The 72,089-nt window shown below is 38.2% G+C and overlaps 4 protein-coding genes, 1 long non-coding RNA gene and 4 pseudogenes across 5 annotated transcripts; 6 read left to right on the top strand and 3 right to left on the bottom strand.

Moving 5' to 3' along the window:
- Positions 1-1,713: 1,713 nt before the first annotated feature.
- On the top strand, positions 1,714-14,083 carry LOC145501152 (uncharacterized). The gene is made up of 4 exons (XR_014051194.1): positions 1,714-2,056; positions 2,956-3,026; positions 3,253-3,381; positions 9,778-14,083. It is a non-coding gene; the product is annotated as an uncharacterized LOC145501152 (long non-coding RNA).
- Positions 14,084-20,283: 6,200 nt separating this feature from the next.
- Positions 20,284-24,582, top strand: LOC145501010 (uncharacterized). Its single transcript, XM_081480578.1, has 2 exons — positions 20,284-21,025; positions 23,210-24,582. The coding sequence occupies exons 1-2, from the start codon at positions 20,677-20,679 to the stop codon at positions 24,208-24,210; spliced, it is 1,350 nt and encodes a 449-aa protein (XP_081336704.1). The 5' UTR covers positions 20,284-20,676; the 3' UTR covers positions 24,211-24,582.
- A 3,972-nt stretch (positions 24,583-28,554) lies between these two features.
- Positions 28,555-29,535, bottom strand: LOC145499487 (uncharacterized; annotated as a pseudogene).
- A 9,777-nt stretch (positions 29,536-39,312) lies between these two features.
- On the top strand, positions 39,313-44,701 carry LOC145499488 (uncharacterized). The gene is made up of 5 exons (XM_081479003.1): positions 39,313-39,402; positions 39,651-39,686; positions 40,034-40,087; positions 41,640-41,707; positions 43,148-44,701. The coding sequence occupies exons 1-5, from the start codon at positions 39,321-39,323 to the stop codon at positions 43,265-43,267; spliced, it is 360 nt and encodes a 119-aa protein (XP_081335129.1). The 5' UTR covers positions 39,313-39,320; the 3' UTR covers positions 43,268-44,701.
- LOC145501395 (uncharacterized) lies at positions 44,142-46,002 on the top strand (annotated as a pseudogene).
- Positions 46,003-46,629: 627 nt separating this feature from the next.
- LOC145501394 (uncharacterized) lies at positions 46,630-47,787 on the top strand. The gene has a single exon (XM_081480881.1). The coding sequence runs from the start codon at positions 46,630-46,632 to the stop codon at positions 47,785-47,787; it is 1,158 nt and encodes a 385-aa protein (XP_081337007.1).
- Positions 47,788-58,401: 10,614 nt separating this feature from the next.
- Positions 58,402-59,029, top strand: LOC145501393 (uncharacterized; the record flags this gene model as incomplete). Its single annotated transcript, XM_081480880.1, has 1 exon — positions 58,402-59,029. A coding segment is annotated over one exon (594 nt), but the record flags the coding sequence as incomplete, so codon positions are not given.
- A 3-nt stretch (positions 59,030-59,032) lies between these two features.
- LOC145499515 (uncharacterized) lies at positions 59,033-61,383 on the bottom strand (annotated as a pseudogene).
- Positions 61,384-65,155: 3,772 nt separating this feature from the next.
- LOC145501392 (uncharacterized) lies at positions 65,156-66,189 on the bottom strand (annotated as a pseudogene).
- Positions 66,190-72,089: the final 5,900 nt, after the last annotated feature.

Below are 72,089 nucleotides of genomic sequence, written 5' to 3'. Positions count from 1 at the left end.
CTTCGCGTGTTCAAACTTTAAAACATGAAATTGAATGCATTAAATACATTCTGTTTCTCATCAAGGTAAAAATCAACTTCCTGATGGTCGTGCATACACATGAGGACATCAACCAACTCCTTAGCCGAATTGCATGAAACATCAGAAAGAACAACATCAGAATCTTACTAGGTAACTAAAATTGATTTACCCTGGATCATTCTCACTTAAAATTTGTAACTCATTAAACCTGTTACTTTGTAGAGCTGAGGTTTGTGGAGTTTGTCGACGTGATTTACGATGTTCGCATGTGGCTAGCTTCAGCTTCAGCTGAACTGCATAACATTACCAACCCCCACTGTTTCGTTATAAAAGAAGCCAAAAATGGTGATGTTGTTTTAAAGTACAAAAACTGGTCAAGGGATAAGACATGGAAGCCAAGTAATGTGACGAATGAAGGCATTGTCATCGAACTGCATAAAAGTTTTATTGTATAGGAGTCATTAATAAGCGGAAAAATAAAAACAAAAATCATAATAGTAATTGGGCATATTACTTTCCACATGCCTGTCAGATGAGTTTAACCTCTATATAGTTGTGATTTGTTGTTAAGCTAAGGAAATTAAAGACATGCAAGTTGCAAGCACATTTTTCAACAGAAATATAACCTTTACATTCATATTTGTAAAATTAATGGACTTGTAATGTTCAAAACTATGACATTCATTTGTTGCTTTGTTGTAGAGTGACAAACTACCTTCTGGGATACCTGCTTGTGTGCCATCATCCAACGAAAAAATTGATCTTAAAAGGCTGAAAGGTGACATCCCAAAGTTTTACAACTCAAGGTGCTTTGAAGACAAACACGTTAAGTGGTGGACCGAATTTTAAGTGACAAGGACGGTATCTTTAAGATTCCAGAAAAAGCAGCAACATGGCCTTTGGATGATATCCTCTTGACAAAACAGAGGCAAGGTGACCAAGCTCCTGCTGAAGACCAACATGAAACAGCAAGTGTCCTTGCGATTCCAAGCCTGGGGAACGCTCCCCCTGAAATTGAGAAGCTTGTTGTAGATCAAGTCGAGGAGATACCCGAGGTAACTAAAACGGAAATTGCAAGTGCACCCATAAAGTTAATTTTCGAGCAAATTAAAAAAAAATAGAACCCACTTGCGCTTGATCTGGTAGAGAAACCTGGAAGCTCTCTTCCTAGTGACTTTTGAGGTCACTGAGAGGAAGGTTTCAGATTGAAAACAGACTATTTTTCACTAGAAGACTTTTTACTAGAAGGGAAACAAAATAATGATGCGTATTTTGGTGTCAAAAAGTAGTTGCATAGCTAGATACATAAAATGAATGAGTTAAGTGCCATACATGCAAGCAAGACTAATATCAACTAAAAAGAAGCCTTACAATGCAGTTTACATTACAATACCAGGCATTATGTAATATTTTGTATGTATACAGTGTAACATTTCAGTCATTTGAGTCACTCTGACTCATGCAACTTGCTATTTCCTTTCAGGTATATTCTGGTCGATACAAGAATCAGCAAACTTTAGCTGCTCTAGTCAACAGGGTGCAAAACCACCTGGAAGTGTTGCATGAGAATGTACTGGTAGCTGTTCACATTCAAGGCTACAAGAAACCTCCTGTGATAGGAAAAGTGATCTCAGTAAAAGACGGCTCTACATTTGATATCGAATATTTGAAGGGGAGTTAAAGAAAGGACTGGAAGCCGTGGAAACTACCAAATGGAGAAAATTGGACTGATAACTTACCAACTGGGTGTATACTGCTTGTCAATTTCCAACTGGACGAGGAAAATAAATTCACAAACGAAACTTACAAATACCTCAGAAAGACATATCAGGATCTGGAACGAAATCAGCTAGGCAAATGAAATCTGAATCTTTCTCTTTTCCTATATAAGCAAGCGTTAGATTTGGATAGTACTTGCTTTTTGTTCACCAAATTGTTGTATTAATTTGCCACTTTTTTAAATCAAAATGTACAACTTGAATGGAAAGGAATTTCCAACACATGGGAAGATACTCAATATTGAAAAATTCACAAGGTATGCCCCTGTCCCAGCGAGCAACTTATGCTTTTTGTTTTCGTGTGGACAGAAAACAATTTGAAAACGGAGCTCATTGAAAACGATGACCTTATGATAATCAATCAATCATTTACCTATTTTAGCATGTTTCATCAAGGAGCTAGGAACTCGTTCAAAATACGAATGTGTATAAATGAGAACTAAGTAATTACAGAGTCTTTGTTAAATTTAAGAGTAAAATTAAGTAATTCCACACCTTTTTAAATATAGGCATACACCATATAGGCTAAGAAGAGAGGGCTTGACTTTGGAATTGCTTAATTTTACCATCATCCGCCGGACATCAAATAGCTAATGACTGAGCTATGATTTCAAATCAGTAAGTCGTGATTTGAAATCAGGATTTACTATATCAAATCATAAACTCATGATTTGAAATAGAATTTAATAAATCAAATCATAACTGCATGATTTGAAATCAGAATTTATTATATCAAATCATAAATGTATGATTTGAAATAATAATTTATTATATCAAATCATAAGCGCATGATTTGAAATTAGGATTTATTATATCAAATCATTAATGTATGATATCATATCACAAAACTTTATTTAGTGAAAAACAAAAAAAATGACAAAATTAAGCTAAAACATCTTTTTACAAATGGCACTCCATAATGTAGACCTGTTTTAGTAAGGTCACAAGTTGGAGTTCAGTATTAACATTTAGTATCTGAAACAACCCTTCCATAACCTGGTTTTGTTTACCTTGTCTAGATCAATGTTGTCATATGTGTCTCTAAAGGTTCGGATTTCTATCTTCCTAAACAGTTACTTCTACAATGTAGTTCCAATATCTAGTGACTCGCTGATTCTACTTTAATGAGGAAACCTTTTCTCTTGTTTTGTTGAAGTATGACTGAAGGGATTGAGCAGTCCTGTACACCATCATTGACAGTGTCAACAGAAGTCAACAGTGACCAAGGTATGACATGTGATTCTTGATCTTTCCAAAACAGTTTACATAGTCCTCACAGAATAACATGCACAATCACTCTGGGGGTTTGGTATTTTACTAGACAGATAGTATTAGAATTTTATGAAAAATTGTGTACAGGAACTTACAGAACCTAACTTTATTTAAACAAAGCTAGAAGTCAAAACAAATCCATGTTTCCAGTTAAAGCTGTGCCTTACTTTCAATTTCTCAGAAGATCCTTTAGATTACCTGAAGCAGTTGTTTCCACATACTGCTACAAAAGACCTTGAACAGGCTTTGGAGTCCTGTGGAGGAGACACCAATCAGGCAGCAGAACTTCTATTCCAAGGAAAAGAAAGAGGTCACTTTCCCCTTTAACTATATTTAAGAACAAAATTCTCCTTTTCAATTGCAATGCATATCACCTCTTTGTTTGCCCCCCGTCTACCACAAAACAGCATAGCTTGCTGAACTGTATGTTCATGTTTTGGTTTAAAGTGTGAGCCTAAATGCATGTTGTCAAAGTGAGCAATTCATTTTCAAATCACCTCTTGGTCAGATGTCTACATTAGTTCGAAGATAACCGCCACTCAAGTTTACCAAGGCTCAACTGAAAGGAAATTATGGCCACGAATTTGAGTGAAGAAAAAACCATGCGCGAACAAGACAGGCGACTTACATGCAACATGACCTGAGACAAGGTAGGAACTTGACACGAAAAGTCCCTTGAACTTTGCACAGTGAAGTCAACCATTACCAAGTAGATCAAAGAAGTTATGGAATACATTTCTTTTTCTCAAAAAATATTCTGAGATACATTTGCATGACTGTTATGTCATGTTTTGACATTAAAAAAACAAACAAAAGAACAAGCTTAAATTTTGGTCTGTAAGCAATTTTAAAGGTCCCATTCGATTTTCGTTCATGAAAATCTTCTTGCTCGCCCCAAAGAAAATTCGCTTTGGTTTGCAAAATTTCAAAATCATTCACATTCATGTAAAATAAATAAACTGTTATTGACTAGGCTGATTAACTAGCTGAACATTGTCTCTAGGTGTTTGTTTACAGACCAACATTTTCTAGTTAAATGTGACTTCTGTTTCCATTCATTTAACCCGCTAACCAGGCGATTCAAATTCCAAAACCGTGCAACTTTCAGATTGTCTCTTTTCTCCTTCTCTCCCCGATGAGAGTTAATAGTTAACAATGTTACTCGAAACTTGAGAAGTAATCAGAGCATCATAATTACAAAGCAGCAGACGAGATAATATTTGGAAATGAAAACCGCCTTCACTTCATTCAAATCCCTTCTAAATGACTCAAAAAGACACAGGAACACAGGTAAATAACAGTACAGTTGAACCTCAATTATCTGGAGTCGTCCGGACCTCGGTAAATAGTCTGGATAATCAAGGCTCCGGATAATTGAAAACATGTTTATTAATGAGATAGAAATGCAAACAAAAGGTATACAGCAAAGAAAACATCATTTTAATTGTGAGATCTACACAGCCTGTATGTATTTACAAATAAAAACTTTCAGTTCAGGTATTTACAAAGGTCTAAAATGTCCAAGCATGTTTGTTTGCTTCAAAGACTTGTAGCTTGATCAGAGACTTTCGTTTTAATCCTTCACTTGTCTCGATGCTGTCAGTAAATTTTAGGATCTTGTCTTTGTTCTTCCATATGTCGGAGATCTGCTGCTTGCTGATGTCAAATTCTTGAGCTAAATTTGTTCCTTTCTCTCCTTTATCCAAATGTGAAATAATTATCTGCTTATTTTTCATCGATAGAACGGCTCACTTTTGCTTCGTAGACATGTTTTTTATTTGAGTTTACGATCGATCGCTCGTGTTTACATAACCCACGCAGAAGGAACTAATCAAGCATAAAATTCCCTTGGTAACAAAACAATTGAGCCAATCAGATATCAGATGAACATGTCAGAATATTTCTTTGTCTCGTCACACTTGCGAATTTTGGAAAGCGCACAGGATGATATGCTGTTTCAACAGTCTTTTGAAAGGATTATCGGGCTTTTTGCGACTTTGAGTTTTCAAGATCACCACTAATCAATATTCATGAAAATTGAGACCAGAGAAAAAAGTCCGGATAATCAAGGTTTGACTGTACATTCATTTCCATTGGTGATAAAGTGTTCAGGTCCCCTGTGTTCAGACTTTTTAGAAATACATTCAAATATATTGTCCAGGTGGCTGGTCTGGATTTGGCTTACTTTTTTGCCATGAAAACAAACGTCGAAAACTTGACCAAATGAGATTGATGCAATCTGGACACCATGAGGTGCGAGATACCAAGTGATTGCAAGTGGCCTTGATATATCTGTCATCTCAACCTTATTACCGACCTAAGCCAGACAAACCATGGCTGATCACAGAGTAAATCAAACTTTTACCTTGCTTGCCATAGTGTAAAACAAGGATGGGACCCTGGACTCTAGATTAAATTAAAAAAAAGGAAAAACGAAAAAAAACTAAAATAAAATAAAAATGAAAAAAATAAAATAAAATAGACAGGATAAATATACATAGTAATATTTGCCAGACTAAAGAGGAAAGAGATTGGAACTGAGCTTGTTGCTATCACAACATCAAAATTTGGTATATTTCTTGAGGTGTACCATGCTTCCTAGGATTCAATTCATATTGAGTTGAGCATTTTTTATACTCCCTGGTTATACTCTAGTTCCGTTAAACTGAAAGAACTTTGAAGTAGGATCTCATACAGTTCTAATTTTCTTTAATTATAAGACAGTTATGTTAAATAACATCTCTCTAAATGACCTTCTATGGTAGGCGATTGATAAGTCTGTCACATGAACCTCTATAGCTTCTCGAGGGGCAAACAGCTCACCTGTTTGCTCCTAAAATCCAACTATGTCCAAGATATTGTGTTTGAAAAGGATGTTTCTATATCCTGCACTGAAAATGAGAATCTTGTCCATGTCTTTAGAGGGGTTGTTGATTCGCACGAAAAACAGAAATGATGCAAATTCGGTTGAGAGAGTGGGCACCGAGCAAGTGGATCTTTTTGCCTTTTCCTAGCCGTTTCGTGGAGTTTATCAGTGGACAGCAATAAAGCGTTGCTGCTACCTAAATGTGATTAAATTATGCATGTCTCTCTTTGTTTTCCCTGTAATACCAGAACGCGCATAAAGTGAGGTGTGTTCTCGGCTTCAGAAGTGTCACTGGGTTAACTGCCATGATTAAGCCTCACGATTAACCATTAATGGTAAAACATTTTGGTTTCAAACTGCTTTGAGTCATTTGAATTATAACTTTTTCCGCTTTGTAGGAATTACTAAAAACTATTTAACATTGTTTGTTCAAGAACTAGCAAAACAGAGCTTTGCAAGAAGGTTTATATGGTTAACCATTCAATTAAAACAGAAAGGGTAGTTACGTAGCTTACTTATTGTCTCCGGCAAACAATTAACCTTATTTCACGTGTCAAACTCTACTATTTTGCCACCAAATTTCTCCCATCCTGCATTTCGAATGATGTGAAGTGAGAAATTTTTGTACCTTCTTCCATTTGGAAAGAACAGCAAAGGTTACTTATTGTCTCCGGCAAACGATTAACCTTATTTCACATGTCAAACTCTACTATTTTGCCACCAAATTTCTTCCATCCTGCAATTTGAATGATATGAAGTGGGAAATTTTTGTACCTTCTTCCATTTGGGAAGAACAGCGAAGGTTAGGGTGCAAAACACTGACTTTCAAATGGTTAACCATTGTTGGTTATTTGTGCACATTGATGAAATACTTGGGACCTGGAAGTTGTGTCACCTGTAATCGTGATATATGTGACTATTGCACAAGGATAAGTTTCAATCAATTTATTTAATACTATTCTGTGAAACAACACAAAGATCTGCTACTTTGCAAATTTATAATCCTGGAAAATGTCTTAAATAGAAGACAACAGCTCCATTAAACGCCATTTTGCTTGAAGCAGATCACGAGTTTTGTTTTATTACAGGATGTTACAAGTTATATTCAGTGAATATCTGCACCGAGCCTTAATCTAGATTAAGGTAGGAAAGTTCTGTCTAATTCACAGAAACAAAAGTGTACGTCATTGAGCCAAAATCAAATTCTAAAATATCGTGATGACATGACAATTGTTTGCGCTAACCTTCGCTAGAAAATTCCTAGCATATCTCTTTCAGACAGTCCCAAACAAAAGTGGTTGGGACAGTTGAGCTGGATCACGTATTCAACTGTCACAACTTCTTTGTCTGGGATTGTCGGAAAGAAGAATAACCCATGTTTTAAACCTTTTATTCATGTGAAAAGTCAATTTTGAGAAAATCTGGTACTCGCCATTGAGAAATTTTGGCTCTTGAACTACTCAGGAAAGCGAGAATGTTATGACACCTTAACAAGTATGTAACACGGCATATTTTGAACCAATTGTTCATCATCAGAGAGGTAAACTCTGATATGCATATCTATATTAAACAGAACAAATGCTGGAAAAATCAAATGCTCCAAGTGGGATTCGAAACTTAGACACCCCGATCTCATGGAAGGTGCTCTAACCACTGAGCTACCGAGGCAACCCCAATGGAGTGAGTTGAATATTAGCAACAAAGAACATTGATTACCAGACATTTGCTCCCAGGTCTCTTGGACTGGGAATGACAACACCTTATTATCCAATTTTGACTCTATTATCTTTCAAGTGGTTGCTTAAGGGAAGTTAGAAACAAAAGAAAATTTGAAACTTTTAGCTCTAAAAGTAGTTGTGGTCGCTTACAAGAGATTCCAAATATATAGGGATTTTAATTGGAAAATTCTGGTATTTTGGAAAACTGGTCACTGAGGAGAACTGGTCCCTTATGCAAGGTCATCACCAGAGGTTCAAAGGATTTACTGCAAGGTTATTTGTTAGCAACATCCTTGGTCTCTCTTTGAATAACTACGTCTTGTAACCTATTCAGCCTTGCAAAATTTGCTGTCGATTTCTGGTTACAAAATGATTTTGCTTGCTTCGCCTGCTAGTTGCCAGTTTCAGGGAAACCATTTCTTGAGAGATGTTAGTAATATAGGAGGGAAGTAATAGTAATTTAGGGTTGTTTATGGAATTTCCGTCAATAAAATATTCTCTGTGGATACTCTTTTTTGACGGTGTACTTTAGTACGAATCATTCCCAAGTCACGAAACCCATTTAAATAAGTCCATCATGCATTGAGTATACTTGAGAATTGATAATTCGCTGATTGATGCCAGCAAATTGATTGATTGATGCTGATTGGTAGCCAGTCCAATACACAGCCTGAGCTGTTTTTTATGTATTTTTGGAGAACCATGCTTCTTAAAAATGCTTTTGAGAAACGGAACCAATTACAGTCAAACCCCTATTTAGTGCCTACTTTTCCCCCCTATTTAGAGGCCAGCAAGAATGTACTGTAGGAAGTTTGACTTTCCTTTCAACAAGCTCACGACAAACGAGAGCGTAAAGTTGCAGAACTGATAAGTAATAAAATTATTTAAATGCAAATTAATTGTTGTCTTCAAGTGACTATCTAATTCCTTTCAAACATATTCTGTATTGAAATAGAGTTGCATTTCTACATGGCCTAACGCTTATTTCTGAACTTGTGTTAAGCAGCCAACCTCTGTATATTAAGTAGACAATTGCCAAATTAACAATTTTAGATCAACTACCATTAGGTGAGCTGTATAAGCAATAGTGTATTGCCCTTTTAAAACTGACTTGATCTGGAGTTCTTATTTGAACATTAGTTTTTTTGTATATCCCTAAGCACTTCGGATTCAGCCTAAGGTGTATAAGGTGATTGTCAGCATAAAGTATATGCGATGGAATCCCCACCAACTGAATTACTTGAGGTGCATATGCCTTTCATCATGTGCATGTCTTATGTAAATTACCCATACATGCAAACATAAACTTTATTTCCGTTCGGAATTGTTTTGGAAATAGCACTGTTGTGCTAGTATCTCCAAAAAGCACTTAATCATTAAATAGAAAAACTAATACATTTAAATGAATTTATATAAAAAACTAATTCACAGTGATTGTCTATTCTTAAATTATTTGAGTTTGTGTTTAAACATAGAAAGGGTGTCAGCCTTCCGAGTAGTGTCCTGTAGTTTGTTCCATGCATTAGAGGTGAGATGACGGAAAGAGTTAAGACCAAATATTGCTGTCCTAACAGCAGGTGGCTTCAGTTTAGCATAACCTCCTAAAATATAGGAACCGATTTCACGCACCTGTAGATAAGTTCGTGAAATCGATGGTGCGGCACCGTGTAGGCATTTATGCACTGTAACTAGCATGTTCTGTACTCTCCTTTGTTCCAATGTAACGATATGTAGTTTGCATAGTAACTCTTTATACAATCGTGGACAAAAGTCCTTGGGACACTTACGTAATTTAGTGAATTATCTGTGGTTTACTACTGAAGTTTGAAAAAAGCGCTGCTTTCCTTTTAAAAACATGTTACTGTTCCCCCTCCCCACCCAATACAATGTTGAAAATCAGGAGAAATTGCAGCTAGTAGTTTTCAACATTGTATGGGGGGGGTGGGGGGCGAGGTTAGGCTGGTGAAGTAGTATTTGTGTCTGGCGTGTGCGCAAAAGCATCAAAAGTGCAAATTTCTCCCAAGACTATTGTCCATGATTGTCTGAATTTCAGTTAAGAAATAAAATGCCCCTTTTTGTGCTTTTTCACATTCTAAATGTTTTTTCTCAACTCTGTGAATAGATTAAGAGCTGAGGAAAGGGGCTTGGGCATCATGCCACCCAAACCCACAGAACTTGAAAACTTGATGGAAGAAATTGTGGCACTTGAAAAAAACAGCTGATGCAGAAACAAAAGAGGACTACGAAAGTGTGAAAGGAGAGGCTCAAATAGAGAAGGCAAAGGCCACAGATATGAGACTTAAAGCGCTAAGAAAGCGTGGGGGATGATGAAGAGACATTCAGGCAAAAATGATCACAAAAAAGTTAAGTGAAGAGAACAGAGAAATGGCAGCGAGACCATGTTATTCCTGTCCAAAAAAGTGGGAAAAGATCAGGAACTTGAACTTGTGGAACTCCAGCTGAAAAGAAAAAGCAACACGATTTGGATGCAAAACATCTACAGGCAGGTATTGATCAGCAACAACAAAGTGAAATGATGCAGCTGATGCAAGACCAACAACAGCACCAGCAACTCTTGCCATCACAACAACTAATGTTGAGGCAGCAAGAAGACCAAACTGATGAGTTTGTTGGACAAACTTGTGAACAAATAGCCACTTAATTCACTTGAAATTCACCAGTATTGCTGGTATAACTGTCGTTTGATTTTGAACTGTGCAATTACAAACCAGCTTGTATATCTTATTAACTTTTGTCCTTGCTTTGACAAGAGTATTTCAACAGTGGCACCACATTTTTCTTCTTCTGAGGAGCCCTCCCTAGTTATTTACTTTAATTATTGTTATCTCATTGGATGGCAGACTTGTTGCTGTAAAAATTGCTTTTTATATTTTTATAAATATATTTAGAATAAGTATAATTTCTAGAGGTGAATATAACAATCGCACATTCTGATTAGTAGAAAAGCTCATCATATGACGATGCTATATTCACCCCGCTAGAGCTTAGTTGCTAAGCTTGCCATCTTTGCCATCTCGGCAAGTAAACATGGTGGACAGTTGCTGAATGAAGTTTCATTTATTTGAAAGACATCACTCTAAGTCCAGGATATTTGAAAGGATGGAGAATTTTCAAAATGACTGCTGTCGCCCTAGGACCAAAAATCTTTTCAAGAACTTGTATTCAAGGCTTTTAAGAATCATAAACGTAGTGGTACGTCAATTGTTAGCATGTCAGATCAACTGAGCAAAATTTATTTTTCTTCAAACTAAAGGCTTAAGCTACTCATTTTTAGGCAAAGAAAATAACTGTGAATGAAATCAACAATGATAAAACAAAGGTGCCAGATGAATTTATTTTTCGTAGTATTTCGCTAGTTTGTTTTGCCACTGAACTCGATGATCGATGTACATGTAAGGTTATTATTAAAACTACAGCTACATGAACGTGTGTGCACACAAACAATTGCGTCTGTGTTTTTATGTTTTTGTCTGTTATTTTGTAGTCCTTGATATTCACATCTGAAAATTATACTAAGACAATTACTCACCTCAGACTCAGTGACCATAGGTGAAAATTCACCAATCTTAAAAAAAATTTCCAGCATTTAAGAGCCAATTCCTGTAAATACTGAGAATGAGATGACAGTTGCCAAATTTCGGATTTCCTCATATTTTGCCCAAATAACCTCTATAGTAAGTTGTTTTTGAAAATACCATTCAGGGGTCCTGAAGCACTTTAGTTTTTTTGAAATCAAGGAAAGTCTGAAAATCACCATTTTAGCTGCCTGCCGCCGCCGAAAATGGCTGAAAATTGGGCATTTTCTTTTTTGCTCATACAGATCAATGTGATGATACCTATTAATATACTTTGAGTAGCTCATAGTGCATGTCTTGCTGTTTCTAAAGCATTAATTTGATTAGCAAAAGCTCCAAGTGTTATAATATTTTAGGCCGATACAAGTACCTTCATCGAAGCTCGTGAGCAAGAGGGCTAATTTTAGCTAATTTCAATACCATCAAAAGCCCACTGGTACATTGAATTTGAAACTAAAATTTTCTGAAAGCCCATACTCCATATTATGTTGTGTAAAAGTCTCTTTCGCGGCCCGAAAAAAGTACCCTGTCAAGAGCAATAAACGTGTGGTACATTTTGAGAAATTCGTCATTCATGAAACCAACATGGAACTTGGAAAGCTACCTTCATCAACAACAAAAATAAGCGAATGGAAGCCTTTTTCGTCAATAAAGATGCTTGCAATCTGTTTTTTTTCCTTTTAGATTGACCACATGATTAACTTTGGCAAACATTTGCAATTAAATAAATATGGACGCTGCTTTTGGTACATTGTAATATTATGCAAATTTATTTCGATAACCAGCACGTGCATATCGCCCGAAACTGATTTTACTTCCACCTACTGTATGTTTCTTTTTGAAGGTTACAACTGTAGCACTCATTATTCGTTCAATATTGGCAGTTTTATGTGGAAGACCCACAGTTAAAAAAAACATTTCAAACATGGAACTTGAGTAATCATTCAATCGATTACAGTTGCATCCATCATGTTTGGTGTAAATATTTGAGCACAACCATTTCATGTAAACAGGCACACTACTTTAAAAATAACCATCTCATTGCAGCATTTCTTGAAATCCTGGTCTGAGACCAGGTAATCATAACAAAGTGCGAGCAGTTGGCGAAACCTCATGATCAACTGTCGCAGAGTTGTGGCATAAATATTACGGCAAGATAATTCGACTGTTGTATTTCTTACCTGTGGCTTGCAATTCTAATGGGTACAATTGCCCCTGCTTCTTACCACCAGACTTATAGATGAATCATTCGTTTCCTGTCACCTAATATGGCACATACCTCTGAATAAAACATACTGTGACATCATTTTGCTTCAAGTGTTCCAACAGTCAACCGCCACTTATGAAACATACAAAGTAGCAAGACAGAAAAGGCACAAATGTTTCTTCGCCAATTGCACTACGCTCTCCAGATTTCTTCCCTTACAAAATTTCCAGACTTTGCCCCCTTTGAAAATTCCACGACTTCGTCGTTCTGTTAGCCAGTACGAATAACTGTTGTGGCGTTAGTTGAGTAAGTACTTGACTTTTGTTTGGTGGTCCCAGTTCAGACAAATCAGCAAATGTGGGTTGCGTGACAAACACATGACAAACGGCCACTTGCGAAGTGAGTGAAGACCGTGGCGAGTGAATCCAAACTGTTTGCTTGTGCAAGTAAGGTAGTTCGCATTGTCAGTCTAACTAAACATTTTTGGACGAAATTGGAAGATGTAGGGGGGAAGGGGGTGTTGTTTAATTCTGCGAAAGGACAGAACTTGACGAATCACAGAGCCACAGGTCCTGTTATCACGGCATGTCTACATAGATTAATGGAAAGTATTACCACATTCACAAGAGTTGTACAACACACCTTTCCTCTCTACCTTAAAAATACATGTTTGTCATTGTCGTTTGTCGTTTACACAACATAATATGGAGTATGGGCTTTCAGAAATTTTAGTTTCGACTTCAAATTCAATGTACCAGTGGGCTTTCGATGGTATTGAAATTAGCTAAAATTAGCCCTCTCACTCATGAGCTTCGATGAAGGTACTTGTATCGGCCTAAAATATTATAACACTTGGAGCTTTTGCTAATCAAATTAATGCTTTAGAAACAGCAAGACATGCACTATGAGCTACCGAAAGTATATTGATAGATATCATCGCGTTGATCTGTATGAGCAAAAAGAAAATGCCCAATTTTCAGCCATTTTTGGCGGCAGCAGGCAGCTAAAATGGCGATTTTCCTTTCAATTTTTATTTTCGAAAACAACTCACTATAGACGTTATCTGGGCAAAATATGAGGAAATCTGAAATTTGACGACTGTCATCTCATTCTCAGTATTTACAGGAATTGGCTCTTAAGATTTTGATGGGTCATTATAACCACTCTTTATCACTTGATGCTAAAATCATGGTATCAAAAAACTTAAATGTTTGAAAACTTTCAGGTGGTTCTGAGGTAGCATCCAGTGATAAAGAGTGGTTATTATGACCCATCATAATGTAATTGCTAGAAACTGTTTTGAGCCACCTTAACTGTTATTTCTACTACATAAATACCCTTAATGAATGTGTGCCGATTTGCTTGTCTTTCTCTACAAGTTTGTGGTTGAATGATTGCCACAAGCTTAGTTATTTTGTTATCGCTTATTCATTAGTTATATTAATTAGTTAGGGATTAAGCGGTCCCTGGACACTGCTTTCTCGTCTAATGAAAACCTTGTGCTTGTTGGTTAAAGACAATCCTTACTATGTCTGGACATAGTGAGCTTGGCAGTCTGTTAATTCCTTAAGATTCAGCTTTGCAATCATGCATTTCATTTTCACTTTCATTTCATTTTATTCCTTCCATCACTAATACATTGTTTATCTTATTTTAGAGTCACTGCTAAATTACATAGTGATTGAGTCTAGAAAACAGCAAAAAATTACTTGTAGTTATAGATCCCTTTGAAATTGAGGTCAACTGCAACTTAGCTAGCTTATCGTGTCATTATGATAGACTTAATGATGAGAAATAGAGTTTATGCCAATTTTGAATTCTTCTCATCTGCCATTATTGTTATTCTAATTCTCATGAAAGTAAGCAAAGAAGCCATAAAATTAATGTGCATTTTTTTTTCGGGGATAGTTCGCCGCTGCTGTTTTGTCAATTATATTACTTTTCATCTTTCTCTTAAATAAATGTAATGATTTGATTTTATGTGTTTTGCTATCTATACTGTTCCATATATTTGGACCTTTGGTAGGCCAATGAGTATTGTCCAAGTCTCGATGATTTACATGGTCATCTGGATGCCGTGTATCATAACTACGTATTTGGGAATTAGCTGGGAAAAGATTTGTCATATTTTTAGGAAGCTGATTGTCATAAAATTTAAACGTAAAAAGAGATATTTCTAGGTCTTAATTGTACTCTCTCCATACTTAATCTTTAAGCTTACATTCCTCAGTGCTGCTCACAATTCTAGACAAACTTGTTCGATAATTGTTGGTCCAACTAATGTTACAATTGCGGATATATGGGTAAACAAGGGAGTAGTATAAAGTGTTGATTACTTTTTCAGTTAAACATTGTCCCTCCTTAAACATGATTGCAATGTTTTTTTATATACATATGTCTGAATTTATGAAAACCGTGTTAAAGACTTTGCACCAAAATAGCGGGCATGTTTTTGGAAAATCGGTCAGACTGGATTTGCAAAAACATAGCCATAGAACTTTACTTGTCACTGATAACCTTGATACAATTCTGTCCTAGAGCTAGCTTTCCACAAGGCTTATCATAGCTCAAATAACAGGAAATAACTCTCCTGTATGCCTTTTGAGGCCAGGAAGATTAAATTTACCGTCTTTTTGTTGAATCATGAATTGTACAATTTAATTAAGAGTGCTTTTAACATGAAATTGGAGTCTAACTCAACACGAACGTACAGATATCAAAACCATGGTGGAGAGCTAATCTATCGCTTTCTAAAGGCCTGCATTGTCCTAAATGGACTGAACAAGAGCTTCCTACATTGAGAATCAATTGAACCTCAAACAAACTAGGGCATAGTTAGCAGTAAGTGAACACTCAACAGTTGTCGTTACGTCAATTATTGCCGGAAGCCACGCAAATAAATTTCTTCCACGCTAGCGAATCAGACAGTTCTGATAGTTAGCTAAGCTGAGAACGCCTAAAATTGATAAAACAATGAAATTCTACTGACAATCAGCGCTTGACCTCATGTTCTTCTCTCTGCTTGTGGCCATGTTTTGCTCGCAAATAGCAATGTCCCAGATGTACTTCAATTTTGTCGAGAGCGCAATGGCACACCCAGATTTCAACAAATGTTTTTGTCTTAAGCTACATCAAAGTTCAGAGCAAATGACGCCAACAGCAGCTAGAAATGTCTAGTCCATTGCATGTCGAAGCCCTAAATTGATGTGGCTAAAGATTTTTGCTGTCTAAAGCAAGCACAACATTATCGCCACAGGGCAAACGGCCTACTGTTACAGGACTAAATGTGACCCATACAGTTTACACATCTCAGGCCTGCCTCACGTACAATAATGGATGACGCTTACTAGCAAATTGTTAGAATTGGGCCTTCATTGGACTTAATGATGTCCTCAGGCAGACTTCCTTTAGACAGCAAATACAGAATGCTAATCGGCTGCTCCTTGTCAGAGTCACTGCATGAACTGAATTCAGATGAGTGCAGCCTGCGCTAAACTTAACACAAATCGAAAAGGGGGTGGGGGGAGGTGGTGGTCGATAAATAATGAAAAAAACCCTAAATAAATGAAACATGTGGCAAGGAGTTTCTACATTTCATGCTAGGTGAGATTTACAAGCTGCCGTCATAGCAAAAGCAAAAAAACAAATTAAAAAAACAAATAAATCAAAAAACATGATTCAGTCTTTAACACCGTTTTCATAAATCCAGACATATATATTTTATTAGTTATCAAACTGATGTGAACCTAGAAACTTGCATTTGCTAGCTCTGTTTATGATGCTTTAATCTATCTTAAGATTGATGGTCTTCGTTCTGAATATTTTTCCTATTTGAGAATAATAATATTTTTTAGACATATTTAAAGATAATTTATTTGCTTTGAACCAAACTGAAAGCTTTGCTAGCTCATTATTAGTCACTGAGAGTAACTGATTCAAACTTGTACTATTACAGAATATGTTTGTTGTCATCAGCAAATAATGTGAAAGAAAACACTTTACTTGAAGCAGTTATGTCATTAAGGTAAATCAAAAATAGAGGAGGGCCAAGAACAGACCACTGTGGAACCCCACATGCTATGTCCATCATTTGTGAGTCTATACCATTGTATATGCTACTGGAGCTGAGATTACTGCGGCTGCTGGCACCAGACTTACCCTCCAGTGGATCCTTCATTTGGTGTTGTGGCCTTGACTGTTCTGCTCAGCCAAACGGTAAAACAGGGGCTTATTTTAGATGAAAAGTGACTGAGCTAATGTTTAACCGGCTTGGAACCGTGGTAAGTACATTTTATAGTTCTGTACTAGTGTGCGTAAGTGGTAAGACCTAGCTGTGAGTTATTCAAGCAGTAAAGCACACTACCTCTTTATGCCTTTATAGGGGTAATACAAACGTGCTTATGCTTAGGAGAACATGAGGAAAGTTTTAAGTGGGTTGTTACCGCCTATAAACCCATAAAAAGTGGGGTCTGTTGCTCTTATAAAATAAGTATGGAAAATATTTGTCATACTGCGTAAAATTCATCATACGTTTCAGATCAAGTTGCCTCTTCTCAACAAATTCCTCAGACGACGGAGTAAAACTTAAGGTAATCAGTTTTACATAGCTTATAAGTTGCTCAATAGTTGTAATCAGTCATCTGATGTTTCATGGGATGTTTGATCTCACTTAATGTATTCCAGGCAATAAAGACAGTAGTGTCTGCCAAAAAATTGAGTATATGTATTGAGTTCTGAGTGATTTGATATGGACAGAACGAGAACGTTCACTGTACTGAGGATGAGAAAGAGTTGTCTCTGTTCTGTTCTTTACACTCACTTACAAACTCTCACTCTTCTTATCAAAATGTTTCCTTTGGATATCTATCTATGTGACAACAAATGTCTTAAAATCTTTCATGTACACTTCAACCCCTATTAAACGGCCACCCTTGGGAGATGGATAGTAGTCATGTACGAGGTGTTTGCCACCTAATAGAGGTAAAAAAATAGAAAAGCCGATACTAAAACACCTCACGAGTACATATGAGTACATACAAGTGACATATGAATAGATATAGATGCATAGGGATACAATAGTAGTGGTTACACACACCTTGGGTTTGGGGCCTTCCGGAAGGTAAATGGCTTGGGTTTGGTTCAGCTCAGGTTTCATGTTACCCTTGGGGATGTGGTTACACAGTAAAAGACACCCCTCAGGGTAAAATATAATTAGACATGAGTCAACTGACCTTGCAAATTGGTGGGAAAAGTGTGGATCAACATGAATGACACAAATCGAGATCTAATAAGCTTAATTTCAGTGATTCTCCTGCTTATTATTCGACAATCCTCCATAAATATAACCATCCAGCAGTTTTTTGTGAGAAGACACCAAAGAAGGCGCTTTCAACTAGGCTACCTTCAAGGTTTGTCGCCATTTTATTTACATTTACGACCTCATCGCGAACTTGCTCGCCAGCCAAGAAGAGCTTTGTATTTCCACGACCACAGAATTGGTTTCAGCAACTTCTAAATAACAATGCACTGGATCACTGGTGGAAGGAAAACCTTCAGGTTTCTTGCGATACCTTTGAATAAGTATGCCAGCTTGTTGGACTGGTGCTCCAGTGACAAAACACTAGGACGCGAGATGCCATTCCAGTTCCAAAGCGCATCGGTGCAAGCCTGTGGCAACGAGCTACTGGAGAGTGCTACCATTCGTGTGGACTGATGGTTGGGTTGGCAAAACTGACTCTCATAAAGTGTTGCCATGAATTTGTTCAAGAAATCTGCCAACATCAAGATGAGTTTATCAAGTTTCCATCTACTGCAGCAGAGATAGCTAAATAAATTGAAAGGCTTTGACAACATAAGTAAATTACCTAGTGTAGCTGCAGCAATAGATGGAAGCCATATACCTATTAAGGCCCCAAAAATTAACCGTGAAGACTACTTTAACTGGAAACATTTCTACAGTTTTTTTAGTACAGAGAATAGTTGATGCCTCTGGCCTCTATTTATCCGTTGCCACTGGTTTTCCTGGAAGTCTACACGATGCTTGGATGTTACATTTAACTAACGTTTATTGGGCTGCTGAAGATGAGAATATTCTAATGGAACCCACATTTGACTTAGGGGGAACTGTAGTGCACCCACTTATCGTGGGAGACACTGCTCATCCAAACAAAACCTGGCTTATACGACCATTTAAGGATACTGGTGGGCTAATGTGCGACCACAGGAAGTTCAACCGAGAGGTATCCAAGGCGAGAATTGAATGGCTTAGTGCAAGACTGACGTAAGTGACTTTTTTGGGTGAAAAATAAAATATTTGCCTGCGAATAGAATTTTTATGTTTTATCCCTCTGGTCTTTTGTTGGTTACAGTCACGTAGCATTGCGTGACACAGGGTAGGGGTGGAGGTGAAGGTCAATACATCGCAACCCCTCTAGGCAAATGGCTTGCTTAGTGACCTCGCTAGCAAGCGTGGTCGTGCATTCACTCAGTTTTTATCAACGAGCGAAGACACTCATTTGAACTCTGCGAAAGTACGGTAAGCATTTTTTCATTTTGCACATCGTTTAGGCATTCTTTAGTTTTCGGATCCTTTTGTTTCGTTTCCGTATCTGTTTTTCTCCCGTTAGGAGCGTACAATTCTTTCGCGAGTTCAATTTCACGCGTGTTGTCATGGCGAGCGCCGTCCCGAAAGTCCTCATTTTGGGCCATTCATTTGTGAAGCGACTACAATCCGACTTGCAGGCTCCTTTCGATGCTTGTGCGGATAGTAATTTTCACCTTGAGGGGACTGCTACGGTGCATTTGTTCGGTGTTGGCGGTCGAACTGTTGAAAAGCTCCGTCGCTATGACCTCCATGTGGTCACGCGCCTTGCTCCAGATGTAGTCATTCTGGAGGTCGGTACGAACGATCTTTCGAACGTAAGACCGGAGGTTGTTGGTTCGTCCATAGAGGAGCTTGTCAGGTCACTTTTGGACGTTTTTTCGGTGAGTATGGTCGGAGTTTGCCATGTCATTCCACGCGGCGTTTCCTTCACAGATTGGGAGGATTTTCTTCAACCCGCTGCGATTCTGAACAATTATGTTCGTGTTGTGTTAGAGCCCTTTCCCAACGCTTTCTGTTGGACTCACAAGGATTTTTCTAGTCCCCATAGGGACTTGTATTTAGCGGATGGCGTTTATGTTAATCCTTTGGGGCAGTATTTCTTATATCGGAGCTACCGGGGCGCCATACTGCAAGCTTTGGGTCGTCTTAGGTCTTAGGCTGCATGTATTTCATCATACCCCCTCCCGCCCTTTTATGACATTAATATTGTTTTGGTACTTGTGGCACAATCGATTATTGCCAACCATGAATGCATGTGATGTAGCCTCCTTCATTGATACTTCAGTTGTTTTACTGGCCTGTGATGGGTATCTATAAATGTATCTATCATTTTTGAATGGTTTTTGACTTTTATAAGGCTGATGTTAATGTTTACCTCTGAGGTTTCACCCTCGAGGCCTGTTATCATTATATACCTTTGAGGTTTTGCCCTTAAGGTTGTTATCGTTATTTACCTTTGAGGTTTTCCCCTCAAGGTTTTATATTTGCCTTCGAGGTTTCGCCCTCGAGGTTGTTGTTGTTATTTACCTTCGAGGTTTTGCCCTCAAGGTTTTTATTTACCTTTGAGGTTTTGCTCAAGGTTGTTATCATTATTTACCTTCGAGGTTTCGCCCTCAAGGTTGTTATCGTTATTTACCTTTGAGGTTTTCCCCTCAAGGTTTTATATTTGCCTTTGAGGTTTCGCCCTCAAGGTTGTTGTTGTTATTTACCTTCAAGGTTTTGCCCTCAAGGTTTTTATTTACCTTTGAGGTTTTGCTCAAGGTTGTTATCATTATTTACCTTCGAGGTTTCGCCCTCAAGGTTGTTAGATCTTTGCCTTTGGGGTTTTGCCCTCAGGGTTGTTATAATTATTTACCTTTGAGGTTTCGCCCTCAAGGTTGTTTTATTTTTGCCTTTGAGGTTTCACCCTCAAAATTATTTTTATTTTTGAGGCTTCGCCCTCTGTGTCTTTTGAGCATTTATAGGGCTTGCTGGTGCGTCGACTCTTTGTCTGACATGGCTTGTCCCTGCCCTTCACTTATTTACATTTTATTTATCCTTTAACAGTTTCTAAGCTTAATTTTCTTGTTTAGAAGAGCTTCAGTTTCTGCCATTATGTGAGTTCTCTTTGCAGTTATGCCGCCTAAACGTTCAGTCAGGCTTTCAGCCTCTACTGCTAAACCGCAAGCTGCGAAGAAGCAGAAGAGTGGCAGACGAACATCTGTGAAGTGCTCAGGAACCGGGGTAGCCCATTCAGAACCAGAAGCTCCCGTGGTGTCTCCGGAGTCAACTTCCATACTTCCCCCTGAGTTGATTGACCAACTTGTCAACAGGGTGGCTGACGAAGTGTCGCGTCGGATGGATGCCAACAACAGTGTTGTGCCCCCTCCAGATGCCCTAGCTGAGGTTCCCTTCACAGACCCCTTAACTGGAGGCAGTTCCCTTGTCCAGGGCTCCATCACAGCTGTCCAGAAGAGCCTAACAGGTGAGACCATCAGACCTGACCAGTTGTTTGTATCATCCAGTCTACCACTTGATGCTCGTGTCTCCGATAAGATCAGGGCCAAGATATGGAATGAGGAATATATTGATTTTGGAACCCTTATTGCAAATCCTCAGTTAGAAAATAAATATAGTGTAACAGTAGATACATGTAATGCTGAGAAGGGTTCCATCCCCTCTCTCTGCCTGGAGCCAGTCTCCAAACCAAAGATTACGACCATTGAAGCATGGAATACCTGCTTTTTAATTTTTGTAGGGGTTTACACCTCTAAGTACCCAGCCGAGGCCCCTGCCTTGATGAAATATGGCGAGATCATCCAGGACTTGGCGGCCAGGGGTCACAATTGGAGTTATTATGACCAAAACTTTCGTTTTCTACGGCAACGACAGGCCTCTTCCTTTCCTTGGGGGGTTTTGCATGGGGAATTGTGGCTTCGTGCTCAATCTCCTATAACCAGGAGGCCACAACCTGAACATGCTGCTAAGCCCCGGGTGCGGGCAAATTTGCCTAGAGTTCCTGCCGGTTTTTGTTTTAAATATCACCGGGGCCTGGTTTGTCCAGGCTGTTCTTTTAAGCATTCCTGTTACAAGTGTTCAGGGGACCATAGGGCAACTCAGTGTAATTTTCGTCCCCCAAGTAAGCCAGCCAATAATAACACCCAGTCTGCCAAGTCCAAATCTCCCAACGCCAGTAAAAGTTGATAGGTTGATTTCTCTGCTGTTGGGGTACAACCATTCCACTGCGGAATTTCTTTACTCTGGTTTCAGTTTCGGCTTTCCAATTCAATTTCAAGGCGAAAGAGTGTCTTCAACAGCCAAAAACCTTGTTTCTGCTTTTCTACACCCCACGGTTGTAGACGATAAAATTAACAAAGAGCTTGATTCCCATAGGTTAGCCGGTCCTTTTCATTTTCCTCCACTTCAGCCATTCCGTATATCCCCATTGGGAGTTGTGCCTAAAAAGACCCCAGGTGAGTTTCGTTTGATACACCACCTGTCTTATCCAAAGGGCTCCTCAGTCAATGATGGTATTGACTCTGAGCATACTAGGGTTTGCTATGCTACTGTTGATGATGCAGTTCAATTTATCAAAATGGCAGGTCCGGGATGCTTTTTGGCGAAAACTGACATTAAAAATGCCTTTAGGATTATACCAATTTGTCCAGATGATTACAATTTGCTTGGTATGCAGTGGAGGGGCTTGTATTATTACGACCGGTGCATGCCTATGGGATGTTCTAGTTCTTGTCTCACCTTCGAGACTTTCAGTTCTGCAGTGGAATGGATTGCAAGACAGAAATTGAACATTGATCACATTTTGCATCTTTTAGATGATTTTCTGATTGTAGCCTCGTCAGCTAAATTATGTCAAGACCAATTAAATCAGTTTTTGAGTCTCTGTTCTTACTTAGGCATTCCCATGGCACCTGAAAAAACTTGTGGCCCTGCCACTACCTTGTTATTTGCAGGTATTGAATTGGATTCCATCTGTTCAGAGGCTCGCCTACCTCTTGACAAAATTCACAAAAGCACACTGTTGATTTCAGAATTTTTGAAGCGTAAAAAGGCATCTCTGAAGGAGGTCCAGTCATTGATTGGCCTATTAAATTTTGCCTGCTCGGTCATCAAGCCAGGTAGAGCCTTTTTAAGGAGCCTGATTGACCTTACGGTAGGGGTCAAGTTGCCTCATCATCTTATTCGGCTTAATAAGGAGGTCAAAGAGGATCTAAAAGTTTGGCTCTCATTCCTGGCTGAATTCAATGGCCGGTCCTTTTTCATTGATGATGCCTGGCACAGTTCTGGCAAATTGAGCCTTTACACAGATGCCTCAGGTGCAATTGGTTTTGGTACAGTTTTTGGTAGCAGATGGTGCTGTGGGAGATGGCCACAAGCTTGGGCTTATTGTAATATTGCTATCTTAGAGTTTTATCCGATCGTCTTAAGTTTGTACCTGTGGGGACATGAAATGAGTAATCAATGTGTCTTGTTCTTTACCGACAACGAGGCACTTATTCATGTTATCAATAAGCAATCATACAAAGACAAACCATTGATGAGTTTTGTTAGGAAGCTGGTTTCTATTTGTTTACGACATAACATTGTCTTCAAGGCAAAACACATCCCCGGAATCTACAACAATTTAGCGGACTCTCTGTCTCGATTACAGGTACAGACTTTCAGACGTTTGGCTCCAGCTCATATGGATCAATGCCCCACAGAGATTCCCCGGTTTCTGCAGCCTCAGAACTGGCCACCATAGTCTCAACCCTTGTGAAATCAAGCCTTCAGCCATCGTCCCTTCCTACTTACAAAAGGGCTTGGAAGCTATATAATCAGTTTTTACATTCAACTTTTCATGGGGTTCCTATGGGAATTCCTATTTCACCCCCTAATTTGGCACTGTTTATTGCTTATTTGTTTGATAATCATTATGCTCCATCGACAGTTAAAAGTTATGTTTCTGCATTGGGATATTCCCATAAGCTGTCTGGATTTCCAGACCCTTCTCAAGCATTTTTTATTATGCAAATGCTCAAGGGTTACAGTAAACTGGGCACCCGTCTGGATAGCCGGCTTCCAATTACTCTTCCAATTTTGCACAAAATCATTGAAGCGGCTTCTAGATTTTCATGTTCCCGGTATCAAATTTGTCAATTTCAAGCCATGTGCTCGATTGCCTTCTATGCCTTTCTGAGAGTCGATGAAATGACTTCCACTAAAAGGCATGGTCCTCAACCTTTACAAATCCATCAGGTAGTGAAGCTGGTGAATGACTCCAATGGCATAGTTTCATTAAAGCTTACATTTCATGATTTTAAACACAATTACAACCAACCCCCTTTTTCTATTGTTATCACTCGTGCTCCTACTTTTTGCCCAGTCCAGTTGATGTTAGATTATTTAGCTCTGCGGGGTAATAAACCCGGCCCCCTTTTCATGACATCACTTGGTCATCCAGTTTCTCGTACCACCTTTACCGACCAACTGTCTTTAGCGCTTAAATTCTGTGGGCTCAACCCGGCACGTTATAAGGGCCACAGTTTTAGGATTGGGGCTGCTTCTTATGTTGCGGACCGGGGTTTATCTGATACCCAGATACGGGTTTTGGGCAGGTGGAAGTCCAATGCCTTTCATAAATATATTCGCATTCCTTCGGTATCAACCTAGTTCCTTTTGTTGTAAGACCTGCAGCTTACACTGTCTTTTTATTCAGGAAATATGACACTGATTAGTATGAGTACATGTAGCTGTTTCGGTCATTTATAATTATGGTTCTGTAATAATTTCCTGGATATACGGGACTGATTAGCAAGGGCAGCAGTTCCTGTATCTTGTGTGGTTTAAAACCTATTCTCTAATGGTTTATATCCAATTGATTAGCAATGTTCTTTAATACTGCTTGTTCAGGATTTATGGCACTGATTAGCAAGGGCAGCAGTTCCTATATCTCCTGTTGTTTAAAACCTATTCTCTAATGGTTGCTATCGAATTGATAAGCAGTGTTCATTAATAATGCTTGTTAAGGATTTATGGGACTGATTAGCAAGGCCAGCAGGCTCCATATTTTCCTTCTTTTTGATTCAGTAGTTTTGACTAGTTTCATCGTTTAAAACCTGTTCTTTAAAGGTCATACTCCATTTCTTATTATGTTCTTGTCATAATGCTTGCTTGGGATTTATGGGACTGATTAGCAAGGGCAGCAGTATCCATATCTCCAGTAATTCAAGGACTATACTGGACTGATTAGCAAGGGCAGCAGTCTCAATATTTTCCTATATAGTGAATAAGTATATTTGACCAGTTGTGATGTTTTTATTTTTGCCACTTTTTGTGAGTGCTGTATTTCCTGGGGTGGGGCAGCATCATAATTTTCATTATAATGCTTTTGGCGTTTTGGTTGCCCTCACCTTTACTGGGCCAAAATATTTCTAACAGATTGTAAATTTTTGTATGAATTACAAATTGATTATTTTAATAAATCCGGCTTTGGGCTTTCCCTCAGCCATTTAACTCCAAACATTTGTGTGAGAGTTCAATTATTATTGGTCAGTAAATGAGCTCAGTTAATACAGCGCTCAGTTGATATGTTAATACCAGAAGCCCAGAGGGGAAAACATAAATAAAATATTTGCCTGCGAATAGAATTTTTATGTTTTATCCCTCTGGTCTTTTGTTGGTTACAGTCACGTAGCATTGCGTGACACAGGGTAGGGGTGGAGGTGAAGGTCAATACATCGCAACCCCTCTAGGCAAACGGCTTGCTTAGTGACCTCGCTAGCAAGCGTGGTCGTGCATTCGCTCAGTTTTTATCAACGAGCGAAGACACTCATTTGAACTCCCACCTCCTCCCCTGATCCTGTCCACCTTGTTTATGTTTATACAGGATGTAAGCCATATGGTTTGGCGTTTTGGTTGCCCTCACCTTTACTGGGCCAAAATATTTCTAACAGATTGTAAATTTTTGTATGAATTACAAATTGATTATTTTAATAAATCCGGCTTTGGGCTTTCCCTCAGCCATTTAACTCCAAACATTTGTGTGAGAGCTAAATTATTATTGGCCAGTAAATGAGCTCAGTTAATACAGCGCTCAGTTGATATGTTAATACCAGAAGCCCAGAGGGGAAAACATAAATGATTTTTTCGTTCAAAAGCGCCCAAATTTTTGCATGTGGTCTCAAACGTAATAGGAAAACATTGCCCTGTGTTTGTATTCCTTGTTTTTTTCGCCTGATGTACAAAACAAAGTGGAAAGTTTACTCGCTCAAAGACGGGATCTGGAAATGAATTTCTTCAACTACGTTGTGACGTAAGCTTGCGTTTGCATTATTTTGGCGCGCAAGACAACGTCAAGCTTTCGATCAGACAAGTTGAAACCTCACCTGTTGCATGAAGTCCGCTTATTTGACTCATATTTGCGCCCGCCTGGCGGTGAAAGGACTTCATTAAGCCCGGAAACCCGTTAAGTCACTAGCATATCTCAAAGAAGCGAGATGTGCTGCTGTTCCAAGATCGCTAAGCGGTCGAAGGCACACTGAAGCCAGGCGAGGAGTTTGAAAGCACTTCTCATACCAAAAAATGAGTCGATGGCGAGAAGTGGCCCATTTGCCAAATGTTGCTGTGCAGAACGTTTGGAAATAAAGAAGTGCTTTTAGACTCTAAAAAAATCTGTTTAGTCGGCCCGTAGGCCTTGCCGTGTTGAAGTTGCTCAGGGATATCCCATAATAATCTTTAATGCATCTCGATAGGTCTTGTCAGTCGATCTCAGTCGGCAATGGAAAACGTGACAAACTTACATTTCGCTCAGCCAACGGAATATTAATTGAAACAGAATTGACGGAAAAGATTTTTTTCACTGAGAAAAGTAATGTATTACAAAAATAGCCCTAAGCCCCGATTCTTTCCAGGAATAAATGGCCAATGTTTTCATGTAAGAGAAATGATTGATCCAAAGTCGCGATTGTTGACCATTGTTGTGTTAGTGTGACAGTTGACCTTTTGGGAACTGGGGCAAACAAACGCCAATCATATTATGGACTAGCGGCTTTCGATTGCTTGCCTTTATTATCATGGAATCCCAATGGAATGATTCGTTTGTGAGGTTAGAAGATGGCGAGAGAAAGAGACAACAGTGTACGTCTTTTTTCTTTAAAAATGCCATTCCTTTTGCTATATATTTTCCGTTTGTTTTTGGTTTTCCCGCTTAGATTCAGTTCAGTGTTTTCACAAATATACAGGGTATTTAATTATCGCAGAGACGGAGCAATTTCAGATTGACTCAGCCGTTCAAGTACTGTAATTCGGAAAAATCGTCTCTCTTCGAATGTCAAGCGTTAATTCCTTGTGGCAACATTTCACGAAATATGTTTTATAAGGTATTTCTTGTTCGTCACGCAGTCAAAGTAATGGCAAGCTGCACTGTTATAGCTCATTGAATTTCAAAACGTTTTACATCGCAGTAGCACCTATGAAATGCCGCATTTCGCTAGTGATTTTCACTTTTTTGAAAGAATGCAAACCAAACTCTTTTTAGTTCTTAAGGAGTTTCATGTTTTCACTGATTGCAAAATGTTTCACAAAACATGTTTTATAAGGTATTTGTTGTTCGTCACGCAGTCAAAGTAATGGCAAGCATCGCTGTTATAGCATATTGCATTTCAAAATGTTTTACATCATCGCAGTAGCACCTATGAAATGTTGCATTTCGCTAGTGATTTTCACTTTTTTTCGAAAGAATGCAAACCGAACTCTTTTTTGTTCTAAACGAGTTTCATGTTTTCACTGATGGCAAAACGTTTCACTCTCAGAAGATAGGTAACCACCGCTAATAGACACTGGTCGTTGACTTTATTTAGATTCCCGATCATGCATGCTGTGTTTATGAAATGAAGCGTTTTCTTGTTTTATTATTTTCCCTAGGCTAGCACCAAAATAGAACTAACCCTACCACAAAGTGTTTAGAGACTCTAACCCTAAGCCCTAGCCCTAGCCCTAGCCTTAACCCTAGCCCTAGCCTTAACGCTAAACCCTAGCCCTAGCTCTAGCCCTAGCCCTAGCCCTAGCCTTAGCCCTAGCCCTAGCCTTAACCCTAAACCCTAGCACTAAAACGGTAACCCTAACACTAAATGCTAAACCTAGGCCAAGGGTTAGGGTTTGCTTTTAGGTCTAACGCTAGCCGTGGGGTTATGTTACCTTTACTGTAACTGTCAAGCTATAGGCTCATCTTTCTCTAAAGCCCATGTTCATCCATTTCGTTTTGCGGCCCTGTATTATTGTTTTGAAGTCACCGTTGTCCTAATGTTTCTTTCTTTTTTTCTGAAGACAAAGCGCAAACCAGCTAAAAAAATATACGGGGCTATGCTCTTCTACTCAATTGAAGACGACACGCAAAAATTCGGGCGCTTTTGAACAAAAAAATCATTTTTCACCCGAAAAAGTCACTTACGTCAGTCTTGCACCAAGCCATTCAATTGTATCCAAACACGCATTTGGTATGACTAAAGGAAGATGGAGGGTTTTACTTAAGCGCCTAGACAAGGATAGTGACAGAATACCTGACACTATCATTGCGTGCTGCATGCTACATAACATTTGTTTTAAGAGGAGATGAACTCGACATAGATGATAGTGATGATGACGACAGTGGTCCCCCATCCCAGGCTGCAGCTGCGGTTCTACAAGCCCTTGTTCAATACGTTGCAAATGAATAAGCAGTATCCCCTTGATTTTGTCCTCATTGCGTCCTAAATTATACAAGGTTACGAAATAATTATATTTTGATTCGCAATTTATTTATGCAATTATATATCTGATCGGATTGATCCGAACCTGAAAGTAATAGCAGATTGAATAAAAAATATATATCTAGTAATATAAAATCAATCGAAAGTGTAGAAATTACACAGGATAATCTCAGGAAATAAAAAAATTATGTTTGCTAAAAAACTGTAACGTATATTATACTGAAGAAACAGCGGTTGTAACCATTTTTCAGCTTTGTGTTTTTCAGTGTCCAAAATGCTATTCAAGATCAATTAAAATTTATTTTTGCAACAATCAAGTTAACTGTGCTAGTGTTTTTCTTTGGAATAAAAGCACTGAGTTAAAATCTATTTATTGGAAGCAAATATGTCTCCAAGTTTTCCTAACACAGACACAACAAATTCTTTTTGTCGCTGCGCTTCTGCCTGAGATTTGAGGAGACCTTCAAAAACTCTCATCATTCTCCTCGGATCTTTGGATGGATTCTTGCTGAGACTTCATCATGTCGAGGATTGCTAGCTCCATGTCATTGCCGCTAAGCCTTTTCTTGTTCTCCTTTTGTCCTTTTTCCTCCTTTTGCCCAGTTTTTCCAGTTTTTTCTACATCTGCGCTGTTACCTTCAGCAGAGGTGGTTGGCCATTTCTCTGGTTTCTTACCACAATCTTGATTTCCGGTCGATAAAATATCATCACTATCATCGGAGCTACAATCTTGTTTGTGGGCTTTCGTTTCCTTGACAAATCTTGGATTTACTTTGTCTGATGAAGCCATAAATTCATCTATGTCTTTATAGTGTTTGAACGTTTTCCGTTCCCTTCCCGTGCGATTGTTGTTATCACATACACTTTTGTATTTATCCAAGAGCGTTCGCCACTTCTCCTTTAACTCCTTTTCAGACTCCACACCATTGTCAAAGCACATACTTTGAAACTGCTTCCGAATATCTTCCCATATGGTTTTCTTGCCTTGACTGCTTTTTGTGGACTTAAGGCTATCGTAGTACTCATTATAAGCAGCAATTAAGCATCTCTCTTCAGTCAACGACCAGCTACTGCGCTTGTTATGATCTTCACTTCGGTTTGAGGATTCACTTGGACTTGGACTGGCACTGTCCCTGTCTGGTTCAAACTGAAGGTGATTGCTAGTAGCAGGTACAGGGTTCTGGTAAATCGGGTAGGGATTTAGCATCGCTGGATAATGCAGTGGAGGCTGATTTTGAGCCATGCCAATACCATACAGGGTATTACCGGTGTAGTTAACTCCCTGCGGCTTTGTTTGATTTGAAAATACCCGTTGTAGTAGGGATCTTCATTTTGACCAGCGTTCCTATAAACAGATAAACAGAAAGATTATAACTTAATCAACTTTGTAACTGACAGTCTGAAGGGCAAACTCCTGAAAATAAAGTAAGAAATACTCACAGCGATGCACGAAACCCTGCCATGTTACCTCGTGCTACAAGTAGGTGCAAAATTAGCCCAGCACATCAGGTCACCTCACAGCACTGCAGGCAATTTCCTGTATTAGCTACGTTCTGCTTTATGATTGGCCAAGCCACCTCAGGGAGCAGATAAGCCGTACTTTTCAGTTCAGGAACCGTCATGGGAAGTTCTTTTGTTCTTTTTGATGTATCCATGGAAATAACCCTAGGGCAGTTTCCGTCTAGGCAAAGCAGTTACACACAAAAATGTCTTTGCCTGTCGCCCAGAAGTCGACCTTGTGTGGGTGTTAATGCGCAATTAACTGGCACAATTAACTGGCAGGGTTCTTTAGTGCTTGCCTTTTTGCTCTGCCTTTACTTATTACTTTTTAACGAAACAAACCACCAAAGAAAGTGGTGAATGTGGTGTTCTGCCTTTTAGTAATTTCTTTTGGGGAGGGATTTTATTTGGTGGCATTTCAACATTGTTTACCCTTCTCAAGATCGATTTATTCAAAGCAGATGTTCTTTTTGTAGGCGTTTCATCTTAGAAGCTGTCAATTACGATCACACCGAACACCCTTATTTAGTCAGTGTTAGAGTGCATTATTATCAATATACGTGGCCAAATTGAAAACTGCCCTCTTGAAAACACGCGCTTTGCGGGCTGCAAATGACTCCTAGCGGGCCGTTAATGTATTAACGGCCCTGCAGCTGATTGGTTCTCGGTTCATCATCCGATGAATGTTAACCAATCAGGTTACGTTTATTGACGCGGGAAAACCATTCAGGTGCGAACAGCTTGCGTAGTGAACGTTTGCCGTTTGGAAATTTCATTTTAAAATGGAAGAACTCCCAAATTTTCAGCTTTTTTCTAGTCAAAACTTGGAGTTAGACAACAAGCAACTGGATGAGATTGAGCAAAAAGCTCAAGCGAAAAACACCAAGAGAGCAACTGAGTGGGGAGTAAAAAAGTTCGAGAAATGGTGTGAGAAAAGAAAAATTACAGTGGATCTCAAAACAGTAAGTGCAACGGACTTGAGTGAAATTCTGCGAAAGTTCTTCGCTGAAGTGAAAACAGAGAAAGGCCAAGCATTAACTCCAAGTGCATTGACTGGAATTAGAGCGGCCATTCATCACCATCTAACCTGTGCTCCACTCAGCCGAAACATAAACATTTTGCAAGACAGCGAATTTATGTCTGCCAACAAAATGTTTGAAGCGAAGGCCAAGCTATTTACGAAAGAAAACAATGCGAAACCAAAACACAAATCATCCATTCAGTCAGGAGACATGCAGAAATTGAATCGATACTTCATGGAAGGGCAGAACACGGACGGCGTTTGGAAAGATGCGGAGAAGTTAGTTGAGTTTATTTGGTTTTCGTTGTTTTCATTTTGCTCGCCGCGGCAGAGAGGGATGGCGGGAGCTCACAAGGCAGTCATTTGAAATAAAAACTGATGACACTGGAGCCCGTTACATCACCGAACAAACTAAAAATTACCAAGGAGGCGCTAAACAGTCTGAGCAGTCATACTCGGATGTTCGTATGTACGAAACTTCAACTGCACTTGATCCAGTGGCTGCGTTTGAATTTTACCTCGGCAAGACTCATCCCGACTGTAAGGCACTGTTTCAGACTCCAAGCAAAGCTACCACCAAGAATGTAAACTTTGCAAGCACCCGACACTGGTACAGAAATGAGCCTATGGGAAAAAATACTATCAGCAAGATGATGGAAAGGATTTCCATCAAAGCAGTTATCGGAGCGGTACACGAATCACTGCATTCGTGCATCGACTGTCACTTCTTTGTTCCAGCGCGGTGTGGACGCAAGGAAAATCTGTGCAATCACAAAGCACAAAGATGAACGGAGCCTTTCCCACTACATCAGCGAGACAACAAGTGCACAAAAAAGAGAGTGTTCAAAGATTTTAAGTGACACATTTCAGCCACAACTCGCTGTTCAGCAAGAAGCTTCAGGAATCACAAGGCAAAATGTCGTGGGCCCATCAGCCGGTCCTAGCTCAAACTTAAACCCACAGTCTCTTCTCCAAAACCAATTTATTTCCTTGGCACAGCCGTACCAAAACTGCACCCAACATATTCAGATTGGAACAATGAACATTTATCACGGAAAGTATGAAGAACCGTCGCCATCAACCCGCAAACACCGCCGAATAATCGAGAACGATGATAGCGACTAAAAGCTGTAACTTATTTGATAAAATTAGCAAAGACAGTCTGAGTCCATTGCCTGTGAACGGGAAGACTATCATTTTTTTAAATGTAAACTGTCTTTTTGCTAATCATTGTTACCAATCTTTTTAAAACTAGATTATATTTGACATTTTATTGTAAACAAAAAGGAATTTCATTTGGCTCTTGTTTAGCTGTTCGTATTGTAGCAACAACTTTCCATACCATAGTTTCATGCTACATCTCTGTTAAACATTTTTTTCTTATTAAATGAATTTGTACGATTTGGCCTTGAGTATTGATAATAATGATAATCGCATGACTTTTGTCGGTCATATAGTTTATTTGTGTCCCTCGTAGCATCATTTGCGCCCTTGCGCTTCGTGCTCGGGCGCAAATGATGCTACTCGGGCCACAAATAAACTATATGCCCTCCAAAAGTCATGTGATTGTCCTATTCTCATTTAGTAGCTGTTGCACCAACAGAGTGTTGTGCAGCAAGGCCTATCATTATCTCAAAGTTCCAGGACTGTAGCATGTTTCATGTTCCATCATTATTTTGCAAGCCACTTTATGCTTTCACTCAAAAAAAAGAGGAATTATGCAGCTTCTCTTGGCTTGTTACTGAGTTGTCTTTTGCCACTGTCTTATCCTGGAATTATGTCGCAGGAGTGCGACCACGTATTCCAGGTGAGAGCTTTTTGAACAGAGAAACACTCGATGGATTTAGTGCTTAATCAGGCCGGTCAGTAGCATTGAAATTTGTTTTTTTACAATGAGTGAAGTCTACAAGAAAGAAAAACAGAGTACTTGCTTTGTGGTTTCAAATAACTGACAGATTTTACAGGCCGGATTTTCACATTTTTAAGTTTGTTTAACATAAATGCAGCATTGGCTGATTTTGCAAGGTGTCCATAGGCATTTTACGGTTATCAAGGTGATCTAGGAAGTTTCTACTGAGCGCTGCCTATTTACACAACATTTAATGTCACTGAATGACCCACAAAAGACTGGTAGGGGTGTGACAGATGAGACGTTGAGGGCTGTTTTGGTTTGCTACCATAGTTCAATTGTTCACCAAACCTGCCAGCTTCAAAATGAGAAAGTCCTACATGTTATTAATATACATTGCCTGTTTTCTTTATCTCATTGACGCCATTGACTACAGCCAGCATTAACAGGCCTAACAGGGAATATTCTGACACAAAATGAGCCTCAACTCACCTCCAGCAAGAGAGTTTTTACAATACATGTCTCCTCACTGGATTTGACTTTCCCCTCTTCCGCCCATTTTGAAAGGATGCCAATAATTCTAAACCCACCAAGATTTGATCTGGAAAAACGGCAATACCTTACACCACTTTTCCGCATTCATTTGTTGGGGAAGTTTGTGCTCAATTTCAAGGCAATCCATGAAATTATCATGGCCCACGAATTTGTTCAGTACAGACACTCAGTGATAACTAATTTATACTTTCTCGCTTCCAGTGGCTTGTGAATGTTTCATGCCACGCTGCTCCTACCCTAACCAATGGAACACAGCCACTATAAATAGTGGAAATCTCTAGGGTGCCTGACCAACTATTACCCTGTAATTGTGTTTTGTAATTTGCAAGTTCTTTCGATCCCCCTCATTTCTTAGGGCTTTGTTACTTGCTGGCTTTGAACCATTGGCTCTTCCTCTCTTTAAAGTTTCCCCCATAGAGAACATACACAAGCCGACACGAGATATTATTGTCGTAATTCACTGAGAACAAATGTAAACAAAGTAGTGTAAAACCAAAGTGACTTGAAATATGAGGCCAAGGATGAGATTGCCGCGAAAGCAGCACCACAAGGCGATCTGTGGTAGACGCATTGTAATTTACTTCCGACTTGATAATGATACAAAAAAAATTTCTCTTTTACGTCTGGCTGCTATCAAACGAGACTTATGCTTTCTTCTTTTATGTTTGTCTCAAACACACCACAGGGTTTGTTCCAAATGCCAGCCATCAGTTCAGTAGGGGTTGGTTAACATAATGCTCTGGCAGACAAGAGAAATGTCACGGTGTGGTAAGTCAATGTCAGTTTTAAAAAGGGGTCTATCTATGTAGTGTTGGTTTCTCTCAACATTGCTTTAAGTTAAACTAGTTCGTCTTCAATCTTATTTGAGTGAGAGAAAGAACAAATGTTCAAAGTGTCAGTTCAGTTTGACATGGAAATGTGTTGTTCGAGGGATATACCCTAGAATGTGAGAATTGCACTTCAAGTGCGTGATTTGCAGCATAATTTATTTATTTGTATTTCTTTTTCTCAGAAAAAAAGCACGAATCCGACGAGAACCGACATGTAGTGGTACAGAGACATCAGAGCTGGAAGGTCTGGTGAGTTGAGTGAAAACCACTGCTTGATTCTCGATAAAAATATTCAGGAAAGTCAGATTTTAAAGTTTTGTTTGGCAGAAAAATGCAAACATTTGTTGAATGGAGTCAGGGCGCACTCTTGCTTCACTGCGGAATCAATTACGGTAGATTGAATTCCAAAAACATGGAGGCCAAGTGTGAGGTCTTAGCATGGAAAGTTCACTGTTTATTAGGCTATTATTTTTTGAAACTGGCAAAGAATTAATTGAGTGATATATTTTCACTAGTGTCAGAGAATTCTGGTTTTGGTGACGAATGTCATGAATGGTGAATTTGTTCATCATATCTTTTTCTTTCAGAGTAAAGTGTGGATTAGACACGAAGAGTTACGAAACTCAAGCTGGATGTCCAACCTGTTACTGGAAGATTCGGTTAGCGTGTCCACGTTGTTACGAAAAAAGACGACAAAAGCTGGGAGCTGCTACAATCAAATTCATTAACACACAGCAATCTCTGGAGACTAATGCCGTGTTTAGACTTGAACGGTTTACCGAGGTACCAGAGTTTACTTACCTAGGTAAACATTTTCCGTGTGTAAACGCCAACTGGTACTTTGGTAAATGCCACAGAAGACAAAAGAAATTTAACCGAGGTAAAAGTTGTAATTACCCTGTGATCAGGCATGGTTACAGTTGGTAACCAAGGTCAAGATGACAGATATATCCGCTTGTGGCGACGTAATATTTCACTTCCCGTGGTGAGCAGATTGCACGATTGTCGACAAAGCGTTTCTATTCCATTTTTCACCAGGCGATCATGGCAGATAACGTGGAAAGATTGGATCGATCTTCTTACAGCGAACAATCCGTCATGTAAAAGAGAGCACTATTTTTCATTCTCAGTATTATTAACAACCTTCTCTAGACAAACTTCGATCCTATGTTGTGTAATTATTGTCGATATATTTTGCCACCAGGGAGGATGCTGCAACGTATCTATGCATACTCTGGGTATGATCAAGCGGCTGAATTTTCCCTGTAATATTATGGAATGAGGTCCTTGCCTATGAAAATGATGGCACCTCAATTTGCTCCTGTTCCACTGTGGTGGGATCCTCGTCCAAGTTCGATTTCATGACGTTGATAATGCAGCACGCACGAATGTCGAAAGATCAACTTGAGTAATTTGAGCCGGTATAAACACTGGACGAATGTACCAAGGTTAAGTAACTTGACCTTAGTAGCTGTTTACCTTGGTAAAAGTTCAAATGTAAACACAGCATAAGCACTTCCTATTTTTAGCATCAGAATTTAAGGGGACAATTTGTAAATCGCCAAGAACCATGGAAAATATTACTTCAAATGTTCCTATATAAGAAATGTGGGTACATTTTACTAAGCGATCACTTTGGTCAGGTTTCCATCAGACAGAAAATCTGGAAAACTTTGCTTAAAACTGAGCTTGTTGACTGAATCGGCTTGACATACTCCTAAAGAACCTCTCGTGCAAGAGACAGGGATCACTGAAATAATTTGCTCTAAAATGGTAACCCTGGTACACATTTGTGCCATTACCCCACTATAAGTTCAAGTTGACGTGTAGAACAGGGCTGTCTGATTAATTTATCATATTTAATTGCACCTATTTTTTTTACCATTTTACTGTAGATTAATATCTTTTAAACTTAATTATAAAAAAAGTGCCAATGGGGTGGTTCAATAAGGCATGTCTGCATTTACCCTAATATCTAAGAAAAGAACCTCGGATCCCACGAAAACAACAACAATTTATTGAAGTATTCCCATAACAATACATGGCATTACCTATTTAAACTAACAAAAATATAAAAACGTCCACAATAAAAACAAAAGTAATTTTGGAAACGAAATTTCTTGTGTAAGTGACATTGCTTGGAAAATAAAAGCAGTAGTTGATCAATATACGGTAGGATCAATGCGCCGTTTAAAGAGGAAATAACCGGCATAAGATAGAAAAGAAAGTGTATTTATTTTCAACCTCACTAAAATGGCAGAAAGAGCAGACTCAAATTTATAGGAATTTTTGGTATTGTGTGTCTATCTGTTTTAATATGTAATTTATGACTTCCTAATTGAAATATATTCATAGCAATTCTGTGATGGGGATGTTTATCACATCGAGGGAACCAGAATTTTTTGTATCTTTTCTAAAAGAAGGGTAGAAGTTTAATTTTCAGTTTATATTAATTCATGTTAACTGATGGGCTGCTTATGCTTTTCTAGTGTTTTGGTTTAATGTGGAAAGTAGAGGAAGTTCTTTCAAATCGTAGACACTGTTAAGCAATACTATTTTCTGGCAAACTTTGAACATGAATCCAGAATTTCTGTTATGGGAGTTTCAATGGCCAATTATATAGGCAGTCTAACAAGTTATTTTCTGGTTGCAACATTTTGTGCATTGTTTACTTATCCAAAGAAATTGTTTGGAAAAAGTATATGTCTGTTTTCAATATGGGTCTGCTATGGAAAGGGGATTGGTTCTTGAACATAGAAATCTCACTGTTGGCGGCAAGCTATTATTTTTTAAATGTTGTAAAAGGATTGATTGAGTGAAGCAATTTAACCAGCATCTGAGAATTCTTTTTTTGATGGTGACTGAGGATTTTTATTTCCATTGTTTCTCTTTCTGTCAGAGTAAAGTGCGGATTGGGCAGGAAGATATTCAAATCTCAAGACGGACATCGAAATCTTTGCTGGAAGACTCAGTGAGTTGTGTGTTCACACTGATTCGGAATTTTTGCTTAATGTTTGATTTATTAGGGAATCGTTTTGGGGAATTTGGAGTTGCTATATTGTTTTGATTGTGTTGGTCAAGGACTAACTTTTAAGACTAAGAAATGGGTAGCAATCTCCCAGTAAGAGTAAGCGTTGTCCAAGTCAGCCTTGTATGTTCTTGTTTTGATCATATAAGACAGAACAGAACAGATGAAAAGAGTTGTCTTTATGGTTCAATTACAAGAAAATACATTTCTGTCTTTTTCCAGAGTTTTACTGCGAAGTTAGCAAGTCAAACATGTGACATTTATAAGACAGAACATGACCAGTGAAGGCTGATTACATTGTTAGATTGTTGATCGCAAATAAATAGTTTTGTTTGCACTCAGTTGTGCTTGTCGTGATTGAAGTTTTTCATGTGGTTGATCCCAACGTGCTTTTTTTCAGTTCAATCTTCAGGATTGGTGTGGATTTCAGTCACAACACCTTTTAAGAGTCCTATCCCTTTTTCCAATTAAGTACCCAGTAACAAAGTTTCAAAATGGCTTTTCCCTCTTTTCTGTAAATTAGAGTAGACACATAACTGCGTGAACTTGGGTTTCTTTTGATTCAAATCCTAAAAACACACCTTGCCTTCTACAGCGTGTTGCCATGCTAAGATTTCACTGGTTTATCTATGTGGTCAAGAAGCGTGGCACTCAATTCAAGACGGCTGGTTCCTTTTCACACTACCTGTTGCTCATTTTTCAAGAACACCTAGGTTTTCCTTGCACCTTCAGTGAAAGTGACAAGGGAAAAATAATTGAACGCTTGGTTATGAGCAGTCTGGCTGAAATATAGCCCCTGTTACACTCACTTGTAGTGACTAGACCTTGCTATGCACACCTTGATTTTGACCTACTTAGGGTCAATTTCCAAGAGCTTGGGCGATATTTACAAGTCCCAGGGACTCTAAACTAATTTGAGAAGACTTTGGTTTTCAGTGAAATGGACAGAGAAAAAATAATTGAATGCTTGGTTATGAGCAGCCTGGCTGAAATATAGCCCCTGTTAAACTCACTTATAGTGACTAGACCTTGCTATGCACACCTTGATTTTGATCTAGTCAGGGTCAATTTCCAAGAGCTTGGGTGATATTTGCAAGTCCTAGGGACTCTAAACTAATTAGAGAAGACTTTGGTTTTCAATGAAATGGACAGAGAAAAAATAATTGAATGCTTGGTTATGAGCAGTCTTGCCGAAATATAGCCCCTGTTAAACTCACTTAGTGACTAGGCCTTGCTATGCACACCTTGATTTTGAACACTTGGTTATGAGCAGTCTGGCTGAAATATAGCCCCTGTTAAACTCATTCATCGACTAGAGCGGGCCCGCTATGCCCACCTTGATTTTGACCTCAGGTTCGATATTCCAAGAACTTGGATGAATTTGCAAGTCCCAGGGACTCTAAACTAACTCAAGAAGACCTTGGTCTTCAGTGAAACGGACATAGAAAGGATAATTGAACGCTCAGTTTCGAGCATGCTGGCCAAAATATAGCTCACTTAAACACTGGAAAGTAGCGAGACCGGCTTATGTGCAATTCAAATCAGTGTTTACGCCTTCACGGTTGTCTGAGTTTCACAGTAACTTAAACTTATGTACTATTTTATAAAAAAAGCATGAAACAGGCTTTTTATTCGTATTTCTAGGCAAGAAATGTGTAGATATTTATTTGTGACCTAGATTTGTGTCTTCTTTATTTTCTTAATCACGATTAGGACTTCACATAGACATTTGTTTCCAAATTCTTTCTGTGATTGGTTGAAAAATTTGAAAGAACAATTTGTCGTGATTTTGTTGGCTGGGACATGGGTAGAAAACCAACCGTTTCACTGAAAAGACTGACTTTAAAAAGTTTTCTTCGACAATGGACGAGTACGTTCAATTGCTGAAGATTTTGTTCCGTGAATTTATTGCTCTTTGGAGACAGGTTGAGTCCAGCGCGCCTACGTTTTTGGAGGATGCTGAAGAGCTTACTGGAAAAGTTTCAGACACAATTGGCAAAATTAAAACTCAAGTGACCTCATCTGAATGTCAGAGCCTGGGTAAGTTTTAATAGCCATTAAATGTTTTGCTTGACTTCTCTCCAGAGTACCTTTTTTAATTAGGGACCAGACGTATAACATACCCCCAATTGAAAAGTGTTACTAATTTTAATTCATTAATTTTAATTAATGCAGTCTCGAGGCTACGTATAGTAATGCTTGTCCATACAGATGAGAAAATTTTTTATTCATTTCATATTTAGATACGGATATGCTACCAGCTACTGAAGTACCCCCTAGGGAGTTACTAGTACCATCTGTAATTAACAAGACACAAGAGACCGACACAACAGGTTGGTATGAAAAGGGAATTTAGCTCTTAGTGTGACAGTTGAATAATGTCAGGGGCACATCTTGGGGGAGGATGCAGGGGGTGTGCATCCCCCTCTGTGATAAAACCTTCTCTGTATTTGCTTTTAAAATTTGTTTACCTCACCAGTCAGTTACGCCATTCCCTAGTGGAGCACCCCTTCCTATGAAAACTTGTGGATCTACCCCTGAATTTATGCACAATTTGAAAATTTTTCATTCCTCTTCCCAGGAACCTCAACCAATGACCAGCCCACCAACCCAACAGGTAATTTTAAATGCAGCTCTGGGTTTTCTCAAAAACAAGTGTATACTAATAAGTGTGTACTAATGCTTGCCCATTGTGTTAAGTTAAATATTCATGCCACTTTTTGACACGTAGTTTCCAAGAAAGCTTGGTGTGAGGGCAAGCAGAAAGGGGTAAAACATTTTTTCTTCATTCACTTCATTTAATTCAGATACTCTGAGCTCTTGGAATACCTTGTAACTCATTTCTGCTATCTGAGGAATATTGACTTGTTTCATTAAGCTATGCACACTACTAACTTAATTTAAAAAGCAGGTATGCTAATTAGCCAGTTGAGTCCAACTGTTCCCAAATGATTTCTTTTTTAGAAAGTATGACTACACCTCAAGAAATGTCTCCAATCCCAATGGATACAACACCAGGTATGTTAAGAAAACAATACATTTTGTAATGACTTTTCAATGAATTTAATGAGTTATATTCCAGTGAACACTATGAGCCTATGAGCTGTCACAAAATAATAAGTGGCACTTGTACAGGTTACTCGTATCCTTAGCTGGTGATATCCTCCGTAAATATTGTTATTATTATTATTGTTTATTTTTATTATTATCGTTATTATTATTATTATTATTACTATTATCCTGCAACTTCATTTGTCATAGTAAGCGTGAAGGGAAAACTGTAGTTTACATGGCTTAAGCAAAAAATACTATGGGAAGGGGTTACAGGGCTTAAGTGTAGGACGGCCAAAATGGTTGATGTAGAAATGACAGATACCAGTGTACGATTTACGAGTTTATTGACAAAAATAGTGGAGACAATAACAACAGGAACAAAATAAACGGTAACGAGTAACACTGAAATACAATAAACAAACTAAAATAAGTCTAATGCTAATAAAGAGTAAAACTAAACAAAATAAGATAACTTAGCTTAGAAATAACAAAGTAATTGGGTGCAAATAACAAGACAATTGAAAAAGGAAGATTGCATGACAAAAATACAGAAACAGGAAATTGTGTGACAAAAACTGTCGACATTTGTAGAGTATTACATGAAATACAGAACTAAAAAGGTTCAAGTTACGGGATTACACAATAGTGCTAAGCTGTGTACAAACTAGTCACACAAGTAATTACAGTGATAAAAACAGGCTACAAAACATATAGAGGAACAGAAATGAATTTGGATTTGTGCAAACAATCACAAGTAATCAACAAGGATATGTGGTAAGCGAAAAACACAATATTTACTAGCAAAAACTATAAAACAAAGGGACAGAGATAAAGCTACATGCTGTGCTGATTAAAGGTCAAGAAAGCTAGAGGAATAATACCAAACAAAAACTAGTAAAGGCAACTAAAAGCGACTGCTAATTGAAACTAATGAAATAAAAGAAACGAACTAAACCTAAAGCCTTAAAGAAAAGTACAAAACAAAATAATGCATTACATACCAAGGGTTATTGAGAATATAGCATTCGAACTAAACCAGTGCTTTAGTATCGCTCAGAATAAACCAACTGAATCAACTGAATTTGCTAAACAAATGGTTGCCAATTTATAACAGATTTGAGGAAACTGTAGGAATAACTCTAAACCAAATAAGGCTAGGGAGTGTATTTGTTGCCCACGAATACAGGATTTACCTAAGGAAACTAGGAGGTAACTTCTCCTACACAACAGGATTTAGCTAAGGGAAGCGTGTGGGAATGAATCACCAACACATACCAAACTAAGGTGTGTAAGGAAACCAAACTAATGTAGGAAAATAACCCAAATAGTAAGAAGAAGAATAACACAACACTAATAAAAATAGTTTGAAAATTAGAACTGAAAATGAACTAAAGTGACCTTGTCACATAAGTAAAAAACACTCTGGGAAGGCTATGGAACTGATATTTTCTGGAACACATAACTTAAAAAGGCCTTAAATATTGATAGTGGCCTTCTCAACTTGCTTTGACTGCAGAGAGAGCAAGCACTAACAGAGTGAAAAAGAGGAAACAGAGGGTTCAGAAAAAGATCAAATGTTCTAAGGTAACCTTGCATATTAAGGTAATTCCTCTGAAATAAAAGTGACAATAGATTTTTGTCCACTGAATATTTGTCATATGATAACTTCAATTTTGAAATAAAAAAGGGGGGTGCCCATGCTCATTAAGGAGCAGTGAGGTATTGAAAATGCCCCATTTTGGCATTATTTGATGCTTATCATAAGAACGCGTTCCCAGTAATTGTAACATCTTTGTGACCCCGGACTCATAAGAGCACGCATTAAACTACAGTCAATACAATGTGTCGGACAAAAATAAACGTTTTAAGTTTGATTCAGATGGAAAGCTAAATCCTTGATTAAAAATTTGAACCAAATTTCTTGACGTGGTTACCGACTGCAAAATAGAAAAGACCACAGTGTATCTGCTATTTTTCTTATTTATTCAATTTTCAGCAATAGAAATTAAATCAGTCTTTTCTCACGCAAAGCTTATGATTAGTTGATTACAATGACTGGAAAAAAAATTGGGGTGCCCATGCTCGTTGGTGAGCTAGAGCCATTTTTCAACTGACAGAGCTCAAAATCAAGGCAAATCCGTCATGTTTTTAATTTGCGCGTGCATGAGCATGCGCTAATGACGCCATAAATTATACGCAGTAAGGATGCGCAATGCAAATGTGAGGAATGACCTTAATCGACTGAGTTGATGTACAATGTTGAATTTTTTAAAACGTTTAAGATGAAATCTGATGGGGAAATGAGCAATCTCAGTTTTTAGTAGAAAAAAGTCTTGTACCAATGCAATGTTAAGTATATTAAGATCCTTTTTACATTTTCTCAAAGCTAAAGATATAAATAATTGCCTGAAATAACACCAAAAACAATTTTCCAAAGGAACTTGAGAAAATGAATTTTAAAGTTCAGAGAAATTGTGCAATCACAGGTAAAATTTCATCATCAGTTTCATTTTCTCGGTACTTTCAAGTGTTTCATACGAACTTCAAACTTTGTTTTTGACATTTAGTGTTGTAAGAAATGATTTCTTTTGAGAAGATATTCAAAACAGTTACAGAAGTTTGCAATATGGTGCAAATAATCTCGATACAAAGTTTTTGTCCAGTTGTTACTTGAACTTCTGGTGTTCTTAATTCTTTGACACAATGGAGTAAAGCAACTACTAATAAGTTATTACAATTCAAACTCAAGCCATGTACAGAATACCAGAGTCTGGGTATATAAGCTGTCATGATTTATTAATTATTACATGTTGGCTAGCGAGATAAAATGAAACCTCTGAGATGCTTACAAACTTTCAATCTCAAAGGAATCTGCAAGTGAACTTTGCAAAAAACAAAGAATTCAAATATCTGAAGGAGCATTTGGCACCTATTATAGATCCATCAGTTAAAGCAGCCATTTATATAACATATCTGGCAAATTGTGATTTTAATACCACCATGGCACCCAATTCAATTATACAGTTTGACAATGATGATGTGACAGAACTTCTCTCTACTGAGGACAATCCTGACACAGCAATGCAGGTAGAAAACTTTTCACAATCTCAGTGTGTTAAAATAACATTTGTATCATCCTGTTAATACATTGGTTGGCTCTTTTGTAAATTGCTACTTAATCTCATGGAACCCTAATTGGTAATTCTCCCATAAAGGTATATACAACAATGACAAAGGTATTATGGGCAGTTCTACTTCACCGCAGATTGATCAACGTTTACAGCAGCTCATCAATATTATATCCCAAAACATTTATATTGAAATTGCCCGTCATCAGCCGTCTTCACAGATTCTAGGTATTTATGAACACTTACATGTTATAACCTAGAATACATTTTGCCATTGTTCCACAAGCTTTGAACTACCTTCTTGAAATGGCTGGATATGAGGATTTAATTTACGTATAATAATTAAAAACAATAGTATATTTAACATAAAATTCAAATTGTTACAGGGCTCATTAGCTCACACCCAATGTGCCTTACAATAATTTTACAAATTCAGAACTGAAACTGTTACTGAAACCATAGATAAGTGTGACTCTGATAAGCCACTTGGCTTGCATGCAGACAACAGCAAAGTTTGTCTGCTGTATTTTGATTGCTCCTAATTAAATAATATATAGATTTAGCCAAGCCTAAAAGAGGAGCTCCCGGGCCGGGTTGTTCAAAACCCGATTAAGCTAACCCTGGATAAGTCTGAGATTTGATTTGATTTTTGTAACTTTGCAGTGAGGTTTTCTATTTAAATAGTTTGGCCTCCTGTTTTGACTTTGAATAACCTCAAACCACACAAAACAGAAGCAGGGAATTAAATATTATGACTATTACCTGTTAGGTCATTGGAAAATTACATCAAGCCATGCAGCAGAGGTATCAACTTGCCATACAGCAGGCTTATGCCATAGGTGGAGTTCTTACATAATGCATTGCCCAACGCGATCGTGAAAGCATGCCAGATGTTCCTCACCAGCGTTCTCGTGGAAGGCCAAACTACAATCCTTGATGGAATAGATGAACTTGGAGCATCATCATCTGGTCTCGAAGACCAGATTGCAATTTTCAATACAGTTTCCAAGTTCTCGTTGCTAAATTATGTAAATGAGCCAATGAACCATTTTGTTAGTGCTGAAGTATGCTCAGCCATAGCTAGTTTACCAGCAATACACAATATGTGTAATGTACCCAGCAACATCTACAAAGCTTACAAAAATACAAGTCCATACAGATCTGTGGTGTGTGATAATGGAAATGCAGAACTTTCCGACAAAATACGCTATCCCACCGTTATTCCACCTTGTCACCCACAGAGGGATCACATGAGATAGCATTGCGCCTGCGTGAACTCAGTGCGTTGTTGCCTTTGTTGTGAACGGATTGTCTTTTCTGTCCTGCGAAAACTTGGTTTTTGCCACACACAATGCCGCCTGATTCGCCTACTAAAACATCGAAAGAAATTCATGTAGAGATACACCCGGTACTAGGAGAGACCTTCCAAGTCTTCGAGACACGGGAATGATAAAGACGGGAAAAAGGTCATAATTGACTCCCGTCAACACAATGAAGACATGGCAAGCGCTCAGATCAGTGCTTTGCAAAAATCTATGGAACACGGCTTTTCCTGGATGGCCAAGTCATTGACCACGGCCCTAACACAAACCCTTGAGAGGTATGTGTGTGAGGAGGTCACCGAGGGTGACTTAAATGACAATAACTTGCCAAACCCCTCACAAGACAAACCCAGCCAGAAGGCGGGAAAATCGTCTTCACTGAGCGAGCAGATGGATGTTGATGCCTCGGTCAATGACCTTTTGTCTGATGCCAAAGAACATGGCAATGGAAAGCAACATGAAGTCGACGAATCAGTTGGAGACTTCCTTAAAACTGTTCAAAATGACCTGAAGTCGGAGGAGACGGGACCCATCCCATCCATGAAGAGCTCACTAAAATTGTGACGCGTCTCGTGCGAGACGGCATGTTAGAAGAACGGCTGCAAGAGAAGATAAACAAATATCCGCAGCCGGAAAACTGTGAAGGTTTGACGAAAGTTCAAGTTAACCAACTGATTTGGGATAACCTCAGCTCCACCATCAGGTCGCAAGACTTGAAATTCCAAAAAGTGCAAACGTCTGTCGTTAAGGGCATGACAACTCTTGCTCGCGTCACTGACGCCATCTTGAAACGAGTTAATGAGATAAATGGCGGGAAAGTGCTCGCCCAAGAGGCAATAGACAGCCTTTCTCTTTTGGCACATGCAAATACCGAGCTTAATAATAGAAGGAAAGAGCTCATAAAACCGGACCTACACACGGATTACAAACACCTTTGCTCAGCGTCTACAACAGTGACAGCTGAACTCTTCGGAGACGACTTGTCGAAGCAAGTCAAGGATATCTCCGAAGTAAACTGTGTTGGCCGGAAAGTAACTACTTCCACCGTCACTTGTCATAAAGGCCCGACCCACTCTAACTTTGGATACAAAAGCCAATCGTCTGGTGGCAGAGGGAAATTTTTTTGAGCAAGAGGAAGTCAGAAGCATTTTTTAGGCTGGCAACAGACCGCAAGTCGCGGTTCTGCCACACAGAATTCAGACAAGTTTCCCAAGTCGAAGGGTCAAAGCAAGTAAACAAAGCTTCTGAGGACTTACCTGAGGTAAGTCAAAAATTATGCCTTGTAGAACCAGGACAAACGGCAGGTAGATTGAAATTATATTTTCCTGAATGGAGAGAATTGACTTCTGATCCGCAGATTCTCAAAACCCTCAAGGGTTTTAATGTTGATTTTGTTGACTGCCCTCCTGTACAAATGCTTCCCCCAAAGGAAATCGCTTTTAATTCGGAAGAATCACAGATTATCAGTTCAGAATTAGACAAAGTTCTGACAAAGGGGGTCATTGTGAAATCACAGCACTGTCATGGAGAATTTCTCTCTACTATATTTCTTCGTAAAAAGAAGACTGGAGGGTATAGGCTCATTCTCAATTTGAAGACCTTAAATCAATATATTAGCAACCATCATTTTAAAATGGAAAGCTTAACTTCAGCAATCTTGCTTATGACACCTGGATGTTATATGGCATCTGTAGACTTGCAAGATGCATATTATTCGGTTCCAATCAATGAGAAATGCCAAAAATATTTGAAGTTCTCCTGGCAGGGGAAGTTATTTCAGTTTACTTGCCTCCCTAATGGTCTTGCTTCTGCTCCCCGACTGTTTACGAAATTGCTTAAGCCTGTCTACTCCACCTTAAGGCAAATGGGACACACAAATGTGGGCTACATTGATGATTCATACTTATAAGGGCCCTCATTTAATGACTGCAGTAATAATGTTCAGGACACTGTCCACCTTTTCACCAAAGTGGGTTTTCTTCTAAATCAAGAAAAATCAATTCTTGTACCCAGCCATGAGTTAACATTTTTGGGCTTTATCTTAAACTCACTCAAGATGACAGTGAGACCAACACCAGAGAAAGTTGAAAAGCTGAAACAGAAATGTTTAACTGTATTGACAAAAACTCATGTTTCAATTCATGATGTCTCAGAAGTGATAGGTTTAATGGTTTCTATGTTCCCTGGTGTTGAATATGCACAGCTTTTCTATAGAAGTCTAGAAATAGACAAAATCAAAGCTCTGAAAGAAAGTAGGGGAAACTACAACTCTGTAATGACATTGTCAGTCACATCAGTCATAGACCTCAAGTGGTGGATCAAAAATGTTGAGAGCTCGTTTAAGTGGATATCCCATGGGGATCCATTACTCTCCCTGTATTCTGATGTCTCAAAAGAAGGGTGGGGGGCCGTGTGCAAGGGAGATAAAGCAGGAGGTCGATGGACTGTAACTGAGTCTAACTGCCACATCAATGAGTTAGAAACACTTGCTGCTTTTTTTGCTTTGAAATCGTTCTGCCACTCAATGACAAATTGTCATATTAACATTTACATAGATAATACCACTGCTGTCTCTTACATAAATGCCATGGGTGGGACTCATTCTTTGGAATGTAATAAGATTACACCTGAAATTTGGACCTGGTGCATCCAGAGAAATATCTGGGTGACAGCAATCTCATTACCAGGTAAAGAAAATGTTGATGCTGATAGGGAATCTAGAACATTTAATGATAACACAGAATGGTCTCTCAGTGAAAATATTTTCCACAGCATTGTTGAGACCTATGGCATGCCATCCATTGATCTTTTCGCATCTAGAATTAACAGAAAAGTTTCACGTTATGTGTCATGGAGGCCAGACCCTGAGGCACAATTCATGGATGCTTTCTCTTGCTCTTGGTCTCAAGAACAATTTTATGCTTTCCCTCCTTTTAGCCTGATACTTCGTTGTTTAAAGAAAATCAAAATGGAGAAAGGGGAAGGGATCATAATTGTTCCAGTCTGGCCCACCCAACCTTGGTATCCAAAGCTGATGAGTCTTTTGTTCGACAAGCCCAGACTGTTACCAGTGACAAGAGGGACATTGTATCTTCCAAGCAAGCCCAGTCAACCACATCCCATGGAGGGCAAACTGAAACTAATTGCACGCAAGCTATCGGGGAATCCCTTACGGAGCAAGGCATTTCTGCAGAAGCTACCAAGATTATCCTAAGTCGTGGAGGAAAGGCACATCTAAACAGTACCAATCCTACTACAAAAAAAGGCTTGACTTCTGTCATAGAGAACAGATTAGTACAGTTCGTCCCTCTTTAGCCCAAGTCATAGACTTTCTACTGACTATTTAACAGTGGTCTTAGTTATAGTAGCCTTAATACTGCTCGTTCAGCACTTTCTTCAATACTCCCTTCAATAGATGGTATCCCAGTTGGGCAACATCCTTTAGTTATTAGGTTTCTAAAGGGAGTATTTGAGTCTCACCCAGCGATGCCTCGTTATACAGCAGTTTGGGATGTAAACCAAGTTCTTCATTACTTAAAGACTTTGTCCCCTGTTAACGAGATTTCTCTCGAGAGTTTAACTCTGAAGCTCACAATGTTACTAGCTCTAGTCACTGCTCAAAGGGGGCAATCCCTTCTTTTTCTCAATGTGGACAGCATGATAGATTCGTGAGACGCGATACACGAGCACGGAATGTGACCATGGGTACGAAGCACAAGGCGAAAAAGATCTGCCTGTAGTCACACCATTGTTTATGCTCTACCACCTCCTTGAAATGATTGGCATGAAAGAATGAGAGAGAACAAAGCAATTCAATTTATTAGCGCAAAAAAATTTCTTAAGTAGCCAATTTACAACGCAAAACAGTCAACAGACCTGAACATCTAAAGTTAGCCAAATTTAAATCATGTGGTGCAGGAACGAACAAAGGAGGTATAAATCTAAACATTGAGCTCAGGAGATGAAAAGCTTGAACAAATTAAGGATGGAAGAAACAACTTTGAAGACATTGAAGGGATCTCTAAGATTCTCAAAGTAACACTACAGCAGTCTCTGGCGATGCCAGACAAAGCTAAATATGATCCATGGTATTAAATAAACAAGCCACATGACTTAACACAGTTTTAATCTAACAACCGGCCCCAGCATTGCAATATAGAATGCAAGTAATCAACATAATCACCAACTTTTTCCCTCCAGAGCGAACAATGAAAAAGAGATACAACATACATTTCTGCAACAGAAATGAGGCCAGACAAACCACACTTTATAATTTGGCACATGGCAAATTATAGAGGTCTCAAACTTTACAAAGCGATAGATAACTGCCGGAACCATGCAGAACTCTGACCTCTAACAGTTCAACAGCTGTACTCAACTTTTAAAAAAGTCCTACTGATAACACAACATTAAGTGTTCTTCAGAAACAAGTGAGAAGCAAAATAAAAGGTTGAGAGACTGGAATTTATAAGAGAATGGCAAATGTAAAAATGTGACGAGCTGCAGGAGTCTGCATAGGCCTGTCACGTGGCTTAAAGCAACCAATCAGCAAAAACTGTTCGCCAGGCAAACAGTTGGAAAAGCATAAACAATGGTGTGACTACAGGCGGACTTTTTTGTCTCACGCTTCACGCTCATGGTTGTGCTCTGTGCTCGTGTGTCGTGTTTTGCTCCAGCGTTTCGCTCTCTGCCCTGCTAATCGGCCTGTTCTGCAGGCTAAGCAACTCTAAGTTCTGCCTTCTACATTTAAAAGTACCTTTAATGAACGATCTGCAAGGGGGTTTGGACGTCCAGGAATACCCCAGTTTTGTTGTTGTTCTTTCATGTTAAATTGTTTGAAGTATTTCATCAGAAAAAGGTTATCTGCATTTTGCAGCCAAGTTGGTCTGTTTAGGTTGTCTTTCTTAAGTAAGTCCAGGATCACCCACAGAGTTATTGAGCCTCTGGTACCTACTAGTAGCAGCAGATCAACTGAAACAACCTAATAAAGATATCTTTTTGGATTACACTTATATATTGAAGAAAGAAACGTTTGCTCAAGAATTAACAGACAATTAATAATTTAAAACATGAAGATAATGAATTAGGTTAGTCTTGCAACTATGCTTACAAGAAAAATATTAAGTTACAGTAAGATGAGAAAGAAAAGTCTAGGGGTTTTTTTAAGTTGTAATTGTGTTTCACACTTCCCAAATGCAATGCTGGCTTTCAATGGCCCCCTTTCCTTAGGAATTTCAAGTTTTCAATTTCCAATGCCCTTCTTATTGTTTGCACACTGTCAGTATATTTCATGGTTACATCATGAGAATTTTAATTCTAATAAATTAAATTTTAATTTTAAAAACACGTGTTCTATCAATGCTTTATAGTTTTGTTAGTCTTAATTTTGGAAACTTTCATTGCTTTTATTGTATCAAGCTTCATTCCCAAGATAGAGACTAGAATTAAGACTGAAAACATTAACATGGTTAAGGAACACATTGATAAAATTTTAAATTGAAAGCTCAATTAACTGATACTATGGTAGACTGCAAAACAGTCGTATTTTTTGTGAACGTGAGCGACGGTCAATATTCGAACGAAAGGTCTGGAGCGAGTGTAAAAACGGCGAGGGAGAATGGGGAGAGACGCTAAAAAATGTGACTGTCTGCCATGCATATGCTAAATTCATTCAGAATTTCCCGTTCTTCCAGCAACGGGAAATTCCCATTGATTTAATTCTGACGCAACCTGTCATCAAATGTCACTCACACCTCATCAAAAAGATATAGATGCCTTATCAGTTTCACAGTGAAGACAGTAATTCTCGCGGGAAAATGGATGACATCAAGTTGGATGCGTTTGCGAGCGATTTAGCAGCGATCCACTCTAAAAATTATCATTTTATTTTCAGTATGAACGGCTAGCTCACTAAATACTTTGGCAATATTCCTTGAAATTTATTACTGACGAGTAGGTTGGGTTTCTCAACGGCCATTGACATGCATTAATGACCCCGAGAGCGGCTGTCGATAAAACCAGGAACATGGAACATTCCGGAATATCGAATAATTATCGTAATTGCGCAAAAAATATGTAAAATAAAATTTTAAAAAAATTAAATAAAACAAAAATAAACTGGTATCAGCTCAGAAAATGGAAAAAAACAAAAACAAAAAAAGGAAAAAAGAAAGAAAAATGAAAGTGACTGCAATGAGTGAAAGCTCCTCTTTCCTGCCAATTACATGACATCGCTTTTCAGCACTCTGTTTTTCAACACAAACATGGATGATTCTGACGATGAATGCCACGTAATTCATTGCGTCTCCTGAGGTGTTTGTCTGAGCATCATACAGTTGCTTGTTAAGTCAGTATTCATAGTTTGTCCCTATTCCATCTTCACGTTGCTATTTATCATCCCTAGTTTTCGTGCCGCTCCGCTAGGAACACCTGGCACTATGACCCACTAAGTGCAGATTCGGCCTTTCCGGAAGCCTGAGTAACAAGCAAGTTATTAATATATAGATTTAGGCCAGCCTAAAAGCGGAGCTCCTCAGTTATTTTTCGGAATGTTGTTACTAATGAAAATAATCCAACATGTATGAGGTAAATTGCGAATGATTTAATAGTTTCAGCCAGAACTAGTATTACTTCAGCAGATCGAGGTGTAAGATGGTGTGATTATGAAATATAGAGCCACGATTTCAAGGATTTCTGGGAAGCTACCAAAAATCTTGATCACATAACAGAACTGTCTTCTGTGCTTTTTGGTGGCATTTCTTGTTCTTTCCTACCTTATTCAGAAAGACAAGGCATTGTCATTAATCATTAGATTCTTCCTTAGTTAACATGGGGACTCCCACACAAAAGAAGTTTACACATTTTTTTTGCTGTGGGGACTGATTGAAATGCAGTGGTTACAATATACTCAGTCCCTGAATCTCTACCAAATGAAATCTCACAAAAATACCAAAACAGTATACATATGTGAAAAGTTGGAAAGTTTTGTTTTCTAACTTGTCCCCAAAGATACATTTAGCCATCTTCACTATTGTATGGAGTCTCCTCCTGCTGGAAGGGTTTGCAATAAGCAAAATCACCCTCGCATGAATGGTAATTACGATATTTTTTTTTGCTGATCATGAATACTTGCATAGGCTTCTAATAATAATTTTATTATTCAATTTCAATGTGATTTGTTCTTTTTCTCGACTGGCATTGTGGACTACAAGAGCTGCGATTGGGTTCCATTGATTAATTTTGCTATGATTAAATTATACATAGAATTATCAGTGAGCTAAGAGGAAGTTATATTATGTACATGTATTTTGTCTGCACTACACAACCAAATGCACTCAAAGGTTATGAGGCATAGGTATATTTGTCAGAAGAGCCCAGCATATCCAAGATATGTTTTGATTGACACATCAATTAAGATAATTTACAGCAAAATGGATAAAAAATACATCAATATCCTACATGCACCAAAGCCAGACATGGGGTTATAAGGCAATCGTTTAAACAACAGATTGAAATAATTTATAAATTAGAGAACACTATTTCTACAACAGAATGGAACAAATTAACCTTATCAGACATTGCGAATGGCAAGGCTGTCTGTAGAATGTCACAAATTTCTCAACCCTTTCTTTCTACAAAAATGCTAATCCTGCAACTTTGCTTAAGACCCAGTTCTCCATTTTGTGTTGGCAAAATATCAATTTATGCCATGTCCAATGCAGATTATCACAAAATTGATTTAAAAGCTCAATAAATATCATTTTAAAGCCAAAAAGCCAATTATTTAAATAAACCATGAGTAAATTATCTCTAAGAAAAACTGATTAAATTAACAGGCACTTAAAAATAATTAGTTAATATGTGTTTCTTAATAATGTAATGCAGTGTATCTGTCACAATGTTGCAGCTATGATATTACTACAAACAGGATGGGTTGCAGAACTGAACCTCCAAGTCAGTTTATTCAATGAACTTGGTGCAGAATTTATAATCCCATCAAGTTGTCTGTAAATACAGAGAAACCAAACAAAGCATTACAATCATAAGTAATGAATTACTAAACTCTTTTACATGTACTGTATGAACAGTGTATGTTCCATTAATATTGGGGATCTCTCAGAAGCTGCATCCATGATAAATTAATTTGTTCCCAGATGCATTTGTTTATAGAACTTTTCACAAATTAATATCTCTGTCATAACAGTGACCTCTGTGTTCTCCAACAATTAGCACACAAGAAAAATACACTCAGTAAGATATTGTTTACAATAAAAATCAATGCCTATAAGCAATCATAAGGACCTTAAATTTATATTACCTCAGAAATATCTCACCAGGCCATGGTTGCTTTGAAAATCTTTGATGTTTTAATACAGGCTCCCCATCTGTAACCTGTTCATATATTGACTGACAGGAACAGGCATGTAATTCCTTTCTTTGATATACAGTGTACTTCACTGTTAGCTGTTTACTGAGTGTTAGTAGTGAATCAAATGCTAGGGGTTGGTACTCCAACTTTCACTGTGGCAGGCTCTGCCCTGAGATACAAAGCAAACTTACATAACTGTTATGAACTTCGCCACTTGCTTTCGAGAGCAAATGCAATTTGCTTCAAACAAGCAACTGGAACATTGAGGGTTACAACAATGTGCACAGTCCCAATCACAGGGTCATCCAGGCTGTTTGGTTGTACATATAACTGTACAACTGTATATGAGTTCAGCTTCCAGAAGAAAATCAGAGTTTGTCAGGATAAATACTGATGTTCTTGCCTACTCAATGAATGAATGTGCAGTTCCAGAAGATACCACACCCAACACCCATTCACGGCCAGTCTTTAGAAATTCCAAATTAAAGTATCAGGAATCAAGAGCTCTAATAGAGAAAAAACCTCCATGTGGGGTATGAATCTTTTCTTGAAGAAAACAATGTCTGAGAAATCATTAATTACAAAATAATGTTTAAGAAACATCTTACCTTTCAGAGAATTTTGTAATCTACACTGTCTGGCCAGTTCATATACATGTATTTGACAAGTTGACACTGGGCATGTTTGTGAATTTGTGCACTTCAACATCACATTACTATGTAGTAGCACTGGCCAACTAAAAACAAACAGCATAATTTGGTTAATTAATATACACTGTACATTATTAGGTTGAAATATTGATGTAGATTGTTGCACATCAACAGATACAGAAACTATTTGTACCTGAATCATAATGAGTGAAAAATCGTGCATGAGACATTTGCATGTACATGTAACAGCCCTCCACCTCAGAACCATCACAGATATGATATGATATTTTTAAACTCTCTGAAATTTCAGATTATTCAAGATTAACATATGCACATACATCATCTGGGGCAACCCTAAAACACTGAATTTGGAAACCGAAATCCGGAATCCAGAATCTGGAATCCAGAATCCGGAACCAAAAACCAGAATCTGGAATCCAGATATTATGAATGATGATAGAAATAATTCACTTCAGCAATGCCTAATAAATAAATATGAGCAAAAATCATTTTGTTGTTATTTATTTTCTTGGCTTTACTTCAGCCACAGACTGTAATTGCTAAAAAATTATTGACTAGTTCTGAACAACCCTTAGCTATATATCTGGCCCCGTTGTTCAAAAGCTGCATAAAGCTATTCATTCGGTACATCACTATCCAGTCAGGGTTACTGATTTTTTGGGTGGATAGAGTTACTCATAGCCTGCGAGCAGGCTCTAGTATCTGTCTCTATTGTCTGAGCAGGCTAAATAGGTGTCTAGTGTTTTTCTGCATTGGCATGTCACCAAGAGCCTTCATGCGGCTTTGCCAATCACACCCCCTGCCCAAACACGAGAGCCTGCTCATAGGCTTGTTCAAGCTGGCCCTGGTGAGAGCCCGGTTCTTGTCTAGATCAAATTGCTCTGAGAAGACTGGTGAGCAGCACATTAACAACAAGCTATTATAGGCTATTGCAGTGAGTTTCTGGCAGTCTTTTAGCATCTTTGAACAGCATGTGGTCTGATCTGTCAGCAAGTGAGAAGCAGACGGAAGTAAGTGTGCAACATTTCTACAAATTGTTTTAATATGATGGCCGCCAAGAATATGAAATGCTGATTTGTCACAGTATGTGTGGAAATTGTGTTAATCTGGAATTGGTCTCGTATCTGTTGGAAAAATCAAATTTCATATTTAGACCAGACGGGTTAGCTCTTGGACTTTGAAATTGGGGGGCGTGACCGTCAATGTACAGGGGGCTGCCACTGATGGATATCCTGTTCTCTATGACATTTTCTATCTTGTTCAGTATGTACTAGACATAAAGGATAAATCTATACTTCTGGTAAATTGAAGATCACTTATTAAACAAAATGGCAATTACCAGCAAGCTTATTTTAGACACTCTCGAGGTGCTTGGAATAAAATTAAGATGCACTTTACTGAGATTCTCATAATCATAGCCCTCACTAAAAATAATGGTTGCACAATTTCAACAGACGGGAAATTTTTGTTTCAAAAAAGGTTAAGTTTGAGGTCCTTTTTACTTGGCAGCTTACTTTTTACAGTCGAAAAGCTAAGCAAAACAATTTTCGCATACTTGAAGAACTTATTTTCTTTGATTTGTGGATTCCGGTTTCCAGTTTCTGGATTCTGGTTTTTGGTTCCAGATTCCGGATTCCGGTTTCTGGGTTTTAGGGTTGCCCCATATTTAACATATTGTTTGCTTCACATTCAGTTTACACATGGCTGTTATCCAGCATAGGCAGACTTATAAGTTTTCCTTCAAAAATATATTGCAACAACTATTGCATCTTTCATTACCTATTCTTGTGATGAAATGACACAAAATTCAAGAACAAGAAGTCATAAGCATAAAACTAACTTACATGGTAGTGCTTACAGTTCCTCTTATCGTCTGCATATGCTGTCCATAAACTGATGCTGCCTGGACAATGTACTCATTATTTTTCTGATCACACCTTTTAAAACGTCACTGTTATATAATTTGTCCTGAAAAAGCAATACACAAAATGTTATGCCTTTGGCACTCACCAAATGCCTTTACAAGATGTATAATGTACACCATATCAACATTCACAATTCTCTTTACTTTCATTGTAACTCTTTTGTGTCATTTTCCCTCACTTGAAGACAGGACTTCCACATTAGGTTATAATTGCCTCTGGAATCTCTATGAATTCACAGGGAGTGATAACAATTAAATCATGACTAATTTTAGCAAAGGAGGCATTCAAATGTCAGATTTTAATGCTAAGTTTATACAGTAACTTTACATTACTCTTCGTACATATATATAACCTCTCAATTATTGCACCTATAGACAGAAGGTGTGCTGGGGGAAGAAATGTTCTAAACTCTCTGAACTTTTCCCCCTTACCTGTAATAGGATGACTATTATGAACTACAGTTTGTAACCAACACCAACATCAGGTTATGTATACACATGTATATTTGTTGTCGTCTGTAATCATAAAAAAATAAAAATTTAAAATCCCCCATAAAGTTCACACTCAATAACACTGCTACATGTAGCGCTGTTACTGGAAATCAATTTAAGTGAAACTGTTGAAACAGCTCTGCCAAAATTTTTCCTAGCAGTTAAGGCAGGATAACAGAATATACATGTAGCACACAGCAAAGGCTAGAGATACACACATGTTAGTTATCAGTTAGGACTTGGTGAGCTTCTGTGCTGTAGGTATGGTGGAAAATAATAGATTATCAGAAATGAAGGTTCCTGAGACATTTTGACAGCACTGAGAGGAATTAATATATAAATTCACAAAAGAAGGAGAAGTTCTTGCCCTGTCCAGTTCTCTGTAATAAAAATATCATTTACATGAGTCATTTATAATATGTGGTTTGTGTTTAAAGCCGATATAATGCACACTCTGATTCGCCAATTCCAGTGCATTATTTACATTTACATGGTATACCTCGGTAAAACCATAAAACATTGCGTGGGACTAAAATAAAAAATATAAAAAATAAAAAGAAATGCCTAATTCATAACAATTTAAAGTACTCAACACTAAAACGAATGTAATTCTTTTCTTGAAAATTATTCTCCCGTAATGCCCATGGGCCAATTACAGGCAGGCTAAAAAGTCCTAACACAAAGTAAAAGGAAATTAAGAAAACTATTACTTTTTTCCGGAAAATTGTAGCGACTGAAGACAATGATGGAACACTCTGAGAGTGCATTCTATCAACCTGAGGAGATAAAATTTAAGGAGAATAGAGAATTCACGAAGTTATATCACAAACAAATTGGTACAGGACAGGAGAAAGGAAACTGTACAGCCAGGAAGAAACTGAAACTTTCTCCGACCAGCAAAAAAGTATGCATGCACAACAAAGAAAACAGTCAGTGACATTCATTTAATAAGTTAGTAAATAAAAAATTATTGTGAAGAAGAGAGTAAAGAGAGAGAGAGTGGAGATAGGAGAGCACTCTCTCCAACTAAATTGTGTATATATGTATGTAAAAGTTCTTCTTATTACTGAGAAATGGTCAGGGCAAGAACTTCTATTACACTGTCCAATTTACCGAGTCAATTAGTACTATCTCACTTTTTGGAACATTTCCATATTAAGTGTAAATACCGCATTGGGGAATAACCTCTTATTAACAAAATACGGTCCATGTACCCCCAACCAAAAGCAATGGCACAAATAACATGAAATAGCCAATCAAAATCAAAGCAGAGCTTCATTTGCAGACAGGATTGCCATGCATAATCGTCTACTCAACATTTTGGACTATATAAGCATTTCACCAAACCGAACTAATTGGACAGACAACAAAATAAAACGAGGAAATCTACATTATAAACACAAGATGCATATCACTACATCTGAGCTCGAGTATCAACAGCAAATCCCTTTTCAGTGAACGGTGACCGAATAAAAGAGAGGGTAAAGAAAATTCGTTTAAGCTTGCGGTGTTAAAGTTGAAAAATTATTCACGCTTAAATTTGAATATTACTGAGAGTCTGTATTTTTGCCGACGGCTTAATTTAGCTATGCAGTCATTTCATTGGCAGTAGCTTTACCAGTCTTCAACCAATTTAACCTCGGAATTCACAAAAGCATTTCGCCAAACTGAATAAATTGAACTAACAAAACGAGGAAATCTCCATACTTTGTAATCACAATATGCAAATATTCACATCGGAACAAAAGTAAATTTAGCAAATCCTGTTCACTTCGGCTTAAAATGGTTTGTAGACCTTTCTTGGTTCAGTTTTCAACAACAGAAGAACAAATTTTAGCAGTCTACGAAGCGGCAGTGCTAACTAAATCAGAGAAAACTTCAAAACTCGCCCGGCCGTGTTTACAAGTACGATTTTGGTTAAGCTTATTTTTAGATGTGAGGTTATAAGCTTAAATTGACGACGAAAATCGATAGAAAACATAATTTGTTTACAACTTACAGCAACCTCCAAAGCGACCCACGTGTTATTGTTTAGAGACGAGCGAAATTAAAACGATGCAATTTTTAAAATCTCTTACAGGATGGCTTCAAATAAGGAAGACTTTTAATGGATTCCAATTGAAAATAAGCTTATATCACCGAGGAAACTTGTTAATTTTGATACCAAACGCAAGAACAAAAGTCACTTACTGCAAGTTGGCAATTCAGTGGGGCCCTGCAAAAATAAAATTCCAAAAGCTAAAGAAATAGTAGATTAAAAATAATAACATTTAACCATTGTACTAATAGAAATATAGAAAACAGTACAAAAAAAGAAATAAAAGAAATGAAATCCAAAAAAGAAGAAGAAAGAAATCAACCCCAAAATGGTGATCCCTGTGGACTTCAAATTTTGGCCTGATAAGAGACAGGAAGAGGAATCACGAGAACCTAGTGAAGAATCTGCTGAATCCGAAACCTTTCACTTCAAGATACACAAATCATGGGCTCAAATATGAGCCAATTGCACTGGAACAACACCAAAAGTACATGATGTCTATTCACAGGCCTGTGCAGATTTTTAAGTCAGGACTTGTAATTAGCCCAGATTCCCCATACTTGGGTGCCTCACCTGATGCTAAGGGTATTGATCCCGGGTGCTCCAACCCATTTGGGCTTTCTGAAGTGAAGTGCCCTGAGACCAAATATTTAGTGACTCCCCTAGATGCATGTTCTGACAATAGTTTCTTTTTGGAAGAAGTGAATGGGATGCCAAAACTGAAACGAAACCACAAGTACTATGCTCAAGTCCAGGGATTGATGGGGGTAACAGGAGCCAAGTGGTGCGATTTTGTTGTATACACCAGCAAAGGAATGAGCATTGAGCGCATCCCATTTGATGTTCAGTTTTGGAATGGCTTGAGTGAAACGTTTAAATCACATTACTTCAAGCACTTTTTAGCTTTAGCAGCAAGAGAACCAATGTAACATTTTAGCCCTATTGATGTAATTGGTGGGTGGGGGGGGGGAGTGTATAATAAAGACAATGTAAATTAGTTTTAACTCTTATTCAACAAAACTATATAGAAATATTGTTCTTGTTTTATACAGTGGGTCATCTCATGTATCCACTTATATAAGTACTTGTGTGGAAGAGAATTAAATAAATGTAAAAAATCAGTAGCACTAACATTCTCAATGTTTACACTGGTTTCAATGGACTCTGTACATTTTTGTACTGACTTGCATGAAAATTTTATGTCAAGTAAATTGCTTGCATTCAGATCTCTACATCACTTGCTCTTAAAATGTGTTCTGTTAGCATTTGTTTCAGTTTTGAGATACAATTTTTTTGATCTGCACATAAACCCCCTTTATGTAATATACTAATAAATAAGCAAACAAGGAGGTTATGAGAATGAAAGTGATCATCCACTTACAATATAATCATTCTAAAAAATACAAGTGCACAACTAATTCAAACAGTGTGGTAAATGTACGTGTTGATAACAGGCACACTAAACTGACAGAATGCTCCCAAAAATGACAAAAGTTGTAATAAACTAGAAAATTAATATAGAGAGTTTTTTGATTGAGTGTAGTAAAACCAAACCCAAAGTAATCACCCTGGCCAATCACAAACGTGTAATGTAGTAATGGCAAAACCAAAGCAAATGTTAATTACTTTCGACACTCAAGCAAAAACTGCTCTATCCTTAACTGTACAAATGCCTGTTTGTCACTTTCAAGAAAAATAATCTGCTTAAATATGCTATACCTATCCAGCTATTAGTGGATCCCGAGCATTACAAAGGAATGCGCAAACACTCCACATTTCATTCACAACTCCAAATAAACTCAAAGGAACAACTCCCTCCCAAATACGAAAATTCTTAATTTTGTTGATTGCTCTTTCCACGAATCCTTATGCTTGCAATTTGCTGGGTTCTGACCACATCCTCTGCTGTCATTTGACTGTTGCCTCCTAGAAAAGGCAGGATGTTTAGGTTAACACCCAGGGGCAAAATGTCTTGAATCTGAAAGCCTTTGTCAGCCATCACTGAATCGCCATCCTCAAATTCCTGGGACAAGATCCCACTTCTCAGCAGAATTTCCCGATCAGAAATACTTCATGTATAAAGCTGGCTCACAAATATGATTGCCCCACTTGGGGAAATTCCAACAAGTCCTTTGAGTGTCACATGGTTCTTGTAAGAACTGAACAGCTCAGAGTTCAGAAGTAAGCTACTAGGCATTTCACAAAAAACTTCTGTGCAATCGATTACCATTCTTGTTGAGGGGAATTTCTCCCTGAAATCAGCTGGCATAGTTTGCTGTACTACTGCCTTAGACGGCCAAATGCATACTTGTCCAAATTTCAAATACATGAAATTGATCCGAGGTATAAACAATCTGCTTACAGTTGATTGTGCCACACCATATAGGTTGGCTAAATGTCATTCTGAAAACCCTCTTCTCAAGCGACACAGTACAATAAAAAATTCTTCTACTGGCCTGAGTTTTCGGCGACGATCTTTCTTTGCTGCTTGCACATTTTCCTCCTCATCAGAGCTGTCTGTATTGTAAAATTCCTCTGGGACATCTGAACTGCTCCGAGGGTGAGTGTTTTCACAATCCTCACCAGGATTAAAAAATTCATAGATGGCTGTGAAAGTAGAATAATTAGGGAGGCCTGTGTAAAAACTAATATCTGCATCTGATTTGAAGCGATCAAGACAAAATATGTGAGAGGACATTGCCATCTGTTGACTGGTGCTTTCAGCTAGCTTTCTTTTAAGTTCAGTGTTCTCCAGCTGAAGACTTGTCAGCTTCTGTTGTGCTATTAAAAGCTGTGCTTCAAGTTCCTTGATTTCTTTCATTTGTTCAATTGAGGACGGTTCGGAGTTGAAGACTGGCTCACTTGTTTCTTTGGACTCACTGTTTACACTAGAGGATGCCTCTAGCTCGCGTGGAGACTCGACAACAAGCACGCTTTCAACTTCCATATTGCTAGAACTCGCACATTCGTCAGACATAAACAGCTGTTTCTTCGAGCTCCCTGACGATATCCTTTCAGTCGGTGCTTTAGTTTTTCTTGGGGAAGGAACAGACCAAGCAAATTTTGACGGCACACCACCTGTGCAACATAAAGTCGCCCGTTTAGAAATTTCCTGAGATCTTCTTGCCTGAAATGCAGCGAACATACTTTAGTATCGCGAGTAGCATGCCACTGCTTTCCCTCGTCTCGGTGGATCGCACGAATCCACTGTTTTCGTCTAATTGGCAATTTAGGAAACTCAAAAAAGACACTTTCTCTCCTGTTGGCGATATTACGCCTTTCTGATTACACTGTGGAACACAGCAAGCCGTCGGCATTGTGAAAACTTCCACAAGAGATGCTTTGCTCGACTTGTTGTCAAAACAAATTGTGGCCTAACTAGCCTCGACTTCGTGCAACTCACCCCGGGCTGTCCGAGTGGTCCGCCATATTTGCATTCGGTGTATTGGATGCGTGCTCTGATCCAACCTTTTTCATGGAGAAGATCAGTGACAATAAGTGTAGACTGAAGAGGGACCATGCATACTATGCTCAGGTTCAAGGACAAATGGGTATCACTGGGGCAAAGTGGTGTGAATTTATTGTGTACACTAGTAAAGGTCCGTGTGTTGAAAGAATAGCATTTGATACTATCTTTTGGCAAGACCTGTGGAGTAAACTACTTTACTATTATTTTGAACATTTTCTTAGTTTTGCAGCAGTAGACTTTCAAAATTCAGCAACAAGCCACTAAGACAGTAAATGATAGGGGTTTTCCTTAATGATCTCCTTACTGTGAAGTATATATGAAATAATTCATATTGAACTGCGGTAGTAGATGAAAGTGAAGTATGATCATCGCAGTAAATTTTCCAATTTAAGCAACTGGAAAGAAGAAGCCTGAAAAAAATCAGGGCTTCAACGGGATTCGAACCCGTGACCTCCGCGATACCGGTGCGATGCTCTACCAACTGAGCTATGAAGCCACACATTGGGAGCGAGGTCAATTAATTGAGTTCATATATTCCCGTGAGTGAAGCCCTGATTTTTTTTTCAGGCTTCTTCTTTCCAGTTGCTTAAATTGGAAAATTTACTGCGATGATCATACTTCACTTTCATCTACTACCGCAGTTCAATATGAATTATTTCATATATACTTCACATCATTTCACTCACGGGAATATGTGAACTCAATTAATTGACCTCGCTCCCAATGTGTGGCTTCATAGCTCAGTTGGTAGAGCATTGCACCGGTATCGCGGAGGTCACGGGTTCGAATCCCATTGAAGCCCTGATTTCCAGTTGCTTAAATTGGAAAATTTACTGCGATGATCATACTTCACTTTCATCTCCTTACTATTGCCAGGGTTTGTTTACAATGATAGTGTCAATGTTGTAACTTAAAATGATTGCAGGTTAACATGATTTTCAACTAGTTTAGCTGTATTTTCCTTTGTTCCAGATTTCTTACCGTAATCCTTAAACCAAGGGAAAATGCCTATCAAACTAGTTTGCAATCATTTTGACCTGAAATTCAATTCAAATGACAAACATCAAGGAGGTTGGTTTCTTTGGTGGAAATTGTAAAAAGAGTTTTGTTGTTGATCATTGTCTCAGCAGAAGTAGGACAACTAAAACAGTTTGCAATCATGAGTTTATTTACATGTACATGTCTGTCCAGTTGCTATCTGTTGGTTGTGTTCATTGGGCAATCTCTCAATTCACAATACAATAATTGTTTTTGTGCAAAAACACAGTTAAGAATGTTGAAATGGGTTCTACATGCAAAATTATTACTCCATACATTACATTGACTTTTAAAAATTAGCAACAAAATATTTGTCACTTACAGAATAAGCAACAACCAGCATTATAGAGAAGTACATTCATGTACTTCTGCAGATATCAGGGCCCGATATTTTGAAAAAAATGTTGCTAAGTGTTTGTTATTGCTTCATCAGTAGTAAATAACAAATCATATACATTTGGTTAAACAGTATGTAAACAAAGAAAAGGCATATGTATAACTGTTAAATTGCAGTTTACATTTTTACCTTGAATATTGACTTGTTACCCAGGCAGTGAGGCCTGGGTTTAAATTTCGGCTCTGTTTTATTTCCTTTTCCTCATTCAGTGGCAAATCGCCGTCTGGTCTCTAAAGCACATGCGTCACCCGTTCATGCGTACAGCACATGGAATTTACAGAAGTTGCCGTCGTGAAAAGTTAGCACTGATTCTTTGATTTCTTGGGCAATGAGATCATGTACAAACGCAAACACCGTTCGTGGTAGACCAACACTAAAGGATGTTAAGCGTTTTTGCAATGGGTCGGTCTGCAAGCCTTACAAGAGATCAATTTACTAGTGAAAATTTTGAGTGAATTTATCAACAATCATGTTATACCAAAGGGGCCATCAACCCTTCAACTTAATAGAGCATCTGCAGAAGCGTCAACATATTTTTAGATGTGACTGTGAACCAAGTAGAATCCCAGCACAAACTCAAGAACTTCTGAGCAACAAGAGCAGAAAGGTTAGAGAATTTGTTTACAAATGTATCTGTTCGAATACACCTAAGTAAAACTCCTTGAGAAACTTCGTAAAGTATAATAAAGATAAAATCTCAAACTAAACGATATTCTCTTGTTATTTTCTTGTAACAGAGTTATGTGTCTTTAAAGAGTGAAACACATGTAGCGAATTATTGTACATTTCAGCTGAAAGAAACTAATATATGTTGACCTCAGCAAAACAATTCTTTGCTTGCACTGTCACGCAATCTGGACGCAATAAAAAATTATTTGAAAACCATTTAGTGGATAAAATCAAGAAATTGTGATGTTATAGGAGGTTAATAAAGATGGTCACTTCTCTGATTTTTAAGTCTGTGTTTTTTCCCAAGCTCAGATATTCGTCAAAATATTTTGCACAAATTTACAGAGCCCAGTATGGAGCCGCCATGTTGGTGTACCTCCGTGGTACACCAACATTGTGGCTGGAAAATAGTGTAAACATCTGGAACTTACTTTGCCTATCTAGGTGACTGATTATCTGTACTGAACAAACAAGCATTTACATAAGCTTTTTTCTTAATGCTTTAACTTCTGAATGGGCTAAAAATCACGAGATAAGTACATGTTTTTAGACAAACGTCTTCGTAGGTCTATGTCACGCACCGCCATAACTCTGAAATTCATAGTCTCGCTTGCTTGAAAAATGCAAGTAACAACGACAAAGGCTAAGGAAAATAGACTGAAACGTTTATAGGCTGACATAAAGACCTTGACTCATTTCTTGCCTTAAAGACCTGCAAACGAGTAATAAGCTATTACTTGATTCCAAGAAATGCAATCAAAAGCAGAATAGCTTGAGCAAATCGATTCGATTGAATTTTGTACGACTTCAAATGCAGAACATTTAGCTCAATTGCAATATAGCTAGTGCTTCTCAGTATAACAACTGCCTGGGTACACACAGCAAAGCATCTAGTTTTAAAATGCTCTTGAGCTGGGTTGACTCTGTCAGTTATGGATAATACCAAATCTATTTACAATATTAATAATAATAGTGACGCTGGATTCAAACTTTGAAGCAATCAGATTGAACCTCAACATATGCATTGCAAATGGAATGTTTACAACCAGAAGCCAATATTAAAAAGTTAGTGTTTTCACCATCCTTACTGGGGTGACTTAATTAATTAATTGCAAACCCAAATTAGTGACTACAGGTTTATTTTTTCAAAATATAGCAGAGTCAACTACAGTTTATCTGAATCATACATTAAAGTACAGCTGTACATGTAGGTACTCATGCAGTTAATAAAAATAGTAATAAAATACTTTGTATATAAAAATGTTTTTGTCTCCTTAATAGGCCCATTGTAGTTGAAAATTGTCACCTTGAAAATAACAGCCAATGAGAACACTTCATTCAGCAAATGACCCTTTACAAAAACCAAAAGGGCAAGCATGCAAGGCCACTTGGATGAACTTAGGCCTTTAAATCTTACTTACACAGAAATGATATTTGACTGGGCATTACATAAAATTGCACAGACTGTCCACATTTGATTTACAACTCCAAACTGGTGGAGAGGCACAACTCCATCTCAAATATGAAAGATCTTAATTTCATTTATTGCTCTTTCAACATGTATGTGTAGGCTGGCTATTTCCTGGGTCAAGATAACATCTTCAGCTGGCATTTGACGTGACCTTCCAAGAAAGGGAGGGACGTTTAAAGAAACTCCCAGGGGCAGCAAATCTTGCATGGTAAAACCTTTATCTGCCATGATGCTATCATTTTCACTAAGAGGCAAATATAATAGTCCACTTCTTACAACTATTTCTCTGTCTGAAATGCTTCCCGTGTAGAGCTGACTGATGAAAGTTACAGCACCTCCTGGAGAAATGCCAATTAAGTCTTTGAGGGTTGTGTGGTGTTTGTAGTTACTAAACAACTCACCATTCAAGTGTAAGCTGCTAGGCACCTAACTTCTGTGCAGTCAATGGTGACTCTTGTTGAACTGTATTTCTTTTTTAAGTCTTCAGGCATTGTCTTGTCGATCACCTATCTTGAAGGCCAGATTTTAACTTGGCCTAATTTCAGAAACATGAAATTAATCCAGGTAATAAAAATTCAGCTCACTGTTGATACAGAAATTTGGAAGAGATGGCCCAGATGTTCCTCGCGAAAGCCTTGTCTGTTTCTACACATCACAAGAAAGTATTCATCGAGTGGCTTCAGAGTTTTTTTCCTGCCCCTCTTGCTCTCATTTCTGCCTTTCTCGAGACTATCTAATGATGCACTTTGTTTTGAAAGCCAGTACTTTATATTTTCACCCGAAGGCCTTAGATTTAAGTATCCGAACACTGCAATAAATGCATTCCAGTTTGGGAACCCGGTATAAAAATTTAAGGCAGAGTCGTTTTCCTTAAATCGTTCAAGAGTAAATAGTTGACTTTGGAGTTGTTCATTTCGTCATCGAAGGTCTTCAATTTGTGCTTTCAACTCGATAATTTGCTGCTTCAGCTGGTGTATGCGTCTTTCTTGACTGTTGTCAAGGTGGTTTTCCTTGTGTAGTGTTTTTTCAATGGAGTTTTGTGCAAATGCTCTAGTGCCAAGCTTGTGTTTGGATTTACGTCACCTTCAACTCCTTGTAATTGAGTAGTTTCCACGCTAAAGAAATTGTCATCGGAGACATCCATGACAGTTTCCTCATTTGGTTCCTTTTCAGGACTTATTCTCAAGCTGGTTCCTACGCCAAATTCCCGTGGTGTTGGCGCTTTACACTTCCTTGGCGAAGTACGAGTCCACGAAAACAGAGAAGGGACGGCCCTGATCTCAAATACATCTTCCCCACCGAGGATTTCTTGAGGTCATTCTCCCTGAAATGCCTAAAGCAGACTTTTGTAGATGTCTTTATCTCAAAATTCTTCCCTTCGGATGGCATGTATCCACTTTTTCTGTAGCTTCTTTTCGGTGGGAAATAAAAAGTAGGACACTTAGCTGCCATCATCTTCAAGGTACACAGGGTACACAGGAATGCGTAGGCATTTTCCCTCTTCTCGCGGGTGAATTTTAACAAAAAATGCCAATCAAAAAGTACAGTAAATGATAAATAATCATAAACAGATAATGACCGTTTAAGCCAGTTTTCATACGTATCCCAAAGATGTGGAAAACATTACTATACAATTTACCACACGAGGGACGTCGTGTTTATGGAGGCCTTTATAGCCTCGATTTGATGTTTTAGTCACCACTCCGCCCGAGCAGTCTGCCATTTATGAAAGTTGTGTATCAAAGATCTCTCTCCACCTGGCGAATACCAAGTGCTGACAGAACAAGGGATAGCTGAGTGCAAAGAGCTCCAGTGTGAAACGCGTCACAAAAACTCTGAGTGTATTTTTTCTGTGCCAGATGGATCGAGATTCATTCATTTGTCTGTTTTTGATGGAAATGTTAATTATTTGTCAAAATTTGGCAGGGTAATTGTGACAGCTGACACAGAAAATGGTAACCTTGATTGTCGCTGCTGCCGTAGATGAAGATTATGCATTCATAAATGCATTTGCTTTTGGTATTTCCGACAAAATAATCTCATAGATGCCTTCAGACAGCAATGCACAGAGATCAAAGAAGATGAGCCTGCCGAAGAGGATTGCCCAACACCACACATTCAGTCGGCAAACCAGATATACCCTCCCAACGATCTGAGCATGGTGGCAAAACTGTGTAGATATTTACACTCATTTAAGCGCAAACCACTAAACGATGCTTGTTCGAAAAATACGGTGACTGCAACCCTCTGCAGAAAATTTATCCCAAAGGAAACACTTTGACAAAATTGCAAGTCGCCCTTCAGTTCCCCTGTTTTAATTTCAAATAAGGCCACTTTGCTCACAATGAATGATGTGATTGAAGGAGTAGAAAACTTCAAACGGTGTGAGAATTGCCATATGTGCTATAGATACCAAGAACATGATTGCAACATCCACAATTTCAATGATACATTTCTAACAGGATTCGATGTTTGTCGCTTTCTTCAACAACGCTTACAAGAGCATTTGCCTATTGGTAGTATTGTGAAGGTTTTGGAAAGCCAACTAGGTGAGCGGTTAAATTCTCAGTGTCATTAATGCTTACTTGCATTTTGATACCTTAAGTAAGCATTCCAATGAATACAGCGGTTCACTATGTCGATACCATCCGAAAATTTTAATAATGGATTTGAACAAAAAGGTTGCATTTAATTGTAATGTTTCAAATTTGGAATTGCCTGAAAATTACCAGGTGGATGATGCCGGCTACATAGATTGTGATGATTTCTGGGGCAAAGTGGAGCTCTCAATGATTCTGCAAGGATTCTCAAATCGTACAATTCCCGAATTTGAGGTGAATCCTAACCTCCTGTTCTGGCCTCCTTTCATTGGACGTCATACAAGGAAAGGGCCATTGCTGCTAAACACCGAGCACAGAAAGGTCAGCAGGAGCACTAGCGAACTGGAAAGTGACTGTAAAGAAATTTCAGAGGAAAGATTTCTTGAACTCCTTCATAACTCCACCTACAAAGAAGTACAGAAATTCACAGTCAATTGGCACTCATCTTAAGGGATCAAAACTGGATGTTATCATGCAGATTAAGCAGGCCATTTCCAAGGACGACGAAAAGTTTAAGAAGGCATTTAACAGGATTTGGGGTCGCTCTGGTGGATGGGTATCTGTTACGCCACAAAATGTAATAACTGACACAAAATGTAATAGTAACGCAAAGTGTAATAACTTTTGCCACAAAATGTAATAGTAACGCAAAATCTAATAACGTCGGTAACGCAAAATGTAACAACTTTTGACGCAAAATGTAATACATCAAAGTAACGCAAAATGTAATAGCACAAAATGTAATAATGTTTTGGTTGGTATATGTTTGTTCGAAATATAAGGAATTACATGTGGGTAAGGGACAGAACATCTGTCTTTTTTTAAAACTGGCGGACGCCACGAGTTTTTCCAAAAGGCTACTTTGATTTTTCCAGGGGAAAAGGGGTGAATAGGTGAACTCTCATGAAATTCCTGTAGAAAAGTATTTTTTCATACAAAAAAGCCCTCCAAATAACACATGCCTTTCTTTATTTTGAAATTAAGGTACAAAAACTATGATTTGTAATGGTATATATGCTAACTTTATATAGCAACAATGAAATATCATTCAATTCTTTATCCGTTATATTGTCACACTAATTAACGTACTAACAAACAAGCAACTTTGTCCAATTTAACGTCTTGCAATGTCACGCTAGAAGCGAGTCAGCTCCTTTTTTTAAATAAAAATTGGTAAAAGAATTATGCATATATATTTTAAATTGATGAAAATCTTATTTCAAACGAAATCTAACTGCAACTCTGAGGAAGGAAAAATGAAACTTGAAAATGTAAACTGAAACTTAACTTTAAACTATTTCAGGGCTCTTTTAATTGCGGGTTCTCCAGTAGATCTTGGAGACACCGTACCACCACAGCTGTAAGCTACTAAGCGAACCCAGGCGTTTGTCCAGTTCTTAGCATTAATTATGTGTTTTAGAGCGATTACTGCTCCACTGTTCTTTCCCTTTATGTTTATTATTTTTCGTATGCTTAGCTGGTGTATGTTCGCAACATCTGCTAGCTCTGGAAGGTAAATTTGTGGAAGAGGTATGTTGTCGACGATCCGTTTGAAAAACCTCGAAACAGCTCTCAGGGTCTGCCGCATCTGTGGATATCTCCCCACTGTTGTTTCTATAATGTTCTCCAAAGCATCTGGATAAAGGAAAGTTTGTCATACATGGATGGAAAGTTGCGTTTCGTGCCACATAAAACAATTAACGTTAACAAAATGGCAATGTTGCTCTAACATTGTCTTAAGCAGATATATTTTAGATATATTTATATCCCTTACCCTACATTGATAAAATGGCATATTCTTTTATATTCTTTCACAAGCCATCCCTTACTTCCAATTATTTTCCGAGTTATCATTTATGTATAAAATCAGGTTCTTTAAGATCTTAGTGTACAGCTTAATTTAAAGATGTGCATGGGAATTCAATCATTTTAAGTGAGAAGATTTTGCTATCAATTGTGCCTTGATATTGAAACTCTTGCCTAGAGCAAGTCTCTGATGGGTGCCTATTACGATCTTAATAAATAAAAAATAATAATTAAAAAATAAATAAATGAATATTTCCAACAAACATATACCAACCAAAACATTATTACATTTTGCGTTACTTTTATGTATTACATTTTGCGTCAAAAGTTGTTACATTTTGCGTTACCAACGTTATTACATTTCGCGTCGAAAGTTATTACATTTTGCGTTACTATTACATTTTGTGGCAAAAGTTATTACATTTTGCGTTGCCATTACATTTTGTGTCAGTTATTACATATTGTGGCGTAACACACCGAGCACAGAAAGGTCAGCAGGAGCTGTTACGCCACAAAATGTAATTACTGACACAAAATGTAATAGTACCGCAAAATGTAATAACTTTTGCCACAGAATGTAATAGTAACGCAAAATGTAATAACTTTCGACGCAAAATGTAATAACGTCGGTAACGCAAAATGTAACAACTTTTGACGCAAAATGTAATACATGAAAGTAGCACAAAATGTAATAATGTTTTGGTTGGTATATATTTGTTCGAAATATAAGGAATTACATGTGGGTAAGGGACAGAACATGTCTTTTTTTAAAACTGGCGGACGCCACGAGTTTCTCCAAAAGGCTACTTTGATTTTTCCAGGGGAAAAGGGGTGAATAGGTGAACTTTCGTGAAATTCCTGTAGAAAGGTATTTTTTCATACAAAAAAGCCCTCCAAATAACACATGCCTTTCTTTATTTTGAAATGAAGGTACAAAAACTACGATTTGTAATGGTATATATGCTAACTTTACATAGCAACAATGAAATATCATTCAATTCTTTATCCGTTATATTGTCACACTAATTAACGTACTAACAAACAAGCGACTTTGTCCAATTTAACGTCTTGCAATATCACGCTAGAAGCGAGTCAGCTCCTTTTTTTAAAATAAAAATTGGTAAAAGAATTATGCATATATATTTTAAATTGATGAAAATCTTATTTCAAACGAAATCTAACTGCAACTCTGAGGAAGGAAAAATGAAACTTGAAAATGTAAACTGAAACTTAAACTTTAAACTATTTCAGGGCTCTTTTAATTGCGGGTTCTCCAGTAAATCTTGGAGACACCGTACCACCCATAGCTGTAAGCTACTAAGCGAACCCAGGCGTTTGTCCAGTTCTTAGCATTAATTATGTGTTTTAGAGCGATTACTGCTCCACTGTTCTTTCCCTTTATGTTTATTATTTTTCGTATGCTTAGCTGGTGTATGTCGGCAACATCTGCTAGCTCTGGAAGGTAAATTTGTGGAAGAGGTACGTTGTCGACGATCCGTTTGAAAAACCGCGAAACAGCTCTCAGGGTCTGCCGCATCTGTGGATATCTCCCCACTGTTGTTTCTATAATGTTCTCCAAAACATCTGGAGTAAGGAAAGAACCATAGTCTGTATTACACCCGTTTGACTGACTTGCATGATCATTTTCCCGCTGTTCATATCCAAATTCGTTATTGGTATCTTACTCTTCATTTTCACCCAATCCGGTTCGGTCACCATGGGCTGTGTTGATGTCTGGAGCGTGTCGATCTGTTTTGGTATGGGACTGATATGCCCCATCCAATTCGGACTGTTGATCTTGGACGGGGGGACACAATTATACTCTGTGTCGGGCAGCTCAGAACTTCGCATTTCTGGATAACTTCCCCCTGTTGTTTCTGTAACGTCCTCCAAAACATCAGGATTAATGTAAGCACCATAATCTGTATTACACTCGTTAAACTGACTTGCACGATCGTTTCCCTGCTGTTCATATCCACATTGGTTATTCGTATCTTGCTCTTCATTTTCATGTAATCGGGTTCGGTTACCATGGGTTGTATTGATATCAGGAGCGGATTGATCTGCATCGCTCTGGGACTGATTCCCTGGTTCATTTAAACCTGATGTGCTACCTAAATCGGACTGTTCATCTTGGACGGGGGAAAGACAATTGTACTCTGTGTCGGAGTGATCAGAAATTGTTTCGTCTGCCAAGCACACATAATGCTCTCCAGCGCCCTCAGCGAAGTGACCTAGATAAAATGTCGCAATGGGACAGCCATTCGTAGGGGGAATTGTCTGCGTAGCCGTTGCACCGAGAGTGGAATATACAACAATTTGTATATTAAATATATCAGCTGCTGCTTGGAGCGTTAAGTGATCACCATGTGTTCCATTGCGTGCCATTCATCGCAGATATTGGCTCCAAGGTGTGCCAGCGAATAATTCCAAAGGAGTCCCGTCTGGAGAGTTTGGATGCGACTCCAGAAATGACACAATCTCTTTTCTTAATGTTTCTGCAGACCGGAAGACGCCAATGTTCACAAGCTCATGACAAAGTGCAGAAAATTGGCAGTTGCCATCTTTGGGCG

The sequence above is a fragment of the Orbicella franksi genome, chromosome 10, assembly GCF_964199315.1.
Source record: "Orbicella franksi chromosome 10, jaOrbFran1.1, whole genome shotgun sequence".
Lineage (NCBI taxonomy): Eukaryota > Metazoa > Cnidaria > Anthozoa > Scleractinia > Merulinidae > Orbicella > Orbicella franksi.
Note: the sequence above shows the minus strand (reverse complement) of the source record. Positions and strands in the feature narration are given on the sequence as shown.

Bases quoted from the DNA above. Each gene is read 5' to 3' on its own strand.
- LOC145501010 (XM_081480578.1), top strand. From the start codon at position 20,677: ATGCCGCCTAAACGTTCAGTCAGGCTTTCAGCCTCTACTGCTAAACCG. The intron at 21,026-23,209 runs GTGAGACCATCA...TCTCGATTACAG, and splicing joins TGTCCAGAAGAGCCTAACAG to GTACAGACTTTCAGACGTTT.
- LOC145499488 (XM_081479003.1), top strand. From the start codon at position 39,321: ATGCTACCAGCTACTGAAGTACCCCCTAGGGAGTTACTAGTACCATCT. The intron at 39,403-39,650 runs GTTGGTATGAAA...TCCTCTTCCCAG, and splicing joins ACAAGAGACCGACACAACAG to GAACCTCAACCAATGACCAG. The intron at 40,088-41,639 runs GTATGTTAAGAA...CTTTGACTGCAG, and splicing joins CCCAATGGATACAACACCAG to AGAGAGCAAGCACTAACAGA.
- LOC145501394 (XM_081480881.1), top strand. From the start codon at position 46,630: ATGACAGTGAGACCAACACCAGAGAAAGTTGAAAAGCTGAAACAGAAA.